The sequence below is a fragment of the Physella acuta genome, unplaced genomic scaffold (assembly GCF_028476545.2).
Source record: "Physella acuta isolate Inbredline_101_S28 unplaced genomic scaffold, ASM2847654v3 ptg000634l, whole genome shotgun sequence".
Taxonomy (NCBI): domain Eukaryota; kingdom Metazoa; phylum Mollusca; class Gastropoda; family Physidae; genus Physella; species Physella acuta.
Window position 1 is genome coordinate 27197 of NW_026732153.1, and position 72089 is coordinate 99285.

The following is a 72089-nucleotide window of genomic DNA, read 5'->3' on the forward strand; positions in this document are numbered from 1 at the left end:
AGGGTAATGTCCAGCCGCCTTCGTTTCCCTATCATGGTTTAGTTACCCATCAGAGCTGGGTGGACTCAAGTATTCAACAGTACCCAAACATGTGTTAATGTTGAAATTATAAAATTTATTTTGTCTAACACTAACTAATTAAGTGACCCATAATTTAACCACGCCCTATTTCATTCATCAGGAGAAGCCCCATAAATGTGACCTGTGTTCAAAATCCTTCCCCACCCCCGGGGACCTGAGGTCACACATGTACATCCACAACGGCTCCTGGCCTTTCCGTTGTGACGTATGTAGTCGGGGTTTCAGTAAACAGACCAATCTCAAAAACCATATGTTGCTACATTCAGGTAAGTTCACATTTTACACATATCAAAACACATGCACTCGGGCGAGTTCACATTTTACACACAAACCATGCATATTCAGGTCTTTCTTCTTCTTCTTCGTTCTTAATTATTATATTCAGGTGAGTTCACACATTTTAGACACAAACCATGCATATTCAGGTGAGTTCACATTTTAGACACAAACCATGCATATTTAGGCCAGTTCACATTTTAGACACAAACCATGCATATTTAGGCCAGTTCACATTTTAGACACAAACCATGCATATTTAGGCCAGTTCACATTTTAGACACAAACCATGCATATTTAGGCCAGTTCACATTTTAGACACAAACCATGCATATTTAGGCCAGTTCACATTTTAGACACAAACCATGCATATTTAGGCCAATTCACATTTTAGACACAAACCATGCATATTTAGGCCAGTTCACATTTTAGACACAAACCATGCATATTCAGGTCTTTCTTCTTCTTCTTCGTTCTTAATTATTATATTCAGGTGAGTTCACACATTTTAGACACAAACCATGCATATTCAGGCCAGTTCACATTTTAGACACAAACCATGCATATTTAGGCGAGTTCACATTTTAGACACAAACCGTGCATATTTAGGCCAGTTCACATTTTAGACACAAACCATGCATATCTAGGCGAGTTCACATTTTAGACACAAACCATGCATATCTAGGCGAGTTCACATTTTAGACACAAACCAAATGCTACTACATTCATTTGAGGTCACATTTTAGACATACAAACAACATGCTAATACATTTATTTTAGTTCACCCAAACACAAAAACCATAGGTAAGTATACTTAGGTGAGTTCACATCGTATATACAAAAACCACATGACGAGTTCACACTTATAACACAAAAATATTAAAAATACTACTTGAGCAAAAATTGACTGGACACATTTCATTAACGAAACTTTTAAAACTATTGCATAAATATTGGCATAACAATCAAATTATATCTTGAATCATATTAACTGAAGATGATTTTATACGAAGAAAACGACTACATTACTAAGCCTTATTTGATAGTAAATGTAAAATGATTTTTCAGGTGACAAGCCACACGAGTGCCTGAAATGCCAGAAGAAATTTGCCCTCCTGTGTAACCTGAAGACGCACCTGAAAACCCACGAATGTAAGATCCTTTTTAGTGTACCAATTTTATCACACCCTCATAATCATATTCTCCTAATCCTAACTCTAATATCATAAGCCTACCTATAATTCTTCTAACATCTAATCATGTTCCTAGTTCTAGTCACGTTAGTTTGACAAATCTGGTCCCTTAGTTATCCTATTTTCAAAGTCTATAATTATCCCTTTTTTTACGTTAACGTATAGTTACAACATTTTTAGTTGTCCCCCCCCCCCCCCACCCCCCTATTCCAAGTATAGAATTTGACGCAGTTTACTCCCATATATACTACCATGACTACTATTTCGTGCCACGTATACGTCTATAATGAATTAATCCAGTTATCTCCCTTTACTTTATTCACTCTTACTGATCCTACTCCCCCATAAGTTGAACTAACACCACCTCCATTTATTCCACAGTGACAGACTCTAGTGATAGCACCAGCTGTGCCTGTGGCGCCGTTCTGGAACTCGCCGAAGAAATCCGGTCCGGAGTCTGCAGGGGCTGCACGGACACGAAGCACCATGACGTCACGTCGTCCTCGTCCACCTCGCTGTCCAGCACACTCTCACGCCAGCGTCACACGGACTTCAGCATCTCCAGGCTGACCTCTACAGACGGACCCAAACGCCTTGACGTCACTAGACCTCGTGCCATGCCGTCTGGAACTTCCTCACCGTCCCCCGCATACGTCACCTCGTCCCATCTGCATCAATTTCCGGTGGCGTACAGACAATTCTTTGCCGCACCCCACGCAGAACCTCAGCGCTGGTTTCTCCCATCAGCGCCCCAGCATCTCTACAGCCCCCAGACAGCGCCCCAGAATCTGAAATCCTCAAACCTGCAAAACTTTGTGAAAAATGTCGCTCACCATTCCTCTAAACTCGGCGCGACAAATCCTGCGCATGCGCTCTCGCCTTTTCTGTCACCGGAACTGCCACCCATGCGCGGAGGACAGATATTCCCAACAATGGGGACATTACCCCTTGGGTTCCCCATGCAAGCAGGATCGAATCCATGGAACGGCCATGTCTTTTGACTTAGTGATCTCGAAATTCGAACAATGTGATTTATTATTATTTTTTTAAAAATATTTTGAATCTCTATCCTCCCTCCCCCCACCCCCCACAAAATTAATTATGCACGCATTAAATTACCCAAATGTATTATAGTCAAAGTAAGTTACAGCCGTAACTACACAAATATTCGAATACAGCCTTCAATTGTCATAGCCGAACCATCCATGTACATAGCATTCTGTGAAGCCAGTCTTTCTTGTTTCATGAAATAAAAATCACCGAATTCCTTCCTTTGGTGACTGAAGATGTATTTAAAACATTGCTTTAGGTGTCTGACTTCGTGGACGTCAGCATGTATTTATAAACATTTTGTGAGGAAGATGAATTTATGGTGAAATTTCAAAGTATATAGATCTAGTTTAACTGCTAATAAGTGTTTTAAATCCTTCTATTTATTTGTTGTTAATATAAACAGAAATGCAATAATGTGTGAAATTTAACAGTGGTAAAAACAAAAATTTGAATTTCCTGCATACCAGTTATCGTTTCCATTTGAACAAACTTTCTTGGATGTTCATTTCAATATGTTATGTTCTACATTTAGTCTACGGGAATTTCCGAATGTGATCCCGAAGATGATATATGACTAGTAAATAAATGTAGAGATAATCGCTTTACAAATTGATATTTGTATGGCGACTATGAAATCTATTACGCAACTGCAATGTACATAATACAAATGGATTCTTATTTATAATGTTTATAGATACTTTTGTTATTTAACTTTACTCGCAATATTAAACTGTTATTTAAAGCAATTAAAATTTGTTGAATATTTAATTGTAATGTATTTTCTGTTGTTTTTTAAATGTGTAGAGACGTACCTCAATAGTTCCAGCCCCTATGCTTGAAAGTCTGGGAGTAGGCTACACCTGAGAAATCCGATAACCACCCACGATCACAATACCAGTAATTGTTAACTTGTAACTTAACTTGCATTTACATCCTCTAGATTATAACCTTTAATTCGGATCATTTGCTAGAATACCGCTCTGGTGACCCCCGAAGCATGTCTACCGATCCACCCCTACCTTCCCCCCCCCCCTTCCTCCCACCCCTCTAACTAATTAGAATTTATAGAAATTATATACTTTTACTGTATCTGCTCTTGGAATTTTAGAAGTTATTGAAAATTAGTAAATAAAAAAACTTGTACTGTGTCTACTCCTCACCCCCCCCCCTCTCCCAACCCCCCACCCACAAAAAAAAACTTTGAAAGGAGCACTGACGCAACCTCCCCCCTCCCTTCAAAGATTTGAATTCGGACGCAATTAGGTTAGTTTAGCCTGTCGCACTTCCTTGGACATAGGCCTTTGAACAGAGCTTTTGGCCGTAGTACATGCACGCAAGTCATATGCTCTACACATTTTACAATCAGAGAACATACGCTTGTATTTAGGGCGTAGTACTTCATGTAAATTAATTAGATCCATTTAAGTAAGAAGAGAACATGTGTTTAGGTCATATTACTACATGTACATTAGTTAGATGTACACGTTTTACATATGCCTGCGCTTTTAGCATAGTCCATACACCTCAGATCCATATTTGTGTGAACGAACACCAAGCTCATGGGTCACATAGGGGGAAGGAAGAGACCCGTGATTTACAAAACTGGCAGCGGTACACAGTCCTTCATTCCAATAATTCCAATAATTCGGATTTACTGAAACAATCGGAGTAATACGTTCAAATGGGATGGTGAATTGGAGGAAGAGTGTCAATTTGTGGAACAATCTACTTTATAGAAAAAAAAACTAACTGCAACTGAAAGTGTATTAAAAACGAAACTTTTAAAATATATAGTATGACATTTGTAACGTATATAGTGACAGTGTCTCCCCCCCCCCCCCCGCTCATAAGTTTTAAATGCGCTCCAGAGATAAATACCTTGGGTACAATAGTACGTATGATTGATATAGTGCTGACCACACAATCTGTTTGTGTGCCAATTTCAAAAATAAAAGTAGTCTGTTTTACTATATTACTTTTGCAAAAAATTATAACATTTGTAAGACTTGATTTTATTTTTATTTTTTTTGTAATTCAAAATCATACATTGTAAACCATACGACCCTACACACATCTCTGCTGAACACTAGCAGACGTCCCCGGTTTTTCAACGAGGAAATTTTTTTTTTCCAATACACTTGAACACGTCGACACGATGACTGAACGGGTATCGTTTTGACAAGTAACGTTCATCACGTGACTTGCAACGCCGGCATTCTATTCCAGCTTAATCTACCACGAACTTCTGCATCAGACACGTAGACACCCCCCCCCCCCTTCCCAGAAAAACCAACCCCCCTCCCTTCTTAAAAGACGCCTCCTGCCCCTCACAAAAGAACACCCGAAGCCACTCGACAACCCTACCGCTGTCTCATTCACCCGGGGGCCGTCGCCATCTTTTTGTGATGCTATTGTGTAACCAAGGGGTCAAGGGAAGTAACTACAATTTAATTAAAGGTCACGCGGCGGACGCCGAGTCGCGCGCGGTGCGCTGGGGGGACTTTACGCACTATTTCGTTGATCGGAGTAATTGGGCGAGGAACATCTGTGTAACTCTGTAACGAGATTATTAATAGGGGTAAAGGTCAAGTACACGGACAGTCGGTTAGGATAATACTGGGCTGTTGCTTAGGCTTCAGTTTTTTAACGTACCAGTTTAAAATGATAGGAACGTTTCGGCCATTGGTCTTCGTCTGAACCAACAGCATTTTTTTTTTTTTTTTTTTATTTTAAATATTTTTTATTTTTATTTTATTAAAAATGGGACAATTTAAAAGATTACAATATATTATTAATACGCCACGGGTTAGAAATTGAAATTACAAGACATAACTAATATATTACGAATATTTACTAGGACTTTATTATAAATATCGTAATTAAGATAAGCATTATTTTTTAGTGGTTTCATAATTAACCGAAGATCGGAATTTATTTCTACCATACCTTCAAAAATCCTAAAATCTTTGTACATTCTCCATTGCAGATTCACGAAACAAAAAAAAATGTTTTAAAAATATGTACTATTATACTTTTCTATATGATACTTTGCTTACATAAGTTTGATTATTAAAACGACATAAGTATTTCATATTCTCACGCGACTTGTTATTTTCTCAAGTTTAACACACGACCTTGCAGTATCACCCCCATGACGTCATATCAGGACTGTCCTCTACTATGTCCCCGCCTGAAGACGTCCTAGCCTGGCTCTCTCTTAGGTGGGCCGCCCACTTCACTGGACACCCGGCCAGGGTCCAGCAAGAGTCCTTTGAGGGACGGGTGGTTAATTTTCAATCAGGGGGGAGAAAAACTTGGGGAATTATGCGCGAGGGACAGATGGGGCGCTGCTACTGTTACAGGGGAGGTGTTGGGAGGTGTAAGAGGTGGGGTCGGGGGTGGGGGTGTATAAAATATGGCATTGTGCAAGAGATACAAAGAGGATTCACATCTTGCACGTTATGAAGAAAGGGGGAGGGTTGTTTATTTTTATCTTAGAGGTTTTTTTTTAATCATAGGGTTGGGTTTTTTTTAATTATTATTATGGGGTTGTGTATTATTATCATAGGTTTTTTTTTTTATCATAGAGGTTTTATTTTTATAGTGTTTTTTTTCATAGTATTTTTTATTTACACATTTTTAGTTCGAGGAATTTCCATTCGGAAATTTTTAACAGGAATATTTAAAGTTTAATAAACATCACTCGCTTTTTTAATTTATAAAATTTTAAAATTACGTTCCTGTTACGTTTCATATTCAGTAATTTAATCAATATTTCAAACGTGCATGCGTACGCTTTCAATAGAGATGTAATTCTTATTCTACCCGTAAATATTAACGCGTTTAAAAAAAATAGGATATAGAAGTTATCTGTTAATTATGTTAATTATCTCTAGATTACAGCTTTCTAGTCTTATAACCCTTATGTACTTTATTATAGCTTAACGTTTCCCTTTCAAACCTGACTATAGGGCAAGTGATGTAGAGTTCACTTGTTTCTGTGACCTAGACATATGAAGAGGTAGTGTGGTCAGCATTATGCCCAGCCGTCTTTACTTTCCCTAACGTGAGTTAAGTACCCATCCGAGATGGGTGGACGAGTCTACTGACTTGAACCCGGATTCGAACTCGAGACTTACGGGTTAGCAGTCCAGCTCTCTACCGCTAGACCACTCCGTCCAATACTTTATAGCTTACAGACTGTTAACTCGTCCAGTGGTAATCTGAGGAGGGATGGAGGGGTGGGTCAGGCTTTAATTCCAATAATTCCTTAATTTAAGTCAACTGTATTTGACAAATGGAATCGTGTATATAAAGCTGTTGGTCTCTTGTAACTTGTTTTATTTTTGTTTTATTATTATCATTCATATCGGCGTCTAAGTGATTTATTATTAACGCACTGTGTTTGATTTTCTTACAGATCTTATTGTTATTCCTAACAATAGTCCATAAGTTCTTTACTTAATTTAAACCTAATTTCAATAAACATTATCCTAAAATAACCTAGATATTATTTCTTGATATATCACTGAGACGGATGGATCAAAGCATTTTAAAGATGATTTTGAAATGATAATTATTATGTTTATTTTTTTTTCAATAACAAAAAACGCATTTCTTCACAAGTGCTGAAGTTGATTAAAGAGTAGGGGTTGTCTCTTTACTGACCACTAGTTGTCTCGGACACAATGGTTCGTTATTTTTTGAGGCGCGGCCGAGCTTTGTCGAGGGTAGGAATAAAACACTCCAAGTCGAAGAAGAGTGGAGGGGGGGGGGGGAGGGATCGGACCGAGATGAATTATATAACAGGGGTAGAGCCACGCCTTCTAATCCCATCAGCCTCTTCTAGAACACCCTATACAAACCCCCCATCCCTTCCCCTCCCCTCTTCACCGGGTACCGGATATAAGGCCTGACCGCAAGCCCGGTGATGGCAAGGAACGATAACTCTATCCGGCCCGTGGGACACAAGGGGACATCACTCCCGTCAAGCGGGGGATCACCGCGTGAAAGCCACGAGCCATGTTTACGAGAAGTTGCACGACAAAGGGGGGATAATTATGGCGCTCTTTCATTTGCCTCCCCTGATCGCATCGGGGGCTCAAAATGGCGCATTAAAAGTTTAAAATGGCGGCCCGCCATGTCGCCGGAGCAACAATGCGGAGGGTCAGTCGCTTTTAGGAATGGATCAACGATTTACACAAATATTTGTCTAGCGAGCGACTTTACAAGTCAGGGGGGCGAGGGGAAATATTGCTTTTTGTTAAAATAACTTGCACACCCCTCTTGTCCTGTGTTTCTACTAACTGTCAAGCGGGGCGCAAGTTACGACCTGGGCAAAATGGTTCAATGCCCCTGGCGCTACACCGATGCGGGGTTTGAGATTACAAGTTTTAGACATCCAATTTTCGTATAACTGCACGAGCATTGTTGGGTTGGAGAGTATAAACAGATGTCAGGATGAAGACCTCTTGCAAATAGACAGGAATTCAATTGTGTCTTGGTGTGTCTATTTCCGTAACTCTCAAACCCCACGCCTTGTTTTCGAACTACGAAATTTCAACCTGTCTTCTTTCTTCTTCTTCGTTCTTAATTTTTAGTGTTGGGAGGGATCGAGCCTTATCTGCCAGAGGGTTTGAACTCGAGATTTTTTTTCGAATTTATCAACCATGAGCTTTGCCGACTCGACCATGCTTCTATCACAATTAAGGATTACGTGTCAACTGGTTTTGCGCCATTGAGGCCATTGACTCCGATTTCAGTCTTCTTTTATTTTTGGATTTGCTTCCATAGCCTTTGTCCAACCAAGAACAAACTACAAGGTAGCAGTTGTTTGTTTTTGGAGTCTCCTAGAAGAGTGGCTGTCCCCAGCTAACGAGCCTCATCTGCCCGAGGGTTCGAACTCGAGACTTTTCGGTTTAGCAACCGAGCTTTACCGACTCGACCACGTCGACCCCTTCAACCTGTCCATTTCTCCTAATATATTTTTAGTCTCAGAATTTCTCTTGCGAGCTCTCTAAACACTCAATATAATGTTAAAATTAAATATTTGTAGTGCATATATTTCTAGCTGGAAAACAAGTGAAAAGCAACAAACACGTAGATTATAACATTTTTTCTATGACAAATACATTTTCAAAAAGTAATAAATTGTGAAATTTCAATTCATAGATGGAACTTCATATCATAATTAATAATAATAAAAATAAGCAAACAAACCATGTGGAAAGATATGTTTCGAGATACGAACGTTGTACGCTTCGATTGCGGTTCAAAGAACTCACAAAGCTTAATTATCAGAGGCCAGATTTTCATTTAATTAAGACAATGTAGGCAATACAATACAGCTAACGCAAATCCTTGACGGAACGGTTAATGTCTAGGCAACATAAAAGTAATTCATCTCTCAAAATATTTCTTCTTCTTCTTCTTCTTCGTTCTTAATTACAACACAATTACGTATATCCGTGAACTGGTTATTTAGGCCGTTGACTCCGATTGCAGCCGCCTTTTCATTTTTGATTTGCTTCCTAGTAGAGTTTCTGTCCCCTGTTATCGAGAATGATCGAGGGTTCGAACTCGAGACTTGGCGGTTTAACAACCATGAGTTTTACCGACTCGGCCACGAAATATTGCCTTGATTGGAGAAACATTAGGGATCGGCTTGGCCGAGTCGGTAAAACGCAATCAAGGCGATATTTCTTATTTCTTGCTGATTTTCGTTATTCTAATTTTTTTTGCTAATAAAATATTTTTTTTTGTTTTTAGTTTTAAGCAAAAGAATGTTTTTCTATTTTGTTTCCTATGTTATAAAACAATATGTCCACCTTCATATTTTCAATTCAACTTTTGTCACGGCATTCAACTATTCTGTGAAAGTAAAAGTAGTTCTCGATTTACTATATGAGAATAATATGAATTTAAAAAAAAAAAGAAATGACATATGAGGCATCCCGCATATAATTTAAAATTATAAGCGGCCGTAAGCGGCAAAATACTTTGTATTTAAAATAATATTAAAAACTGATTTTTTTTCGGTTCATTTAAAAAATCTTTATTTTTGCCACTCGTGACCTTGAAAATATTTGCGAGTGTGGCACCACAAGTATCTCGCGTGCGCAGTCGGATGCGCATGTGACACGAAAAGAGAAGAAGGAAAAAAAAAAACGTCTCATTGTTCACATGTCTCGTGCCGAGGTCTTGAAGTGCAAAACTTGAAGACGTGTGCACCGTCACGGTTCATCGCTCACAACACCTGGAAGATTTTTACCTGCGGGTTTCAGTGCGCTTTTTTTTTTAATAAAAAGAAATTTCAGAATTGGAGGATGACATTGATGAGAGTGCTAATAAAAGCCAAGGGAATCCAGGGGTACAAAGTCGTTAAGAGGACATGAATTATGACAAGATAATTTTTTTAACGTGAGTTCAGAGGGGAGTAGTGTGGTTATGTGGGGGGGGGGGGGGAGGGGGTTGTTGTTTACGTGTGAGTTTCATGGTGAGAGGAAAGAAAGTGTTTTGTAAAGTGTCTACGACAAAATATCTCAGACAAAATTTTACACGAAAAATTTCTCGGACAAAATATTTAATATTTAGAAGAAAACATCTCAGATAAAATATTTTAGGACAAATATCTAGGACAAAATATCTCAAGACAAAATATTTAAGGACAAAATATTTCAGACACAATATATCGGGACAAATATTTCAGACTTAAACAAAATATGTTTTAAAATAGAATCGAATCTCGTAGAAATAAGAATCTTGCACCGAATGCACAGCAAACAATATGTGTAAAATATTGCGGATCTTTAAAGTAAGTAAAAGTTTCCCTTTCAAACCTGACGGTCTATGGGGCAAGTGAAGTAGAGTTCACTTGTTTCTTTACTTTACCAAATGCACAGCAAACAACATGTGTAAAATAGTGCGGAACTTTAATACTTAATACATTCAAAAACGTTTTTTTTTTGTTGTTGAAAAATCGGAAATAGCGTAAAGTACTACTTCAGGTTACCAGAAATTACTCAAAATTTGATAGAGAACAGAAAATTAGATATTTTACTAATATGTGAAATTTCATCTCTCAGAAACAGTACTCAAGTTACAGGTTTTTGAAATACCGAAAGTAGAATAAATTCAACTTCCGGTTACCGGAGATTACAGAATACATAAGATAAAACAGAAGTACCAATTTGATGTAATACTAATATATGCAATTTCATCAACATAGCTGTAACGGTACTCAATTTATCGTGTTCACAGACACACATACACACACATGGACAAAATTGCAAAGCCCAGTTTTTCAGACTCGATGACGCGTAAAATGCCGAGATATTGATCAATCTGGATTTAGACTTTTAGCCCAATTAAAATAAGTCCACTATACTCCGAATATAATGACGTAATGAAGTGTAAAACTGTCAAAATTCTATGTGATTTGTATGTACGATTACAATATTTCCTCCATACTCTGTATATCAGAAAATAAAAATAAAGTTATATTGAAAAAAAATTAGCCTCAATTTAAAAAAAACAAGTTAATAAAAAGTCTAGTGACAATTTATGCGCAATTTCCTTAATTAATTTTTTTTTGTGACCAAACGAAAGGATATTTTTGAAAACTTTCTTCGGCAATATTGTTCTAAATTATGGCAGGAATCGAGTGGTAAATGTTTCAAGTCGCTAGGTGGTCTGGTTGCCGAGATGTGGGCCAAAAACTGCATTTTTTCGAGGTTTTTTGGCTTTTCCGGGAAATCCAGGAATGAATTCCGGGAATTTTTTTGGCCCACAATCATCCTCGGAACTTGCTTAACATCTTTACTTTTGGAACTAGTCCTCGATATTGCTTCGTTGAGGAGGAGATACGACTTAAACCTGCGGACACACATCGGACACACATCGGACACACATCCATCCTTGACGAGTTAATAATCGCAATTGTCCGTATGGAAATTGCGCTAAAAAGTATTAAAACTTTTAAATTGTAAAATATTCTAATTTTTTTTCAAATTAATATCAAATATTAATTATATGATACATGATAAAGAATGCTTCTAATCAGATTATTTTTTACAAGCTTTTAATTTGTTCGCTCAGTAGATTGTTTACTTATTTTAGCGACATAACCTTTTATGAAAAAAATCAAATTAGTTTTATTTTCTTATTTTCAGCTTGTTTCCTTAAAGGTTTTTAAAACTTGTTTTTATTATTCATTCGATCAAGATAATGCATTAACAACTGAACGTTTTTTTTTTTTGCAAACACATTGACGGATCATGTGACCTGTCTTCTGTGTCCTATCAACAACTAGAACTAACAAGAGGCGTGGCTTCATTTTTACGTCATCATTTACTGTGCGTCAGTGAAATTACAGGGCACCCACATAATGGTATTACAGCCCGAGACAAATATATTAATAACCAACCACCCGATGCCATACGCATGCGCACCATCCACTGACCGGATGACAAGTTAGGAGGACGGGCTACAGCAGCCCGGATGAAAGCGGGAATTTGGCCCTCGTTGATCCAATAATCTTGTGCTGTGTAATCTCGTCTGGTCAGCTCTGGTTGGCAAGCTGACCATGTTATCAACGCCTCGTGCGCGTTTCACACAATGGAAGTGGTCATATTGCTGGGCCCATGTTGCATTAGGTCATTTTGCTGGATCCATATAACATTAGGTCATCTTGCTGGATCTTTGTTGCATTAGGTCATCTTGCTGGACCCATGTTGCATTAGGTCATCTTGCTGGATCCATATATAATTAGGTCATCTTGCTGGATCCTTGTTGCATTAGGTCATTTTGCTGGACCCATGTTGCATTAGGTCATCTTGCTGGATCCATATAACATTAGGTCATCTTGCTGGATCCTTGTTGCATTAGGTCATCTTGCTGGACCCTTGTTGCATTAGGTCATCTTGCTGGACCCTTGTTGTATTAGGTCATCTTGCTGGGCCCATGTTGCATTAGGTCATCTTGCTGGGCCCATGTTGTATTAGGTCATCTTTCAACTCCATATTACACTAGGTCACTTTGCTGAGTAATCTTAAAGTTCATATTACCTTAGGTCATCTGAAGCCCGTGTTATATTAAATTGTATTGCTAGGAGTAGTATATTAGGTCCCTTTTGGAGCGAAGGCGCAGGCGCAACGGGATGGGGAGCAGGAGCAGGAGCAGGAGCAGGAACAAAGGCTATATAGGAAAATACTCGGATGCGGATGTACAATGACATATAGCAAAATACTCACCCACCTGGGTGGAGTGGGTGATGCGGATGTACAACGACATATAGTAAAATACTCCCTGGGTGATGCGGAGGTACACCGACATATAGTAAAATACTCACCCACCTGGGTGAGGGTGGGTGAGCAGGATGTACAATGAGATATAGTAAAATACTCACCCACCTGGGTGAGCAGGTGGGTGAGGGTGGGTGAGCAGGATGTACAATGAGATATAGTAAAATACTCACCCACCCTAGGGTGGGTGAGCAGGAGGGGGAGTAGGTCAGTAGGTCACCACCGGTGACCTTGTGACGTAATCATTGACCTTGTGACGTCATCATTGACCTTGTGACGTAATCATTGACCTAGTTACGTAATTTTAATGCGTTTTTTAATGAGTTTTAATGAGTTTTTAAAATTTTAATTAATTTTTTAATTAGTTACGTAATTTAATTACTTTGTTTACTTTTTAATTATTTTTATTTTGTTTTTTAAATTTTATAGTTGTTTATTTATTTTGTTTATATTGTGTAATATTTATTAACGAGTTACGTAATTTGGTTATTTGTTTACTTTTAATTATTTTTATTGAGTAGTTACGTAATTGGATTTTAATTTTTTAAATTTTTAAATTTTAAATTTTATTTTATTAACTAGTTACGTAATTTGATTATTTGTTTGAAATTCATTTTATTTCTTTGATTTTAATTACTTTGTTTAATTAATTTATTTGATATATTTCTTTTCTTTGTTGTTTAATGTTGTTTATTTGTTTGAATGTATGTATGTTTTTAAATTCTCCCCTACAACGAGCGTGTACTAGAACAGTCTTTGTATACCAACCTTTAACCAGACATGTAACACCTGTTACGTATCGACCCGCCCGCGAAGTTTTCTCACCGCTGCCCGTTTTAATGGGAATGTATTGATCGCAGCCGCTGGCCCATCACACCTAATTAAATTTCTGTTATGCTTCACCGAGTTTCCCCCGCTCGGTTGACAGCTGTGCAACAGCTGTTGTGCGACAGCTGGTGGTGTAATTAGGTTGACCAACCGGACATTACCTTGTTGGTTTTCTAGTACGCGTATGCTACACGTATATACACACACACACACACAATCACACTAAATTAGAACAAAAGTCTTCTTATATTTTATTTGTTTATTAACGTTTTTCCAATTCATCAAAGGCTTTTAAAATTTCATCCTGTAAACTCAACAGGCGCTCAAAGCAGACGCGACTCATACTAACACCAGAATTTGTAGGAAAATTAAGATCGGTCCCATCTATAAGCTCTCTAAGATTTAAAGTGTTTTTGTTCATGAATTGGCTGACAATCGCCAATTTAAATCCGGTGTGATTCATCGTTCGTATTTCCGTCACTTTATTGTTACCTCTGGCCACAAGTATCCAATCTTCATTAGACATCTTGAAATAATCTTTTATAATTAGTTCCAATAATTTGAAGTGTTAAACGTGTTATAATACGATCGTTAATATATTGACGACTCGCTGACGCCGAAAAGGGTTGTAATATAACTTTTAAATTTGCACCGCGCGTTTAATCGAAAGAGCTAAGTAGTTAACCGCAAAGCTACCGTTAAGTGTGGCGACAGATGTTACCAAGCGGGTGGTGGTAAGGTGGTGGTAAGGTGGTGGTGGTGGTGGTGGTGGTGGTGGTGGTGGTGGTGGTAAGGTGTGGTAAGGTAGTAGTGGTAAGGTGGTGGTAAGGTGGTGGTAAATTTGCTTAAGATTATAAACTTCAAGTTTTAAAAATCAACAACGTTATAGTACGTCGTGTCAAATGACACATTATCATAGCGACAACAAAAGCGAACCTTATTTTATTTACATGAAAGCGTGTTTTCCAAAAAGTGTCACCATGCCATTGTCATTTTCGCAGCGGGGTTTATTTTAAGTGCAACCGTGCAAGGTTGTTTACATTTTAAAAGAAGTATCACGTGTCTTCCCCATAGGTCTTCCCTAATAGAGAAACGAGAGGAAAGACAACTGTTCTAAAATTAGAACAGCCTTGTCTACAGACACGAGTATCGTCCCTTGTGAAAAAATTTGCGTCAGAATCCTTAACTAAACAGTCAATTTCTTTAACAAGTTAAAAAATAATTTAGGAAGACAAGGGTTAACAACATTAGACGCCACCGTTTTTGTTTCCTGTGACGACAAGGCACAATACACTTTTGTATTTTATGTCTCAAGTAGAGGGGTGGGATATCTTTTCTTTGTAAGCGTGTTGTAAACAATAGGTAGAGGAAGCGATTACTAGATAAGAGGGGAGAGAACGTGACGTACATCGCGATATTTGAAAACATGGCGATGTTTAACCTCAACCAAAAAAGGCAATGAACCTAGAAGGAAGACGAATATATATCTTAGTCTTGAAGCAGATTACCTTCCCATGTTCGCTTTAGTATTACAGTTTTCATCAAACTTCTTTTTGACTTGAACGTCTTTAATTTTTAAGAAAGTTTACTTATACATAATACATTTCGTCTAATGACAATTTTTTATTTTTACCACTCAATGTATTTTGTTTTTCTATATCTTACATTGTCATCTTAATTTTTGATCACCTTAGTAAAAATTTGCTTAAGATTATAAAATTCAAGTTTTAAAAAACAACAACGTTATAGTACGTCGTGTCAAATGACACACCGTTTAAAATGTCTACATTTAAAGTTCACCAAAATAATGACGTAAAATCTAAATATGATATGACGTTAGCATACATATCATTCAACCTAATCACTCTAAAGTACAAATCAATAATTTTTATTGATTAAGGGGCTGGGTGAGTTATTTTTATCACTATTCGCCCTTCCCCTTCCCTTTGTCCGCAACCCCTTTCCCCTTCTCCCATCCAACCCTGCGTCATCACACTAACCTCAATACCAACCGCTAGATACACAGACCGTACCACTACCCATTCTATTCCATTTAAGAGACAAAGGCTGTATGACAATCCTAAAGACAAATATTTATTCAACTAATATCGCAACCCCCTAGAAACCACTCCAACAGACTGAGATACATAACTTGTAGACACCACTCCTCGTTGAATATCTCTTGCACCCTACCTACATCATTAACTTTGTCCGCCGCCCTTGCCCCCGTCCCTAAACACCCGCTAGATAAACAGACCGTACCTCTACCCACACTATTACTTGGACAGACAAAGGCCAAAGTAACAGACAAACATTTATCCCCCTTCGTTTACTGTCACAAGTGACAACGTTCCCATCCAACTCCGAAACATCTATGTACCAATTTTGAAACCTGTCTTGTTGAAAACAAAGACCGTCCCACTCTAGTGTAAACTCTACCCTGACCAACTCCGAAACAGAGATGGTCCCCGTTTGAAACCTGCCTCGGTGAAAACAAAATCCTTCCCACTCTAGTATAGACTCGGCCCCTAACACTTCCAAAACAGACATGTACTAACTTTGCAACCACCCTCGGTGAACATTTCACCGACCCTAGTATAGAGGCGGCCTCTATCAATCCCAAGACATGCATGTACCATCTTCGAAACCTATCTCGGTGAAAATTTCACCGATCGTCGTATGAACATTTCTAAACATGCATGTACCAACTCTGAAACCTACATCGGTGAAAACTTCACCGAGCCTAGTATAAACTCTACACCTATCGATTCCAAAACATGCATGTTCCGAGTTCAAAACCAACCTCGGTGAAAACTTCACCGACCTTAGTTTAACTCTACCTAACAATTCCAATGATGCATATACGAACTTTGTAACCTGCCTCGGTGAAAACACCCCCGTCCCTAGTCTGAACTCGGTTACCAACAATTTCAAAACATGCATGTTCCGAGTTCAAAACCAACCTTCACCGACACTAGTATGAACTCGGCTACCAACAATTCCTAAACATGCATGTACCAACTTTGCAACCTGCCTCGGTGTTAACAAAAACTCCCCTGACCCTAGTATGAACTCGGTTACCAACAATTTCAAAACATACATGTTCCGAGATCAAAACCAACCTTCACCGACACTAGTATGAACTCGGCTACCAACAATTCCTAAACATGCATGTGCCAACTTTGCAACCTGCCTCAGTGTTAGCAAAACTCCCCGACCCTAGTATGGACTCTACACCTACCGATTCCAAAACATGCATGTTCCGAGTTCAAAACCAACCTCGGTGAAAACTTCACCGACCTTAGTTTAACTCTCCCTAACAATTCCAAAACATGCATGGTCTAGCTTCGAACCCTGCCTCGGTGAAAACGTCACCGACTCGTGTATAAAATCTGTCCCAACCAACTCCAAACCTTCCCTGGGCACCCGAATAAAAATAACTCACCCAGCCCCTTAATCAATAAAAATTATTGATTTGTACTTTAGAGTGATTAGGTTGAATGATATGTATGCTAACGTCATATCATATTTAGATTTTACGTCATTATTTTGGTGAACTTTAAATGTAGACATTTTAAACGGTGTGTCATTTGACACGACGTACTATAACGTTGTTGTTTTTTAAAACTTGAATTTTATAATCTTAAGCAAATTTTTACTAAGGTGATCAAAAATTAAGATGACAATGTAAGATATAGAAAAACAAAATACATTGAGTGGTAAAAATAAAAAATTGTCATTAGACGAAATGTATTATGTATAAGTAAACTTTCTTAAAAATTAAAGACGTTCAAGTCAAAAAGAAGTTTGATGAAAACTGTAATACTAAAGCGAACATGGGAAGGTAATCTGCTTCAAGACTAAGATATATATTCGTCTTCCTTCTAGGTTCATTGCCTTTTTTGGTTGAGGTTAAACATCGCCATGTTTTCAAATATCGCGATGTACGTCACGTTCTCTCCCCTCTTATCTAGTAATCGCTTCCTCTACCTATTGTTTACAACACGCTTACAAAGAAAAGATATCCCACCCCTCTACTTGAGACATAAAATACAAAAGTGTATTGTGCCTTGTCGTCACAGGAAACAAAAACGGTGGCGTCTAATGTTGTTAACCCTTGTCTTCCTAAATTATTTTTTAACTTGTTAAAGAAATTGACTGTTTAGTTAAGGATTCTGACGCAAATTTTTTCACAAGGGACGATACTCGTGTCTGTAGACAAGGCTGTTCTAATTTTAGAACAGTTGTCTTTCCTCTCGTTTCTCTATTAGGGAAGACCTATGGGGAAGACACGTGATACTTCTTTTAAAATGTAAACAACCTTGCACGGTTGCACTTAAAATAAACCCCGCTGCGAAAATGACAATGGCATGGTGACACTTTTTGGAAAACACGCTTTCATGTAAATAAAATAAGGTTCGCTTTTGTTGTCGCTATGATAATGTGTCATTTGACACGACGTACTATAACGTTGTTGATTTTTAAAACTTGAAGTTTATAATCTTAAGCAAATTTACCACCACCTTACCACCACCTTACCACTACTACCTTACCACACCTTACCACCACCACCACCACCACCACCACCACCACCACCACCACCTTACCACCACCTTACCACCACCCGCTTGGTAACATCTGTCGCCACACTTAACGGTAGCTTTGCGGTTAACTACTTAGCTCTTTCGATTAAACGCGCGGTGCAAATTTAAAAGTTATATTACAACCCTTTTCGGCGTCAGCGAGTCGTCAATATATTAACGATCGTATTATAACACGTTTAACACTTCAAATTATTGGAACTAATTATAAAAGATTATTTCAAGATGTCTAATGAAGATTGGATACTTGTGGCCAGAGGTAACAATAAAGTGACGGAAATACGAACGATGAATCACACCGGATTTAAATTGGCGATTGTCAGCCAATTCATGAACAAAAACACTTTAAATCTTAGAGAGCTTATAGATGGGACCGATCTTAATTTTCCTACAAATTCTGGTGTTAGTATGAGTCGCGTCTGCTTTGAGCGCCTGTTGAGTTTACAGGATGAAATTTTAAAAGCCTTTGATGAATTGGAAAAACGTTAATAAACAAATAAAATATAAGAAGACTTTTGTTCTAATTTAGTGTGATTGTGTGTGTGTGTGTGTATATACGTGTAGCATACGCGTACTAGAAAACCAACAAGGTAATGTCCGGTTGGTCAACCTAATTACACCACCAGCTGTCGCACAACAGCTGTTGCACAGCTGTCAACCGAGCGGGGGAAACTCGGTGAAGCATAACAGAAATTTAATTAGGTGTGATGGGCCAGCGGCTGCGATCAATACATTCCCATTAAAACGGGCAGCGGTGAGAAAACTTCGCGGGCGGGTCGATACGTAACAGGTGTTACATGTCTGGTTAAAGGTTGGTATACAAAGACTGTTCTAGTACACGCTCGTTGTAGGGGAGAATTTAAAAACATACATACATTCAAACAAATAAACAACATTAAACAACAAAGAAAAGAAATATATCAAATAAATTAATTAAACAAAGTAATTAAAATCAAAGAAATAAAATGAATTTCAAACAAATAATCAAATTACGTAACTAGTTAATAAAATAAAATTTAAAATTTAAAAATTTAAAAAATTAAAATCCAATTACGTAACTACTCAATAAAAATAATTAAAAGTAAACAAATAACCAAATTACGTAACTCGTTAATAAATATTACACAATATAAACAAAATAAATAAACAACTATAAAATTTAAAAAACAAAATAAAAATAATTAAAAAGTAAACAAAGTAATTAAATTACGTAACTAATTAAAAAATTAATTAAAATTTTAAAAACTCATTAAAACTCATTAAAAAACGCATTAAAATTACGTAACTAGGTCAATGATTACGTCACAAGGTCAATGATGACGTCACAAGGTCAATGATTACGTCACAAGGTCACCGGTGGTGACCTACTGACCTACTCCCCCTCCTGCTCACCCACCCTAGGGTGGGTGAGTATTTTACTATATCTCATTGTACATCCTGCTCACCCACCCTCACCCACCTGCTCACCCAGGTGGGTGAGTATTTTACTATATCTCATTGTACATCCTGCTCACCCACCCTCACCCAGGTGGGTGAGTATTTTACTATATGTCGGTGTACCTCCGCATCACCCAGGGAGTATTTTACTATATGTCGTTGTACATCCGCATCACCCACTCCACCCAGGTGGGTGAGTATTTTGCTATATGTCATTGTACATCCGCATCCGAGTATTTTCCTATATAGCCTTTGTTCCTGCTCCTGCTCCTGCTCCTGCTCCCCATCCCGTTGCGCCTGCGCCTTCGCTCCAAAAGGGACCTAATATACTACTGCTAGGCCTTGTTTCATGAGGTCATTTTACAGGTTCTGTCATGTTTATGTAATGATGCTTTAGGCCATGATGCTCTAGGCCATGATGCTCTGGGCCAAAATGCTCTGGACCATGATGCTCTAGAATAAACTCTAGGCCATGATGCTCTAGGCCATGATGCTCTAGGCCATGATGCTCTAGGCCATGATGCTCTAGGCCATGATGCTCTAGGCCATGATGCTCTAGGCCATGATGATCTAGGCCATGATGCTCTAGGCCATGATGCTCTAGGCCATGATGCTCTAGGCCATGATGCTCTAGGCCATGATGCTCTAGGCCATGATGATCTAGGCCATGATGCTCTAGGCCATGATGCTCTAGGCCATGATGCTCTAGGCCAGGGGTTCCCAACTTTTTTTTTACTCTAGAGCACATTCTAAAATATCGGTAGGGTGGCGGGCACCACCTATTTTAAATCGACAAACTCCTTCCAGAGGCGTAGCGACCCTTCCCGTCACCCGGGGACAAAACTTTCGATTTGTACCCCCCCCCCCCCCTCAAACTTTCAATTTGCACCCCCCCCCCTCAAATTTTCGATTTGCATCCCTTCCCCTGAAACTTTCGATTTCCATCCCCTTCAACCTTTCAATAATGTTTATGAAAAAAATTCTGTCTCTGTCGAATAGTGAGAGGCTGGCACATACGATACGTTCGGCGGGCGCCATGGCGCCCGCGGGCACGGGGTTGGGAACCCCTGCTCTAGGCCATGATGCTCTAGGCCATGATGATCTAGGACATGATGCTCTGGGCAATTGTTTCTGAACTGTATTTACACCTCCTGCAGCAAACTATGGGCAGTAACTCAATTCTATAATGTCTGCTTTAAGTACTGCCCTAGGATTTCTTGAAACCATGGGACTTTTAGACCAGTATTTGCTACGATTGTATATCGCTGAATTATTCTAACACGCCATGTTCATCTTGCCCGAAGCCCACGCGTGTAATACTGTAATAAGATAAATATCTTAAGCATTTTGATTCATATTCTGTACCATCTTCACGGGTATAAGTTTTCCTCTTTGTTTTTTAAACCAAATAATCAATATATCTGAAACTGAACGACCCATGGAATTTTAAAAGATAAAATTCACTACTGGCTTGATCAGTGTTTCTTCCAGACTTTTTTCTCCGGGGGGGCACTTGAAATTTTCGGGGGAGGGGCGGTAAACTTTCTTCGGGGGGGGGGGGGGGCGGACACTGTTAAAAGTATATATTTTTCTATATAAATTATATAAATTTCATTCCGTTCGGGGGGGGGGCGGTAAAAAAAATTTCGGGGTAAAAAATTTTGCCCCCCCCCCGAAGAGATGCCTGGAAGAAACTCTGGGCTTGATCGGTATAGGATCTTCATATTATTAGCCGCAATGTCAATATTGTAATATTGTGACGTTTCAGTTTCTTATTACCTGTGTTGCTGATAGAGTTAGAGTTCGGAATGTTTTTCACAGGTAAAAAGATGGATCAAGTTTTAATAAATTGGATTTTCTTCCTTCATCCGTGGTAGAATAAGCAGCAATTTTAAAAAAAATAATACGCATCTTTCTCGATGACATTAAACCTAGCGACGCCACTGCCACTTTCAGTGTGCAGACACTCATTTAAAAAAAAACTTGAATTTCAAGAAAAATTCTCAAATAGTTCCTCTAACCCATACAGTACCCTTCACACCCCCTCTTGACCAGTGGTCAAACAGCGATAATGCTGATAAATTGACCAACCCATGCTTTAAAAAAATCTCTGATTTCCATTCAAAATCCTCGGTCATTTTTTTCCCACCCTTTAGAAAAGAGTAGCGTCCCCTGGCTCCCGTACTAACGAGCTCATTAAAACGTCGTGAAATCGTCTAAAAACCACCCCTGTCAGGTCCGGCAACCCCCCTAACAAAAGATCCCCCTCGGCGTCTGTTACGCCATCGCCTCGGACTCTACCGGCCAGTGAAGGCTATACGCAAATCTCATCTTCCATCCCATAAAGGTCCGATCTCTAAGGCGCCTATCTAGGAGGTTTTTGGGATCGGTTGGAGGTTGATACGGAAGAATAGCCTTCCGTTGTACAAAGGGAGAGAAGAGTTTTGGGAGTTTTTTTTAAGGTTGGTTTAAGTTCTTTTTAAGCTGTAGTAGGAAGAGGGGTGTTTCTGGAGACGGGTTAGTATTTTCCATAGTTCTCGTAAATAACTCAAGGTCTTGTTGTGTATGGGCAAGGTTTTAAGGTTTGGCTCCTCATTAACATTGTGGCTTGCAACTGAAAGAACTGACCAGGGATTATCAGCGTTGACCAGGGTATGTCAGCGTTGACCAGGGTTTGGCATAACTGACCAGGGATTGTCATAACTGACCAGGGATTGTCGTAATTGACTAGGGATTGTCGTAATTGACTAGGGATTGTGGTAATTGACCAGGGATTGTCATAATTGACCAGGGATTGTCGTAATTGACTAGGGATTATTAACGTTGACTATGGATTGCCATAACTGACCAGGGATTGTCATAACTGACCAGGGATTGTCATAACTGACCAGAAATAATTATTAACGTTGACTATGGATTGCCATAACTGATTAGGGATTGTCATAACTGACCAGGATTAATTATTAATGTTGGGCTATGGATAGCCATAACTGTTTAGGGATTTTCATAATTGACTAGGAATAATTATTAAATTTGACTATGGATTGCCATAACTGATTAGGGATTGTCATAACTGACCAGGGATTGTATTAACTGATCATTATTTTCAGAATCGATCAGGGAACCCTAGACCAGGGATTAGCATAGTTGACAACGATGGCTAGAACTGAATAGGAGCAGTGTTCCCTCTAAGCTGCGCGGTTGGGCGGCTACGCAGTACTTTTGAGCTGTGGCGCAGTCATTCTGTAAAATAAATATATCCTTGTATAAGACTTTTAGAACACCGCGCACACAAAATACACGTTGCACACTAACTTTTTTTCCCTTAAAGGGAACATTAAGGAGGAATGACCAACAATGTCCACACAATTAATGCTGAAAAGATTACATTTCACGTAATGTAAATTATTTCAACAAATACTAGTATCTAATAAACATGGACTGTACTGGTCCAAGGGTACTTTACTTAAGCATTTTGAATAGTCCTACATTTCTGGGGAATGTTGGATTCGGATTTGTACATTTATGTGGAAATGTTGGATTAGAAATCGCACATTTCTGTGGAAATGTCTGATTCGGATTTGTACATTTATGTGGAAATGTTGGATTTGAAATCGTACATTTCTGTGGAAAAGTTGACTTCTGTGGAATTGGTGTTCATAGGGTGCAATAGTTTTGTGAGTTTGGTGAATTTAGAACTCAAATTTTTTGTCGATTTTGACGATAGACATTGTTTAGATATAAATAGTAACTAGCGGTTTATATTAAAAATAATGTAAGGAACTTTACGAAAGTTTTTTTTAAATGATTCACTAGTTTCAACGTGACAGTGTCGAATTTGAAAGAACTGTGGCCCAGTTAAATACCCCAGTGGAGTCTGTTCGGCGTCACATTTCAGACGCCGCGACTCCAAATAGCAGCAGTACCCAAGAAAGGTCCACCTTTTGATCAGACTGACCTTTACGGGTCACTAATAGTACCCTGTGACCATATATTACACAAAAGCCGACACCGCCCGCGACACCCTACCCGGGCCACGAGTCACCTCCCTTTTCAAAACATCGTCATTCGGCCGACGCGAGTGAATGCCCCTTGTCTCGACTACAATAGGATGAGAAGAATTCGCGTGCGCTTCTTTCGCCCTAAGCTGCTTGTCAGATTGCAACTCTTCCGTAAGGAAGTTTCAGAAAGCTGCACCCTCGGGTGGCTGGGCATGCAGCGTGCTGCCCCCCCCCCAATAGGAGATGTGGTTCTTTTAGCCCCCTAAACAACCTGCTAGGTTTAACGTGAGCTTTTTCATGTGTCAAGGAGATTGTATTTCAAGTGTATCCTTAACCCTAGCCTTAAACTATGGTTTGGATCAGCAGCCATGTTTTGTGTGCGTGCGAGCATGCGTACGTCTGCGTGTGTGTGTGTGTGTGTGTAATTTTGTGCTTGTGTGCGTGTATCTCTCTCTCTCTCTGGGTATGTATGTGTAATTGTGTGATTTTGTGTGTTTGTAAATCTATATCATCTCTCTCACTATTTTAACCAAAAACCTAAATCCTAAAAACAAAATTATTGCAGAAAGATGCCTATACAAAATTATATATTTAAAACTTTATAATATATAGATAACATTGCTATTATTACTGTTATTAGTACTGTTATTCTTTATAGATTTTTAAAAAATACTGATATCTATTTCTCTTTTAGATATATGTATGTCTCGGAGTTGTAGCATATATTGTGTGTTTTAGACTTGTAGGATATATTGTATGTGTCTCAGACTTGTAGCATATATTATGTATCAGACTTGTATCAAATATGTATCAGACTTGTGCAAATATTATGTATCAGACTTGTAGCATATATTGTATGTGATAAGACAGGCCCATACAGAGAAACATATGGTGATGATACACAGCATAAGCTACAAGAGTAAAACACTGTAGCAGCACGCTTGACCAGCCGTCAGTCCACACTAATGGACCAGACGACGTGTGTGTCCAGACGATCAACAATGGCCCCCGTCCATCTCGGCTTTTTGCATAACGTTAACCCTTTGATATCCGGGGGACTGGTGCGGAGAGTTCTGTTCTGGGGTAAAGTTTGGGGGTATTCTGGTGGTCAGGGTTCGGGGAGCTCTGTTCTGGGGTACAGTTTGGGGGTATTTTGGTGGTCGGGGTGCACTGCGGTAGAAGGGGGAAGAGATGGAGGGTTAAGAGTTAACCCGGTTCAATTTGGGGTAAAGGAAAGAGGGTGGTTGTTGGGGTGGACGGTAAAGAGTTAACTTGACTCAGAAGAAGGAGGAAGGGAGGTGGACGGTATTTGGGGGAGGTGTGTAGTTGGGGGGGGGGTGATTTAACGTCTGACTAAATTTTAGGGTGGGGGTTGGTAGGTGGGGGGGGGGGGAGACGACAGTAAACAGTTAATGCTGACTCTTGGTTTTTTTTGGGGTGGGGGGGGGTGGTGGAGGGGGGGGGGGGTTGAGATTAGAAGATGATGGAATTAGGAAGAGGTGGGGGGCGGTGAATAAATAGCTGATTGAGTCAGTTTCTGGGGAGGGTTGGGGACGAAGGAAATACAATACAAGTAACCGAACGTGTCATTACAGTAAAACACATGATGACCAAAAAAGTAAATAAAAAAGGATAGTCCGCTCTTCGAACATACGGTCAATGTGACAAGCGAAGTAGAGTTCACCTGTTTCTGTGACCTCGGGACATGAAGGGATAGTGTGGTCAGCACTTTGGCCAGCCGCCTTTACTTTCTCAGCACAATGTATGATTTGTTATCAGCAGTGTCCTCAGTCGTTTTAAGAATATAATTTACGAGCCGACCCGCGGTGTATCATACGCCGCTATTTAGTTGTTGTTTTTTCTAGTTTTCAGTAATTCATAATTTGTGAATTCGACAGTACCAATGCTGCCACTGAAAATATTTGCTTTAAAACACTAAACCCCCCATCCCCCCCCCCCCCCCCCCGTGAAAGCAGCCTCCTCTTAGTTACCTCCTCTAAGTTTAAAATAGTTTCAAACTGAATTATCTGCCCCTAATAGCCGTCACCAAACTAAACATTTAGCGTGAACTACAACTCACCTGACCATGTGCGGGGGGGGGGGGGGGGGGGGAGGGGGGTGGTAGCGATAGAGAGGAAGAAAGGGGACTGCAAGGTGCGCGCTTGCAGCTTGTTTTCTAACGGCTCCCAGAAGAGAATTATATATATAGATATTCATGCTTTAATTCTCCCTTCAAGTTGTTACGTATTTTTCAAAGTCCCGAGCAGTTCCAATTTTTAACCTATTCCGCACTTCTGAGCATCTGTTCTTATATCTGCTCTACAGGAAAAAAAAGCAAAAAAATAAAATAAAATAACGCAGTATTTTCTAGCTTTTATTGAGGAATTGAAAGTAGAAAATTATTAAGGTAAGGGAGGTAAGTCCTATATGTTGAAAAATTAGCTAGTATTAACTTTGGTTATTCCCCTTACATCATGTTTTTAAAAAAATGTGGTTTACAATATGTCAACAACTCACAATATTAAGTAAATTTATAAACTTCCATAACAGTGATGTAGCATTATTAATTAAAACAAAAATGCTACATACTATTTTACAACAGACTGTCAACCCCTCAAGTAATAGGCACTAAGCTCGGTTAATCTGTTAGGGATTAAGCAGGATATATTCCGCTAATTCCGATGTACAGCTAATGATGCGATAAGATCGCGTAAATCCCCAAATGAAATAATCAACACTGGTCTGTGATTGGACGGAAATTAAAACAAGATATGTTTCCGTTTGGCTCGTGTTCATTCGTCACTTCTATTTTTAATGAGAAATGTATAGAGAAAAATATTTCCAGATAACTTTACCAGTTCCGCTGTATCTCACATCAAATTGGTCTACAATATGGGATATGGGATGCAGTGGTGTCGCTAGTTCAGGTGTCACCCGGTGCGGCACCACATGGTGTTAACCCCCCCCCCCCCCCCCCAACCCCTCGAAAAATATAAATATATATATATATAAAATATATATATATATATATATATATATATATATATATATATATATATATATATATATATATATATATATATATATATATATATATAAAAATATAAATATATATATATATATATATATATATATATATATATATATATATATATATATATATATATATATATATATATATATAAGGCCCTGCACTCGCCTCTGTGAAAAACCTACGTACTATATATAGTTGCAATTGGTGTCACCCTAATGGCGTCAATGTGTACGCACATTATATTAATCCATCAATTACTTCATGTGGAAAAAGCCTCGTCTTCATTGTAAATTATTAGATTTTGGTGTCGCCCCGCCCGGTCCCCGGTCCTCTGTAAATTTTGTAGTTGGTGTTACATTCCCTCCCACCCCTACCCCCACCCCCCAGCCTCGGGTGATAGTTTTAACGAGTGCACAGTTAATAGTTAAGATGTTCATTTATGTCACTTATTAATATTGGTGGATTAACTTAAATATTAATCTTTATTTGAACTGGCAAAAAAGCGCATTTCTTCTATATATCTTGCAACTTTTCGCCATGGTGTCACCCCCTAAATGGTGTCACCCAGTGCGGTCCGTACCCGCCCCCGCCTCGCGACGTATCTGATGAGATGAGTATTGAACCGTGGTTATTGCTGCCGATCGATGCATCGTTAATCCTCATTTCCCAACGTTTTATTTATAAAGCCTTATTAAAAGATCTGTAGTCGTCATTTATAGCGAAGCTTCGCTGTGTTAGAGTTTCGCTTTATATTTTATATTACTTAGTTTTAGATCAAATTAATTTGATAATAACTGTAATAACTGTACAGGTAATAAGAAAACATTCCTTAAGCTTAGGTTTAGCTTCTTATGTGTCAGACGCGACGCGATTCTCCATTATTCTATTAACCATGTTTTAACGCGGTGCTTCAAATTTTAGGAAAAAGTTTATCAAGTTACAACAAGCTTTAGAGGGAAATATGTTAACGATGGTATCACGAGTTACGTACCTTGTGTGTGTGTTTGCCGTCTACCTATCAAGAAATTGTGCTAATGCAGGTATGTTCGACTGTCTTCTTATATTTTATTAACAAAAACTGTATACTGATAATATTAACGTATAGTGAGCTTTAATGGTCCGCATCAGTTATTCATCGACATATTTAGATTTGTATGTTAAATTAGTGGTTTTTAATGTATGGCTTTAGACGTCATTGTTTATTGCGTTCTTGTCACGACAATAAACACTTTAGTTAGAAATGTGTTTCCACATTAGAATATGCCTTTATTTGTATTTTCCTTCTTTAAATAAAATTTAGTTCATACATTTAAAATATCCAAAATACTATTTTCAACACAAGTTTGTATCTTCAAGTTCTCCATTATTCGCTGAACATAATGATCACATAGCCTAAAAATATTTCGGACAGAGAGATGTGCGCACATCGGCTTTTATTTATTAGGATTGTTGTATACTTTAAATAATCTCCCTTGAATAAGTTTTATAAAATGCTTTGAGAAAAGTAGTTGCGACCATCTCAAATTCGAGATTATTGATGTTGACGTTATTCGGCGCTTTGATATCCATTTCAAGTTTCTTTCCGGGCATATTTTATCAGACACTAGTCAGCACTTGTAAGCAGATATTATTTTACTCAAATAGCAATTTATGAATCTAATTCACAAAAAACAAGGGAGGTAAGACTATTTTTTTAAATATTTTAAAGAAAGGTTATTTATTAATAAATGAATTAGAAGGTTATCCGACGCGTGAGCTGGCCACACGCAGTTGTACATGAAAAACACGTTTCTGTCTCTTATGCATTACTACACCATTCATCCGATCGCCATGAAAACAGAGTTTCTTCCAGGCATCGAAGCCCCCCAGAAAAAATTCTACCGCACCTTCCCCCCCCCCCCCCCGAACGAAATGAAATGTATATAATTTATATAGAAAATATATACTTTTAACAGTGTCCGCCCCTCCCCCACCCCCGAAGAAAGTCTACCGCCCCCCCCCCCCCCCCCCCGGAGAAAAAAATCTGGAGGAAACACTGCATGAAAATTTGAGTGCAGCCCCTTTAAGGTTTCTGCCATAGGCATAACATTTGTTTACCTATCGGAATGGCAGCGCCCCACTGAAATGTGTGGTTTAGCTCCCCGAAATCCCCAGTGGCTATGTTTGATATGAGACTGGCTGTATTCGGTACCTTCCACAAGGTTAAGAACCATTGCGCTAGATTATTTAATCCGTGAAAGTTTTGGGTTCGAATCCTTTGGCTATATAAACACATAAACTCAACTACACCTGACATAACCAGTATTAACCAGTAATTATCTGAGTGGTCTAGCGGTAGAGAGCTGGACTGCTAACCCGTAAGTCTCGGGCTCGAATCCGGGTTCAAGTCAGTAGACCGTCCCTGAGTCCACCCAACTCATGTTACTTTACTTTTTACGTATTGTAATTAAGAGTAAAGATCCCTCGCACACCTGATAATAATTTGGGATTATGCAAGGCTTATGTGTCCACCAGTCGTTAGATTTTTACTTTTCCCCCATTAGAGCTGGTACTAAAAATGAACATAATCCATGTTTGGAAAACAAATAACATTTTTTTAAGAAAATATTTAAAAATACAAATAATACATTTAATCATGTCTTAAACGAGATTTTAAAAAATATAAATTTTGAATTATGGCTTTTATTTAATTTTAGTGGGAGTTTTGGGGGGGGGGGGGGTGTCTGCTAGACTCTATTGAGCCAAAATCGGGTGTTTATTTATGTGAAAGATCACGTGGGTTTAAAATCTCAAACAGATGACTGCGTGCCTGTTGAGGGATGCACGGGCAAGCCAGACGGGGATTATCCAATGTGTTATCCAGATTGTCTCGATGGATACTACGTCGCTTGTTCCGGTGGATTTTACAACGAAATGTGAGTAGTTCAGGTAAAATATATTGAGTAGTTTTTTTAGAGGGGAAGGGGCGGGGGAGGGGCGATTTGACACAACTGCCAACCCGTTAGACACAACTGCCAACCCGTTAGACACAACTGCCAACCCGTTAGACACAACTGCCAACCCTTTCGACAAAACTACCAACCCGTACAACTGCCAACCAGTTCGACACAACTGCCAACCCGTTCGATACAACTACCAACCCGTACAACTGCCAACCCGTTCGACACAACTGCCAACCCGTTCGATACAACTACCAACCCGTACAACTGCCAACCCGTTCGACACAACTGCCAACCCGTTCGATACAACTACCAACCCGTACAACTGCCAACCCGTTCGACACAACTGCCAACCCGTTCGACACAACTACCAACCCGTACAACTGCTAACCCGTTCGACACAACTACAAACCCGTACAACTGCCACACCTTTCGACACAACTGCCAACCCTTTCGACACTACTACCAACCCGTTCGTCATAACAACCAACCCGTACAACTGCCAACCCGTTCGGCACAACTACCAACCCGTTCGATACAACTACCAAGCCGTACAACTGCCAACCCGTTCGACACAACTACCAACCCGTTATACACAACTACCTACCCACTCGACACAACTACCAACCCTTTCGACACAACTGCCAACCCGTTCGACACAACTACCAACCCGTACAACCGTCAACCCGTTCGACACAACTACCAACCCGTTATACACAACTACCTACCCACTCGACACAACTACCAACCCTTTCGACACAACTGCCAACCCGTTCGACACAACTACCAACCCGTACAACTGTCAACCCGTTCGGCACAACTACTAACCCGTACAACTGCCACACCTTTCGACACAACTGCCAACCCTTTATACACAACTGCCAACCCGTTCGACACAACCACCAACCCGTATAACTGCCAACCCTTTCGACACAACTGCCAAACCGGTCTACACAATAACCAACCCGTACAACTGCCAACCCTTCCAACACAACTGCCAACCCTTTCGACACAACTACTAACCCGTACAACTGCCACACCTTTCGACACAACTGCCAACCCTTTATACACAACTGCCAACCCGTTCGACACAACCACCAACCCGTATAACTGCCAATCCTTTCGACACAACTACCAACCCTTTCAACACAACTACCAACCCGTACAACTGCTAACCCGTTCAACACAACTGCCAACCCGTTCGACACAACTACCAACCCGTACAACTACCAACCCTTTCAACACAACTGCCAACCCGTGCAACTACCAACCCGTACAACTACCAACCCGTTCGACACAACTGCCAACCCGGTCTACACAACAACCAACCCGTACAACTGCCAACCCTTCCAACACAACTGCCAACCCTTTCAACACAACTGCCAACCCGGAAGTCTCGAGTTCGGATTCTAGGGCTCAAGTCGGTGCCATGTGACTGAGTCCACCCAGCTCTTTTCTGTACCTAACTCACGGAAAGTGATGGGGGCTGACCACATTAAACCTCTATTGGTCGAGATAACAGAATCAGGTGAACTCTACTTCATCTGCTCAAATGGATCTCCTACGTTGGATAGGTACTTTTAATCATAACAAATGGAAAAATGGCTTTGGGTTTTCGATATTTTGTTCAATAAACCCGGGGTCGGCGTGATCGAGTCTTTTATGCTCATGGTTGCTGGACCGAATGAAGCGGATGAGGCTCGATAGCGAGGGACAGCAACTCATCTAGGAGAGACAATTCCAAAATCAAACGTGACAACTGGTTATGCGCCATATTTTTCAGATTTCAGCCTGCTTTTCTTTTTGGATTTGCTGCCATAGCCTTTGTCTAACCAAGAACAAACTACAAGGCAGCAGTTGTTTGATTTGAGTTGTCTCTCCTAGAAGAGTGGCTGTCTCTAGCTAACGAGCGTAATCTGCACGAGGGTTCGAACTCGAACCTATTCTATTTAGCAACCATGAGCTTTTACCGACTCGACCACGCCTACCCCTTTTATACATCCGAATTAATTGTTTACTTGTTCCATTTTTGTCTTCCTATTCACACAGGCCTTGTCAGGAGGCGTATTACCTTGATGGCAATGGAAATGAGATACTTGCCAGACTAATATTCGACCCTGAAGCCGGGGCGTGTGTTTACGAATCCCGCAGCTGCCCGTGGTTCTAACTTACCATCTCCATCCGACCTTCTACATCGTCAGCATCACGCAACTAAAAACAGCTCCAGTTTTTTTTTCTACATTTGAGAAATGTTAACATCCCCTGCTGAGGGGGAAAAAATAGAAAAAAACCGATTGCTATTTCAGCAAATAGTAAATGAAAATGTTATCGTTGTGTTACTTCGTTTGAAAGTAAAGATGATTTAATTCTCTCCAAAGGCCAGTCTTGAAAATCTCTGCGTTTAGGGCGTCTAAAGTTTGGCATTTAAATAAGAAACATATCAAATTACAAAACTCACGCAAACACACACACATCCTAACGTATACATTTCCTCTCTCTCTATCTCTCTCTCTCTATTTCTCTCTCTCTCTCTCTATTTCTCTCTCTCTCGGTCCATCACATATTTTCCGAGGCTATGAGATCAGCATCTTCAGCGATATTTGTAAAACTTTATGATATGGACGCTTGTTGAAAATAGTACGTTGGATGAATGAAATGTATAAATTAATTTTATTTAAAGAAGAAAAATAAAAAAAATAAAGGCGTATTCGAATGTAGAAAAACATTTTAAATTATGCAACTGAAAAAGTGTTTATGGTTGTGACAAGAACGCTCTAGACTAGAGAAGATGCAAGTAATAAAAACAAGCCAAATACAAAACATCGCTTTCGCATTACGGAAAGCGACGAGTTATTTAATTAAGCTTTTTTAAATTAATTTCGCCATGTTAAGAAAATTAAATTTACTTTCTATCCATATACGAAAAATGTAAAAATCTATCAGGAATGCGGCCTCAATCCTTGATGTTTCTGGAGTACTAGAAACCAATGCAGGAACCTGCATCAAACTTGATATCAGAAAAGATAATATAGAAACTCAAATTAATGTAGAATTCAATGATGGTGAAAACTAGTGTTTTTCTGGTTGAGACAATCCATCTTAGAGAGAAACACAAAGTGATTAAGTGAGGGCGACAACCCATCTTAGAGAGAACACTAAGTATTTACATGGGACAGCAACAGATCTTGGAGAAAATACCTTAAAGTACCGGAAATGATGAATTGTTAATTCCCTAAGTGAACAATAACAATACAAGTTTATACATGTATGTTTTGTTTAACATTAATGTGCTTGTACAACAATGCATATATATTGTTACGTCCCCCTTCCTTATCCTTTCGAATTTAGTTGGGAATTCGTAAACAAGAACGTTCCAATTGTTACTTCTCACATAATAATGAACAAGAACTAATAGAGAATGAACACAATTAGCAACTATAAAAAAGAACACTACAGATTAGTGCCTGAATTCTAGGATACTAATTACGCAGTAACAATAGCAAAGTCCAAGAATCACACTAATCACAACTAGAATAAGAAACACCACCGCAATAGCATTCACAGGCCCAAGTCCTACAGATATCCCTCCATGAAGGTGGTTGATCCCAAGTTTTTGAAAAATCTGAAGTTTTCTAGAAAACACAACAAAAAGGCTGTTGCTGCTAAATAAATGTCTGTTAATAACTGACAAAAAAAACAACAAAAAAAAAAAAACAATACAACTACAACAACTAACGTTAACCTCGTCACCAAATGGAATACAACCAGTTAAACGACAGCTCTCTACAACTAAAATAAAAAGTCCTTAATCTGACTATCCTACTTGTTCCTAGCGGTCAATTCTAGTCTACTGACATCCCTGCCACCAGCTCGCGAGATAACCGTCTCGTTAGCCTGCTTACTCACGATATGTGTCTCAAACCGCTCCTAAAATAGTGGACTCCGGAAAGTCCGAGTGCAGGGGTAAAATATTATTAGACCAGCCCCCAAGTTTCCCCCACGGTCAGTGCTGGGTTGTCTCCCCTAGGTAAATACTTGATTCGTAAATACTTGGAGTTCTCATTACTTTTATTTTCCGTGTATGTCGTATCCCATCCTCACAAAAATGTTTACTTTTACTTTCCAAACTAAGTAATACCTCCCTCTAGCGCAAATTCAGATTGGGGCCCAAAAAAAGTATTGAAAACATTGCATAAAAACGTTTTAATAACAAGCTTTTTAGTTATAAAGCACTAACAAAGAGAAAATAAATGATTTTCTCTGAAAATATAATTATATACTACTATTGAAATAACTATACAGAAAAGCGTTGGCTACTATATTATCCATTGGATGCCTTTATTTATCCCGAATTTTCCCTCTTCTTTTCTTTGAACCTGACTGGTGGCTACTTGCAAAAAAAAAGTAAAGTTTTTTTATGTTACAACGAGCTGACCCGCGACGTAGTATACGCCGCCATCTAGTTGATTTATTGTCTGCTTATCAGCAATGCATAATTTGTGAATTCATCACTACCTCCTCCCGCCCCCCCCCCCTTATCCACCTCCCCTCCCGCCCAATGAAAGCAGCCGTTTACAGTCAAAGAAAAGAACAATCAGAAATTGTTATCGCCCCTTCGTTTTAAATCGCTTAATACTAAATTATCCGCCCCTAATAGCCGTAACTAACCCGGCTCTACGATTGTAAACTTTCGGGGGAACCACAGCTCACCTGACAGGTGGGGGATGAGGGTAGTGGCTAAGCTGCGTGGTGTTTTCTATGGTCTCCATGAAGAGAATTATATATATAGATGGTCTTGAAAAGTCTATGTAATCAAACTAATTTTTTTTTAAAATATTTTTTAAAATATTGCAAGCGGTAAAATTTCAGATTTGTGAAAATTAAAGCAGTTTGACAGCTTACGTTTACTCTCGTTTTCATATTTTGTATTGAATTTAAGCCGTTGAAAAGTCGCCTAGAATTATTTTATCCATTGAAATATTTTCTAAAAAAAAAACGCCCTCGACCCCTCCTTGAAGTCAAACGGAGAGGCAATTGTTTTTCACGATAAAATTACACAACTTGATATAGCAAAAGTAGTTTATTTAAATTAAATTAAATAGCATAACATTCCCTATCACCACAACACCCTGACTCTATTAATCCAAATTGCTATTTTATTACCAGTAATTATTTGTTTGAATATTTCTAGCCTTAGCTTAACTTTAAGTCATTTTTGTACTTATTTCACAAATGTTATAAAAAAATCAATTTTGGGTGAAAAATATGCTTTCTGGCAACAAACATCTGGAAACATTTGAAACCAGCTTTTCAAGCCTATTCTGAATAAGAAAAAAAGTTCGATTATAAAATAAGCATTCAATAGAACATAAATCTTTTAAACAAGTTGTTCTTTGTTGAAACTATTTCTTGTTTTTTAAATTGACTTTTGATGTCCAATCTTTTATACCGCACTCTTTGCTCCAAACATTAAGCTACTGATATAGGTTAGTCATTACATAAGGTTACATCTACGGTCAATCCAGAATATTATATAGGTCTAAAGCTAAAAGTCTAGTGAAATATTTTCTTCCACACCTCCACAACCATTATACTACACATACAAGAAAAATATAACACTTTGATTTGTCTGAAGGGCTTTATTGATGTCAAGACGTGACCAGTCAACTTACATTTTCACCGGAAAGCCTACTAGCGATTTGGTTTTCGCAGTTTCATCTCTATAAAACTGAGGGACGCGTGGAAGCCAGTGATGCTGTACCAGTTAATACCTGCGCCGAATTCCGTGTTTCCCCATTCTCCATTTGGGTTTGTTTGATGGCATTCTTTATACCACCAGCCGTTCTTGAAAATCCCTGCACAATTTATATAGCTAAATTTACGGTCCATAGTTGCGAACCTTTGACCTTTTTGGTATGTCATGTTATCAGTTGTATTGCCTGAGTAGCCGTCAAAGGTCATCCGATAGGAAGCAGCTTCGTTTTCCAACACAAAGTTGTGGCACACGGCATAGTAGCTCTGTCCGTTATATTTCATGTCAAACCTCAAATCAGTATAGCCCTGTGAAATGGTAATAAATCTTATTTATGTATTTGTGTATATCTAAGTTAGTGTACTTTAAGGAAAAAAAAATTATACACCAGGGACTACATTTTTCAAAATATTGCGAAACGGGAGCCGGACGTTTTCCTGAAAGACACTTTCGGCCTTCGGGCAAACGGGATTCGGGTAAATATGAACCCTATAGAAAATATACATTACACTAACCTTAATCACAACCACAAACCCTATCAGTTTCTAAATCCCATTTTATTTTCCCTGAACTGTATACACTTCCCAATCAAACTTCTATTCGACTTCATTTTCCTTATTGCTATTTCTATCTCTAACCTATTCATTTAGCTTTCCTTATTCTTTTTCTATTACTATTGCTATGCGTATTTTAAACCCATTCGTTTCCTTATTTCTGTACATATCCCATTTAATGTTCAATACCATTATACTTTATCAATTGACCTATATAATTACGTATCCGATTTTCTTTTCCCCTATCTTTATTTATACCCCTTACCAATTCATGTAATTATACCTATACCAACACCTGTAGTTACCTCCCTATAATACATAGACCGAAACACATCGTATTTTTAAAATTAAAAACAATAGAAAATATGCTTTTGGTCAGATCTAGTGGACCAAAGATTATATAGCGAACATGAGAGGTAAATTTTGACAGCTTTGCCAAATTTTCCCAAATATTACACGTTTTTTCCTTGGATTCATTGGGATTGGTCTACAACCTTACGAAATATCAGTGAGGAGGGGGTTGTTCGGCACAACTTTTTTTTCGATATAAATCTCAAATAACTTGAAATAATGATATAATTACTCGCGGTCAGTTTTTAGCCCCGTCTTGTGGGTAGAGGCTTATTGAAAGTTTATCAATATGGCCCATTTATTTACCGAAGTCAAAGGGGAGGGGGGGGGGGGGAGGGAAGCCAGATGTCGAGGGCCAAGGTACCTTAAAAATTGGTTTGAAAATAGTCAACGTTTTTCATCCAAAGTTTTAAAAATATAATGTATGGGAATACGGACTGTTCAATTCTAAATGCCTTCCGAAGTTTTCGCAAAGATAACGCCTATTTTTTGTTACTCACGATGGTAATTCTACTACATCAGAAGTTATACTAGGGTTCCTACGTTGGAATTTTTTTCAATATATAACTCAAATAAGGCGCAGGTCAGTCGAAGTCAGTTTCGAGGTCAGTGGCGAGCACTTGCCAAATTTAAAGCGCCCGCGGTGCCGGCAAAATACCTAACCGGTATCTGACCATTGTATATATATATATATATATATATATATATATATATATATATATATATATATATATATATATATATATATATATATATATATATATATATATATATATATATATATATATAAATTAAATAAATGAATATATATATATATATAAATACATACTATATATATATATATATATATATATATATATATATATATATATATATATATATATATATATATATATATATATATATATATATATATAATTTTTTTGTAAAGTTTCAGAGCTTCACCGCATTTTTTTTACAATCTGTAACTAACAGTATATTCGTATCACATGAATTAATAAATAATAAAACATAATAAAATTGTTCTCTTTACTGCAGACGTGAGTCGATAAATAAAATCATTTCCAATCCAAAAGTCCCCATCAATCGAGCCAAAGCCATCACGATAGTCATTCCAGTATTTTGAAAAGTTCACGTCCATTCTGATACGGCGCTGATAATAGATTTATGTTAAATGTTGCATTTATTTCACATGCTCTGTTTGTCTTTACCCAAAGTCTAAGTAAAATCTTTTGTATTACGCTAAAGATATTTTTGAAAGTTTTTCTTTTGTTCATTCGGTCTGTCTGTATGTCCTTTTATCTGTCTGTTGGTGGCAAATCTCGAAAATCAAGTTTTAACTAACTCTAACTTAAAACAAAGACGAGTTTTCTTTTTTTAGTGAGAGCAATACTATCTTGTTTAAAAATCACATTAGATGTTATTTAAAATTTGCTAAATTCAATAACAATTGAGCAGACAAGAGGATTAATCTCAAGCAAGTACTCAATCAGCCAGGTGAACTATTGTCAACTGATGATCACTGGTTAGTGGTTTCACACATCAGAGACAACAACGGACATAAAAAGAGAAAACACAAGGATAATTTATCAAGCTTCACTGGTATTTTTAAACAAATAGTGGTGTTTTAAGAATGAACAAAATTCATCAAATAAATTATAAATAGATGAAACTACTTAAATATTTATGTGTTTAGTTCATTGACACCAAAAACAACAAAAATAAACATATTTTAAAAATCTTTATTAAAATAAAATGTTCAGTTCACCTAAAATAAAAACATTAAAAAAAATATTTCTTTAAATCTGTAAAATTACAGAAGTGTGTGTTCAAAATGGTACGTTGCCATATGGTTACAGTATGCAATTTTAGGGTTAATTAGTCCGAAAATTGGAAGCTCAGAAAATTATTACACTGGATGGAGAATAACGATTTTAATACGATAAAATGATCCATCTATTATTATTAGTTTCAATGTCAAATTAAACAAACCTGGATAACAATCCACCCACCCACAACAGTTTTAGTGTCAAATTGAACAAACCTGGATAATGACCCATCCACCTCCATCAGTTTTTGTGTCACAAAGAACATGTTTTGTTCCCAATGATTCAAATACCATTCTTTCTTTGTAGCATGGTTTCATGGAATTGATATCACATTTTGGTTTTGTCTGGTAATTAAATTTTTTGCCAGTTAATAATAGAACAATCACGATTTAAAAAAAACTTTATCTGATCATATCGTTGTGTATTTTTGTCTGTCCGTGTGTAACACGCTACATCCACGAAAACCACCATGATTGGATTTATATAGTTTGTTTCCACATTCGATTGTGTATTAAAATTGTATTGGCTTTTTAAACCAAATTGTCTTCAATAAATTTATTTTATTAGTTAATAGCACTATCCATTACACATTAAATTAAGCAATACTTTAAAAAGATACATTTTAGAAAAGTTAATATGTATTTGCCAACAGTACTTTCACCCAATGCCTAAATATATACATGGCATGTAGGAATGTTAAAGTTAAGTAGATAAACTGGTTTCCAAGTGTTAACGTCATTATAATAATTTTAATAGATACTTCAACATACTATTTCTCTTGTTTTTACTTTCTCGTATATGAAATATAGAGGAAGTATTGTAATATTGCAAAAATCCGACATCGGGGTTTTAACAAATCTCGAATGTTTTACATCTCCTTGAGTCAGAAAAACATAGTTTTGCAATTGTGTCCGTATGTCGGTATGTATGTGTGGGTGTATGTGAACACGATAACATGAGCACCGTTACAGCTAGGTTGGTAAAATTTCAAATATATAAAATGTGTAGTTCTGTATCAACTTTTCGATGATTTCCGGAAAACCGAATAGACTTATTCTACTTTTATTTTTTCAAAAGCCTATAATTTGAGCACTCTTTCTTTTAAATAGACTAAATTTAAATATAAGTATAATATATTAAAATCCCTGCCTTCTATCAAATTTTGAGCATTTTGCGTTTATCGGAAGTAATAAATTACGCTATTTCCGATTTTTCAAAAAAAAAAAACCAAATTGGTGTAAAACGTATTTATATTCCGCACTATTATACACTCATTGTTTGCTGTTCACTTGGTGCCATCCTTATGTAAGTATATTCGAGAAATTTTAGGAGAGATCACTCGCGCTTTATTTCTGTCCAGATTCACACCTCCTAGCCTAAACAGCCTTCCACTAAATAGGCTATCTAACCACATAAGAAAACATATGAAAAAAAAACCTTTCTAAAACAAGCTTTTTAATGCACTTAAAATAAGAAAATAAAACTGCTTTCTTTCATAAAAGCTTTAGCGTTTATGAGAGGTTTTTTTTACATATTATAGCGACCAACAGGTTAAGTTTTAAATCGATTAAAAACGTTATCTTTCCCTAATAGCTTTTATTAGATCGAGCGTCTCCGCGATTGTAAACATTCGGCGTGAACCACAGCTCACAAGACTGATGGTTGATAGCGTCTAGCTAGTTTTTCCCCCTTCTGTTGTTAAATATTGTAATGTATAGAGTGATTTGATATTGTTAGTACCGAAACTGATTAATTAATTTTACTGACTAATAAAACATCTAATTAAATTAAAAATAAATAGATTTGTATTGTCATCGAAGTGAAACGTTTCTGGAAAGTTTGCATTAAAAGTAGGACAAAATTGAGTTAAAACATTTGCAACAAAACCACAAACAAATTAAAACAAACAAACAGACGTTGCGAACTAAATAAAAGATTGTAAAACACCCCCTTACAATCGTTTACATTCTTTTTAATACACATAATAAGATATACAACCCTGGGGTACCTATACATAAACACGAGGGATTTAAAATGTACTAATAGACTCACTACCCTCGAACTTTGGACTACTCTAGCATGACTTGCAAATGAACCAAAACACAAATAATAAATTAAATTAAATAAGACGGACTTACGGGACCGTCTGTGGCACGACAGTAGTGAGCTTTGTTCTTGCATCTAGGTGATCCAGCTTTTTTAGTGTATCTGTTCTCTGTTTCTAGTGAGTAAAAATTAACACGGTTAAAGGGCGTGGCCTAGCAGTAGAGTGTGTGTGTGTGTGTGTGTGTCCGTGTGTAAACACGATAACTTGAGTACCGTTTCTGCTAGGTTGATGAAAGTATTATATCAAAATCGTAGATCCGTATCAACTTTTGAGCGATTTCCGATAACCGGAAGTGGTACTTTTTCTACTTTGAATTTTTCAAAAGCCTATAACTTGAGTACTATTTCAGACAGATAAATGAAATTTCACATGTAAGTAAAAGCTCTAATTCTCTACCTTCTGTTAAATTTTGAGTAATTTCCGTTGACCGGAAGTAGTAATTTACGCTACTTCCGATTTCTCAAAAAACTAATGTAAATTTTAAAAGTACTAATAATATTGCGCACTATTATGCGCTCTTTTATTTCGCGTTCACTTGGTGTGCAATTAATTTGTCTACGAGATTTTATTCTATTTTTAAAACTTTAAGTATTTAAAATGGATTAAAAATCATGTCTATAGCCCGAGTTCCCATCCCCTGTTATTTTATATAAAAATATTCGAGAAAGTTTAGGGGAGATCACTCCCGGTTTATTTATTAAAAATTTCAATTATAAAACCGAAATCCAAAGACTGAAAAAAGTGGAGGGAGCTTTCTTTCTGTGGCAGCCCCATGTATGATAGGCACAAAAAGATTAAGAAAATCAACACCAAGTTCTAAAATCAAGTGTCTGTTTATGAGATTGGCTTTACCTATTGTGCCTCTTTGTTTGATTAAAGTTTTACAACGTTTCAAAATTTATTTCCAAAAAAAGAAAAAGGGTATAGTACATGGTGTAAGTACCGTATATTGTATATAGCGTATAGTACATATTGTATGGTGTATACATCATGTTTAATAGTCTATTGCTCTTGGTCTGTTGTGTAATGTAGACTATGTTTGGTGGCGTATACCATATGATGTAATGTATATAGTGCATGGTGTATAGAACATATTGAATCGCCCATAAATTTTGAATATGGCGTATAGTATTTCATTTATATATATATATATATATATATATATATATATATATATATATATATATATATATATATATATATATATATATATATATGAGCGGCTGGAGTGTATTATTATTATTTGTGACTTAAAAGGCGAATGTATCGTTTCGTTTCATGTCGTAAATTGTTCGTAGTTTTTAGTTGTGTAGTCCCGTATTATGGCGCCGCTGTCTCACTGTTTATGTCCCTGTTTATAGCTAGTTTGTATTTATTTCGTTTATATTGTTGTCATTGTTTATATTGTCTTTTTATATAATTCTGTTGCATGTTTCGTGGCGTTTGGTTTGTTATCCGTGAATTAGGGACTATTTGTTTACTTGTAGTGTGTGAGGTGTGCGAAAGTCGATTTCCGGCTGGTTCGAGTCTGTCTTTTGGTGTGTTGAAGGGATGAAGTGAGAGCAGGAAGACTCTCTGGTCATCGATTGTAAAGAACACCATCCAGCCGTATTTATTTTGTGTTTGTGTTCGTCATAGACCTGGACGAAGTCCGAAATTGGGTGTTTTGTTTGGTTTTGTTTTGTCTGTTTTGTGTCAGTAGTTTTTATCTATTCTTTTTCTGTGATTTTTCATTGGTTCCATATTTTTGATAAATAAATTTTATTAATTGTTAAAGTTTTTGTTTTATTTTGGTAGTTTTTTATTTAGACTAAGGATAAGATATAACCACCGTGGGTTTCACCACGGTTGCACTGACCCAGACAGTTAGATAGATTTTAAGGTATTCCCCCCCTAGCAGGTCTTATATATATATATATATATATATATATATATATATATATATATATATATATATATATATATATATATATATATATATATATATTCATATAAAGCAAAGCCTTACCTGCCGTATCATCAGCGCATGCGCCATGAAAGTGTTGAAAGAACAATATGGCAGCGATGAGCAGACTGCTGTAGTCCATTATAGCTGCAAGCCAACTATAATGGGAACTTGTTTGTAAGGCGAAGACCTCATCGGAACAGCAAGTCTGTTTCGTTGATGTGGTGATGGAGCTCAGTGTTGAAATCAATAAATTACGTTTCTATTTAACCTTTTGGTATAAGCCAATCGTCTTGTGACAACAGGTTGTTTAGGGATTTGGATTATTTCATATGCAAGCAGAAGGGGTGGAAGAATGATTTTGATGCTGGTATAAGATGATAAAATGTGATCGTGGACATGTAAATAGTGACACAATCACAAATATAAAGATAACAATTCTAAAATGGTATAAATTTAAAATTACCCTTACATTGATACTTGTTTCCAAAATATCACTAACAACCTAGCACATCTATTTCTGGAAGAGTGCATTGTCACACATGAATAGTAGAAGCCATTCAACAATGTTTTAGATTACGTAACAACCTATGACACCTATTTCTTGGATAGCCAATTGTTGGACATGTAAAGAAGATATCACTCAATAATGTTTTAAATTAATCAACAACCTAGCGCACCTACTCATGGAATAATCCATTGTAAGACTAGAATAGTAAACCAAATATATATTTGATTAAGTTGACGTGGCATTGATCAAATTTTGACTGTTTACTTAACTTCATCTTTAGACTTGCGATCCTTTTGGTAGATGGAGTATAGCTCAAGTGGTTCTTAAACTCAACATATGAAGGGATGGTGGAGTCGTCCAGTCGTCTATAGGTTCCCAAACTAAGATACTCATCAGAGCAGTAAAACTTCTGAAGAGTCAAATGTTAAAACAATTTGGCTGTCAGCGGATTAGAGATAAAGATAATCACGTTATTTACAAATAATTTATCTGAAATGACAGATAATTTAATGATCTTGTTAAGTCGGTGGTAGTTTAAATCTTTAGTTTTACTTTATCCCCAGCTTTAAATTAAATATGTTGTATTTTGTTGACCGAATAGAGAAGTTAGTCAATACACAAACAGACACTTACAAACGCATATATATATATATATATATATATATATATATATATATATATATATATATATATATATATATATATATATATATATATATATATATATATATATGTATATATATATATATATATATATATATATATATATATATATATATATATATATATATATGAATATATATATATATATATATATATATATATATATATATATATATATATATATATATATATATATATATATATATATATATATATTATATATATATATATACATATATATATATATATATATATATATATATATATATATATATATATATATATATATATAAGTGTTCTGGTTGTCACGGTCTTATCCTATTCAAATACTGTGTGGATGTGCTTCCATAGTTCTTGTTGATCAGAAATTCGCAAGAAATATCTATTAAGATCAAGTATTCTTCCCTAGGTGCATTGCTGCCCTTTGCAACCGTTGGGGTTTTCTCTCTTAAGCGGGTTTCTGCCCTTCGGTAGTTGAGAGGAGTGTAGTTGAATGTGTCGAAAGGTGTCGAAGTAAAAGAAACAGGTTACCCTGTTTTTTCATCCTTATAACACTCTAACTTTGAAGCTACTGTTAAGTATTGGAGTAAGCTAACGTTTGAGTATTTCTTTGCTTATTTTTAACAGAATTAGTAATTTTTTTTTTAAATGTCTTAATAATAGGATGGTAATGGAGATAGAATCAATAAATGTTTGCGTAAAAACCTACAACCCAGGTCTGAAAACAATCGTTCTATCATCATTTGATATTCACATGTTCTACACGATGTTCGATCATCATTTGACATTCACTTGTTCTTTAGGATGTTCTTTCATCATTTGATATTCACTTGTTCTACACGATGTTCGATCATCTTTTGACATTCACTTGTTCTACACGATGTTCGATCATCATTTGACATTCACTTGTTCTACACGATGTTCGATCATCATTTAATATTCACTTGTTCTATAGGATGTTCTATCATAATTTGATATTCACTTGTTCTACACGATGTTCTATTATCATTTGATATTCACATGTTGTGCTCGATTTTCTGTCATCATTTAATATTCACATGTTGTGCTCGAAGTTCTGTCATCATTTGATATTCACTGGTTCTATAGGATGTTCTATCATCATTTCATACTCACTTGTTCTACCCGATGTTCTATCATCATTTGATATTCACTTGTTCTACACGATGTTCTATCATCATTTGATATTCACTTGTTCTACACGATGTTCTATCATCATTTGATATTCACTTGTTCTACACGATGTTCTATCATAACTTGATATTCACTTGTTCTATAGGATGTTCTATCATCATTTTATACTCACTTGTTCTACACGATGTTCGATCATCATTTGACATTTACTTTTTCTATAGAATGTTCTATCATCATTTGACATTTACTTGTTTAATGTAATATACAAGTTATGATAAACGTACTGAACCATTGTTATATCAAATATTAGATTTACATTCGATACAATGTGCAATATTAGTTATGGTAAACATAATAAGCCATTGTAAAGGCACTTATCATTAATGATCAACACATTATACCATTGTCATTTTAAATGTCAGTTATTATCAACACTGTATGATGGTATTTCTAATATCAGTTTGGGTAAAAAAAATATACAATTGTAATGTTAAATATCAGCTATGGTAAAATGTCAGTTATAACTTTTCAACACGCTTTCCCCACTGTAAATTGAATGATTACTTATCAACACGCTATAGCACTGTAAAGATAGTTATCATTTATCAACACGTTATCACAGTGCAAGTTCAATTATCCCTTTTCAACGCACTTAACTAAACAAGGTCACCCCTTTAAGACTGCATAATGCTTGGAATTAAATTACAGCATTTGTTGTTTTTTTTCAATTTATTTTAACAAACCAGTTTATGCGAACATTTCAAGACCTGAGGAGATTAGTCAGATGCGTTGGGCTCGTTTGACGAAGACCTATGGATTGCACATAATTTTATACATCGTCTCACGTCAGCAGTGATGATCAAGATTCACTTATACTTGCAGAAGCGTAGAGAAAGAGAGGGGAATGCTATGCGTGTGTGTGTCTAACATCAAGGAGTTTATGCTTGTGTTGTGTGTAGCAACTAGCAAGCATAAAAGATAGAGTGAGAGAGAGCGAGAGAGAGAGAGAAAGAGATAGAGAGAGACTGTTGCTTTTGTATCATTATTTACTACTGTTTACTCCTTCACATTACAGAAAGTATCCAGTATTTTGCTACTTCGGGAACAAAGACACTACAGTTTTAATTAGGATTACTCATTAAAACTTACGCATCAGCACATACTAATGTAACTTATTACAATATGTTTGCAAATTAAGACTTAATTTACCAATCAAGGTCCTTTGGTTATGCATACACATTTCACAGTGCTATACTGATTTGAGGACAGAAACGTGTTAGATTAAGTGTTAACCTAGCACACTTTTTTTCTGGAAGAGTCAATTGTCGGACAAGAATAGTAGATGTAATCGAGCAATGTGTTAGATTACGCTGACGTGGCATTGAACAAGGGATAGTTAAATTCCTGTTTAGACCAAGAAATCCTTTTGGCAGATGAAGCATAGTTCATATGTTTCTGTTAGCCCAGCTTTTGAAGGGATTGTGTAGTCAGCACTTTGCCCTGCCGCTTAAACTATCCTGTACGTAAGTCAGGTACCCATCAGAGCTGTGCGGACTTAAGGACATCATTTAGTCATGAGTCCGAACCAAGATCCGAATTCGAGAACTTCTAGTTAGATAACTGTGGGTTTCGGGGTTCATCCATAAATGACATCACGTCAGTCACTTATCTTCACAAAATAATCATACCCCACATTCAAAAAGACGTTTTTTTTTATCTTTTTAAAGCACCGAATTTTGTGTCTGAAAACAAAGATTGTTCTCCACCTACATACTATTTTACAGCTCTACACATAGTGCAGATTCTTTCCTGTATCCAAGTGGAGAAACAAAAAAACAAAAAAAACAAAGAATATTCAAACACGTAAACAAACTTGAGTTTTAGTAGTAAACTAGACTACCCATCATTCCTTGGATAGCTACGTGTTTCGGGGGTCATACATAAAAACATCACGTCTGTCACTTATCGTCACAAAAACCAGACCCCACATTAAAAAAAGACGGTTTTTTTTTTTTAATTTTTTAAAAACACCAATTTCGGCTGAGCATGGGTCTGATCACAATATCCTTTCATACACCGACGTCACAGTTTACCTTCTCAACTCTACTTCACCTGCCCAGTGTCCCGCCTAGTCTCAGACAACATGTTTTTATCGTTTAAAAAACAATTCCGGCCGAGCATGTATCCGACCACCCTATCGTTTTATATGCTGAGGACAAAGAAACAAGTGAACTCTACTTTATCTACCCTGTATCCAGCCAAGTTCCAATAGGCAACTTTATCCTTCACATAAAAAAAAGAATTTTTTTGTGTCTAGAACCCGTGTCACTTGCATGGAAGCCTATTACACTAAAACCTTAGCTATCTATACTCGTGACGTCGTTGACGTTTTTTTTTTGGAGCTATATAATACTTTGAGTCTCCTTATGAAACTTGATTTACGCGCATATGCTCTAGATTTAGATCTAGATCTAGTAGCTTTCAAATTAAATTTTATCTTAAATTAGCCAATTCCATAGCTTAAGAAACAAAGATTTATATAAAATAATGAAGGTCTGATATTGTTTACTATAGAAACTTATTATTATCTAGATCTAAATAGAATTATCTAGATTCTACGACTGCTTTGCTTAAGTCTAGTTTTTGCCATAACTCTTGCTAGATTTCTAGATTTAGATTAGAGCTATTCTAGATCTAGATAGATAAAACTAAATTAAAAAGTTGAAAATTGATGCAAGTGTTGGAACGTTTTAAAAAAACAGCAATCGGACGTATTGTTAAAGTTATAGATGACAGAAAATTAGCTTTAGAACGCGTTAAACATTAAAATGGGAATACAATCTTCGATAGAAACCGCCATTGTTGATGTAAAAACTAAATAAATCATGTGACATCACTATTCACTCAAAGTAAAGCCATTGTTTTAAACTTTTATAATTAATGTGGTTAATCTGCCAATAAATTAATCAATAAATTAATTAACGTTTGACAGCTTACGTTTACTCTCATTTTCATATTTTGTATTGAATTTAAGCCGTTGAAAAGTCGCCTAGAATTATTTTATCCATTGAAATATTTTTTAAAAAAAACAGCCCTCGACCCCTCTTGAAGTCAACCGGAGAGGCAAGCGAAAGTATAATAATGAAAGTCACAAAAATTGTTTTTCACGATAAAATTACACAACTTGATATAGCCAAGTAGTTTATTTAAATTAAATAACATAAGGTTAGTCTTTACATAAGGTTGAATCGACCGTCAGTCCAGATTTTATACAGGTCTCGTGCTAAAAAGTAAAGTGAAATATTTTCTTCCACACCTCCACAACCATTATACTACACATACAAGAAAAATATAACACTTTGATTTGTCTGAAGGGCTTTATTGAAGTCAAGACGTGACCAGTCAACTTACATTTTCACCGGAAAGCCTACTAGCGATTTGGTTTTCGCAGTTTCATCTCTATAAAACTGAGGGACGCGTGGAAGCCAGTGATGCTGTACCAGTTAATACCTGCGCCGAATTGCGTGTTTCCCCATTCTCCATTTGGGTTTGTTTGATGGCATTCATTATACCACCAGCCGTTCTTGAAAATCCCTGCACAATTTATATAGCTAAATTTACGGTCCATAGTCGCGAACCTTCGACCTTTTTGGTATGTCATGTTATCAGTTGTATTGCCTGAGTAGCCGTCAAATGTCATCCGATAGGAAGCAGCTTCGTTTTCCAACACAAAGTTGTGGCACACGGCATAATAGCTCTGTCCGTTATATTTCATGTCAAACCTCAAATCAGTATAGCCCTGTGAAATGATAATAAATCTTATTTATGTATTTGTGTATATCTAAGTTAGTGTACTTTAAGGAAAAAAAATGTATACACCAGGGACTACAATTTTCAAAATATTGCGAAACGGGAGCCGGACGTTTTCCCGAAAGACACTTTCGGCCTTCGGGCAAACGGGATTCTGGTAAATATGAACCCTATAGAAAATATACATTACACTAACCTTAATCACAACCACAAACCCTATCAGGTTCTAAATCCCATTTTATTTTCCCTGAACTGTATACACTTCCCAATCAAACTTCTATTCGACTTCATTTTCCTTATTGCTATTTCTATCTCTAACCTATTCATTTAGCTTTCCTTATTCTTTTTCTTATTACTATTGCTATGCGTATTTTAAACCCATTCGTCTCCTTATTTCTGTACATATCCAATTTAATGTTCAATACCATTATACTTTATCAATTGACCTATATAATTACGTATCCGATTTTCTTTTCCCCTATCTTTATTTATACCCCTTACCAATTCATGTAATTATACCTATACCAACACCTGTAGTTACCTCCCTATAATTCATAGACCGAAACACATCGTATTTTTAAAATTAAAAACAATAGAAAATATGCTTTTGGTCAGATCTAGTGGACCAAAGATTATATAGCGAACATGACAGGTAAATTTTGACAGCTTTGCCAAATTTTCCCAAATATTACACGTTTTTTCCTTGTATTCATTGGGATTGGTCTACAACCTTACGAAATATCAGTGAGGAGGGGGTTGTTCGGCACAACTTTTTTTTCGATATAAAAATCTCAAATAACTTGAAATAATGATACAATTACTCGCGGTCAGTTTTTAACCCCGTCTTGTGGGTAGAGGCTTATTGAAAGTTTATCAATATGGCTCATTTATTTACCGAAGTCAAAGGGGGGAGGGAAGACAGATGTCGAGGGCCAAGGTACCTTAAAATTGTTTTGAAAATAGTCATCGTTTTTCAACCAAAGTTTTAAAAATAGAATGTATGGGAATACGGACTGTTCAATTCTAAATGCCTTCCGAAGTTTTCGCAAAGATAACGCCTATTTTTTGTTACTCACGATGGTAATTCTACTACATCAGAAGTTATACTAGGGTTCCTACGTTGGAATTTTTTTCAATATATAACTCAAATAAGGCGCAGGTCAGTCGAAGTCAGTTTCGAGGTCAGTGACGAGCACCTGCCAAATTTAAAGCGACCGCGGTCCCGGCAAAATACCTAACCGGTAACCGACCATTTTGTATATATATATATATATATATATATATATATATATATATATATATATATATATATATATATATATATATATATATATATATATATATATATACACATATATATATATATATATATAAATTAAATAAATGAATATATATATATATATATATATATATATATATATATATATATATATATATATATATATATATATATATATATATATATATGATTTTTTTGTAAAGTTTCAGAGCTCCACCGCATTTCTTTTTACAATCTGTAACTAACAGTATATTCGTATCACATGAATTAATAAATAATAAAACATAATAAAATTGTTCTCTTTACTGCAGACGTGAGTCGATAAATAAAATCATTTCCAATCCAAAAGTCCCCATCAAGCGAGCCAAAGCCATCACGATAGTCATTCCAGTATTTTGAAAAGTTCACGTCCATTCTGATACGGCGCTGATAATAGATTTATGTTAAATGTTGCATTTATTTCACATGCTCTGTTTGTCTTTACCCAAAGTCTAAGTAAAATCTTTTGTATTACGCTAAAGATATTTTTGAAAGTTTTTCTTTTGTTCATTCGGTCTGTCTGTATATCCTTTTATCTGTCTGTTGGTGGCAAATCTCGTAAATCAAGTTTTAACTAACTCTAACTTAAAACAAAGACGGGTTTTCTTTTTTTTAGTGAGAGCAATACTATCTTGTTTAAAAATCACATTAGATGTTATTTAAAATTTGCTAAATTCAATAACAATTGAGCAGACAAGAGGATTAATCTCAAGCAAGTACTCAATCAGCCAGGTGAACTATTGTCAACTGATGATCACTGGTTAGTGGTTTCACACATCAGAGACAACAACGGACATAAAAAGAGAAAACACAAGGATAATTTATCAAGCTTCACTGGTATTTTTAAACAAATAGTGGTGTTTTAAGAATGAACAAAATTCATCAAATAAATTATAAATAGATGAAACTACTTAAATATTTATGTGTTTAGTTCATTGACACCAAAAACAACAAAAATAAACATATGTTAAAAATCTTTATTAAAATAAAATGTTCAGTTCACCTAAAATAAAAACATTAAAAAAAATATTTCTTTAAATCTGTAAAATTACAGAAGTGTGTGTTCAAAATGGTACGTTGCCATATGGTTACAGTATGCAATTTTAGGGTTAATTAGTCCGAAAATTGGAAGCTCAGAAAATTATTACACTGGATGGAGAATAACGATTTTAATACGATAAAATGATCCATCTATTATTATTAGTTTCAATGTCAAATTAAACAAACCTGGATAACAATCCACCCACCCACAACAGTTTTAGTGTCAAATTGAACAAACCTGGATAATGACCCATCCACCTCCATCAGTTTTTGTGTCACAAAGAACATGTTTTGTTCCCAATGATTCAAATACCATTCTTTCTTTGTAGCATGGTTTCATGGAATTTATATCACATTTTGGTTTTGTCTGGTAATTAAATTTTTTGCCAGTTAATAATAGAACAATCACGATTTAAAAAAAAACTTTATCTGATCATATCGTTGTGTATTTTTGTCTGTCCGTGTGTAACACGCTACATCCACGAAAACCACCATGATTGGATTTATATAGTTTGTTTCCACATTCGATTGTGTATTAAAATTGTATTGGCTTTTTAAACCAAATTGTCTTCAATACATTTATTTTATTAGTTAATAGCACTATCCATTACACATTAAATTAAGCAATACTTTAAAAAGATACATTTTAGAAAAGTTAATATGTATTTGCCAACAGTACTTTCACCCAATGCCTAAATATATACATGGCAAGTAGGAATGTTAAAGTCAAGTATATAAACTGGTTTCCAATTGTTAACGTCATTGTAATAATTTTAATAGAGACTACAACATACTATTTCTCTTGTTTTTACTTTCTCGTATATGAAATATAGAGGAAGTATTGTAATCTTGCAAAAATCCGACATCGAGGTTTTCACAAATCTCGAATGTTTTACACCTCCTTGAGTAAGAAAAACATAATTTTGCAATTGTGTAAGTATGTCGGTATGTATGTGTAGGTGTATGTTAACACGATAACTTGAGCACCGTTACAGCTAGGTTGATAAAATTTTAAATGTATAAAATGTGTAGTTCTGTATCAACCTTTCGGTGATTTCCGCAAAAACCGAATAGACTTATTCTACTTTTCTTTTTTCAAAAGCCTATAACTTGAGTATTCTTTCTTTTAAATAGACTAAATTTCACATATAAGTATAATATATATAATTTTCTGCCTTTTATCAAATTTTGAGAATTTTGCGTTTAACGTAAGTAATAAATTACGCTATTTCCGATTTCTCAAAAAAACACGCAAATGGATGTAAAACTTATTTATATTCCGCACTATTATACACTCATTGTTTGCTGTTCACTTGGTGCGCAATTTGCTTTTCTGAGCGATTCTATTCATTTTTTTTAAATTTTAAGTATTAAAAAATGGATTAAAAACAATATCTATATCCATATATATTAGAGAAATTTTAGGGGAGATCACTCGCGCTTTATTTCTGTCCAGATTCACACCTCCTAGCCTAAACAGCCTTCCACCAAATAGGTTACCTAACCACATAATAAAACATATATGAAAAAAATCTTTCTAAAACAAGCTTTTTAATGCACTGAAAATAAGAAAATAAAACTGCTTTCTTTCATAAAAGCTTTTGTCGTTTATGAGAGGGTTTTTTTTTTACATATTATAGCGACCAACACGTTAAGTTTTAAATCAATTAAAAACGTTATCTTTCCCTAATAGCTTTTATTAGATCGAGCGTCTCCGCGATTGTAAACATTCGGCGTGAACCACAGCTCACAAGACTGATGGTTGATAGCGTCTAGCTAGTTTTTCCCCCTTATGTTGTTAAATATTGTTATGTATAGAGTGATTTGATATTGTTAGTACCGAAACTGATTACTTAATTTTAATGACTAATAAAACATCTAATTAAATTAAAAATAAATAGATTTGTATTGTCATCGAAGTGAAACGTTTCTGGAAAGTTTGCATTAAAAGTAGGACAAAATTGAGTTAAAACATTTGCAACAAAACCACAAACAAATTAAAACAAACAAACAGACGTTGCGAACTAAATAAAAGATTGTAAAACGCCCCCTTACAATCGTTTACATTCTTTTTAATACACATAATAAAATATACAACCCTGGGGTACCTATACATAAACACGAGGGATTTAAAATGCACGAACAGACTCATTACCCTCGAACTTTATACTGCTCTAGCATGACTTGCAAATGAACCAAAACACAAATAATAAAATAATTTAAATAAGACGGACTTACGGGACCGTCTGTGGCACGACAGTAGTGAGGTTTGTTCTTGCATCGAGGTGATCCAGCTTTTTTAGTGTATCTGTTCTCTGTTTCTAGTGAGTAAAAATTAACACGGTTAAAGGGCGTGGCCTAGCAGTAGAGCGCTAGACTGCAAAGCCGTAAGTATGGAGTTCGATAGCCAGTTTAAGTCAAAGGAACGTCAATGAGTCCACCAATCGCTAAAGTGTACATGACTCGCGTCTGGGAAAGTAAGTCTTCTAGGCATACTGCTGACAATATTACCCCTTTAAACTGCAGTAGTCTAGAACCATATGAACTTTACTTCGTCTGCCTAATAGATCACTTTGTCTCAATAGAAATTTTTAATGCTAAACACATTTAAATAGCTGCAAGTATGTTAAGTGTGTAGTCGTGATATTTGTATACACCTTTGTTATGCGTCTTTTTGATAATAGAATATTGTTGAGTATTTTAATTATTTTTTTAACAAAATTATTAAAGAAATGTCTTCATTTTATGAATAGATTTCACATAGCTCAAATATGTTTTTAAAACATGTTTGTGCATTCATATATTTCAAATTACATTATTATATAAACAGGTTGATGCATTTATTCACACTTACACAGAGTTTTACACGCATACACACACAGTGAAACACACACTCGGTAGCACATGTCTGACCACAAATGTAAGTTATTATAAAACCGAAATCCAAAGATGACAAAAGTGGACGGAGCTTTCTTTCTGTGGCAGCCCCATGTATGATAGGCACAAAAAGATTAAGCAAATCAACACCAAGTTCTAAAATCAAGTGTCTATTTATGAGATTGCTTAGCCTATTGTGCCTCTTTATTTGATTAAAGTTTTACAACGTTTCAAAATTTATTTCCAAAAAAAGAAAAGGGTATAGTACATAGTGTAAGTACCGTATATTGTATATAGCGTATAGTACATATTGTATGGTGTATACATCATGTTTAATAATCTATAGCTCTTGGTCTGTTGTGTAACGTAGACTATGTTTGGTGACGTATACCATATGATGTAATGTATATAGTGCATGGTGTATAGAACATGTTGTATCGCCCATAAAATTTGAATATGACGTATAGTATATCATTTATATAAATATAAATATATATATATATATATATATATATATATATTTACATATATGTATTCATATAAAGCAGGGGTCTCTAAACTACGGCCCGCGATGTCCTCTCATCCGGCCCGCAGAGAACATTTTGTCCAATGAAAAATCGTTCGTTGGTGAGTGCTAAGGAACTTTGCCCAGAAAAATCAAAGACATGCCTGGAAGAAACTGGCCCCCGAACTGAAATTTTAGAGTTAATGCGGCCTTCGGACTGAAAAGTTTGGAGACCCCTGGTCTAAGAAAAAATCGTTTGTTGGTGATTGCTGAGGAAGTTTGCCCAGAAAAAATCATAGAAATGCCTGGAAGAAACTGGCCCCCGAACTGAAATTTGATAGTTAATGCGGCCCTCGGACTGAAAAGTTTGGAGACCCCTGATATAAAGCAAAGCCTTACCTGCCGTATCATCAGCGCATGCGCCATGAAAGTGTTGAAAGAACAATATGGCAGCGATGAGCAGACTGCAGTAGTCCATTATAGCTGCAAGCCAACTATAATGGGAACCTGTTTGTAAGGCGAACACCTCATCGGCACAGCGAGTCTGTTACGTTGATGTGGTGATGGAGCTCAGTGTTGAAGTCAATAAATTACGTTTCTATTTAACCTTTTGGTATAAGCCAATCGTCTTGTGACAACAGGTTGTTTAGGGATTTGGATTATTTCATATGCAAGCAGAAGGGGTGGAAGAATTATTATGATACTGGTATAAGATGATAAAATGTGGTCGTGGACATGTAAATAGTGACACAATCACAAATATAAAGACAACAATTCTATAATGGTAAGAAATTTAACAATTACTCTTACATTGGTATTTGTTTTCAAAATATCACTAACAACCTAGCACACCTATTTCTGGAAGAGTTCATTGTCGGTCATGTATGGTACAAATCATTCAACAAATGTATTAGATTTAGCTGACGTGGCAGTGAATAAGTGTTGGCAGTATGTTGGTTGTTAATACAGTAAACTTCTTTTTTAGACCTAGCAATCAGAGCAGACGTAAAGATTAAGATAATCACGTTATTTACAAATAGTTTATCTCAAATGATGAAAAGCTAAATAATCTTGTAAAATCGGCATTAATTTTAAGTCGTACTATATCCACAGGTTAATCACTTATCACATTAAATATGTTGTATTTTGTTGACCAAACAGATGAGTTAGTCAATGTTCATTGTTAGACACGAACAGTAGACGTAAACTAACAATGTGTTTGATTAAGCTGACGTGGCACTGAACAAGAGATTACCTAACGTTGGTTGATTGGATAGTTTAGTTCCTCTTTAGACCAAGCAATGCTTTTGGCAGATGAAGTAAAGTTCATATGTTTCTTGATCTTGGTATATGAATGGACGGTGCGGTCAGCATTATGTTCAGCCGCCTTAACTTTCCCTATCAGAGTTGGGTAGACTCTGGGACAGCCATCATTCTCATCTCCAAACCAAGATCCGAATTCGAGACCTTAGCTGCAGATAATCGTTTTGATTGGGATAACACATTTGAGTTTCTAAAGAGTCAACAAAACATTGTCTCGAGCTATGTTTTGATCTATTTGGGATGGTAATTTACTTTTTATGAAATCTCTGTGCAACCCCGTCTCCAAAACACAATACCAATGTAGTAATCGTTTCGTTTGTATAAAAGGTTAATGCTTCACAAGCACAACCAAACATTCACTGCAGGAGTATTATTTCGTGGCGCCACGTCATATGTTAAAACAAATTGTTTGTCGTCAGACTTAGAGATTACAATAGTCAAGTTATTTACAAAGGATTTATCTGTAGTGATAGACAACTAAATGGTCGGTCCTGGTTTTAAGTCATACTTTATCTTCAGCTTTAAATTATCTCATTAAAGATGTTGTATTTTGTTGACCCGAACGCCGAACGGAGAGGTTTTTCAATGTATATATATACAAACACACTTACTCATATATATATATATATATATATATATATATATATATATATATATATATATATATATATATATATATATATATTAATACATGCCTTATTATTATCTGCATAACATTATACATAAGCATTCTTTTTGTATCGGTGTCTTTATTTTTCTATTCAAAATCCAAATATATATGGGTGGGTTTCCACGTTCATCAGAACATCTCCATAGCAAAAGTTCTATTATAATGAAGTATTCTCCACTTGGTGGGTTACTGCCCCTAGCTAACTTTGGGGATTTCTCTCTTATGTGACTGGCAGCCCCTTGACAAATTCTATAATCGAATGAAATTAAACAATTACATAAACGTTGATAACTATTTTTTAAAAATATCAACAATAGCTTAGCATACCTGTTTCTGGAAGAGTCCATTATCGGACGAGAACAGTACAGGTAATCAAACAATGTGTTAGATTAAGCTGACGTTGCATTTAACAATGGATGTATATTTAAAGTCCTCTTTAGACCTACCGATTCTTTTGGCGGATGATGTATAGTTCATATGTTTGTATATCTCGGCATATGAAGGGATGGTGTGGTAAGCGTTATTCCCAGTCGCCTTTAGTTTACCCAATGTTAGTCAGATACCCATCAGATCAGTGTGGACTCAGGGACATCCTTCAGTCATGTGTATTTAGTTGACCGAACGGATAAGTTAGTCAATGTATATACACACAAACACACGCACACACACAAACATATATATATATATATATATATATATATATATATATATATATATATATATATATATATATATATAATTTAAAGCTGGGGATGAAGTAAAACTTATGAATTAAACTGAGACCGACTTGACCAGATCATTTAATTATCTGTCATTTCAGATAAATTATTTGTAAATAACGTGATTATCTTTATCTCTAATCCGCTGACAGCCAAATTGTTTTAACTTTTGACTCTTCAGAAACTTTACTGCTCTGATGGGTATCTTAGTTGGGGAATCTATAGACAGCTGGGCATTGTTCTTTCACCACCATTCCTTCATATGTTGAGTTTAAGAAGCATATGAACTATACTTCATCTACCAAAAAGGATTGCAAGTCTAAACATGAACTTCACTATACAGTCAAAATTTGATCAATGCCACGTCAGCTTAAGCTAACATATTGTTGGTTTACTATTCTAGTGTTATAATGGACTATTCCAGAAATAGGTGCGATAGGTTGTTAATTAATTTAAAACATTATTGGGTGATATCTTGTTTACATGTCCAACAATGGGCTATCCAAGAAATACGGGTGATAGTTTGTTACATAATGTAAAACATTGTTGGATGGCTTCTACTATTCATGTATGACAATGGAATCTCCCAGAAATAGGTGTGCTAGGTTGTTAGTGATATTTTGAAAAACATTTAAGAATGTTAGAGATATTGTTAAATTTTGTTGTATATCATAACTCATGGGCGAATATCAGAACTCTTGGGAGGGGGTGCGGATCACACCGGGTGACGCTATTTAGGGGGTGACACCAAGGCAAAAAATATCTAAATATATACAGAAAAATGATTATTTCACATAATTAAATGATTAGATAGAGTGAATTAAATAGTTTTTTAAGAGCAAAGTGGATAATCCCGACACGAATGGATAGGGTGGGGGTTGACACTATGACGTAAACCTACTAATGATAAAGAAAACATGCAACATCCAGCTGAATTTATCACCAAATAAAGATTGAGATCGTTAGTATTATCCGAGCACAGTTTAAAGCAATCACCGTGGGCGATACCGGGGGGGGGGGGGGGGGGGTTACATCAACTCAACGTTGCAATATATGTCTGAGAAAAACAGGTTGGTTGAGAATCGTAGTATCCTTATACACATACACTTGTATATGGATTATATATATATTTATATATATATATATATATATATATATATATATATATATATATATATATATATATATATATATATATATATATATATATATATATATATATATATATATATATATAAACGCTTTGTTTGGATCGATCTTGATCTTATCATATTGAAATACAATCTGGAAGTGCTTTGAAAGATCGTGTGCATCAGAACATCTCCAATGATTTTTTTTAATATTGAAGTATTCTCCCCTAGGTGGGTTGCTGCCCCTAGCTGATTTTTCGGATTTCTCTCTAACGTTGGTTGCTGCCCTTTGGTGGTAGAGCGAATTATACTTGAATGTGCTCATAGGAGTTGGAGTTATAGAAATAGGTAAACTCTTCTAATATATAAAGCTCAGTTCTGTATGTAAAAATACATATGTTTGTCGTTGACATACTTCCATGGATTAAAGTGTTAGACAATTATCGTGCGCATTTGTCTAAATTTATGAGTTGAAAAATTACTATTGAAAGTGTTCGGAAATAATTTTCATTTTTCAAACTGATAGTAATAATTGTCGGCATGTTCATTAAACACAAGTTTTTTTTAAAATCATCTTTTACAAAAATTCTAATTATATCTTTATTTAGTCCTATAGCACTTATCATCCCTTTGGTAAATTAGGAAAACACAATTACTTCCCTTTATAAAACCATTGCATTAGTGGAAAAGAATTTACTTTTTATTACTTTGTTTTGGTGTTGGGAAAAAAAATAATTACATAATTAGCGGGGATTGATGAAGTGCAAATGTTGTATGTAGGTATTTTACGGATAAGCTTGGAGTATTAAAATTGTTCATTAAATTGAAACAGGCGCGTTCGTTTAAGTGAGTGCAAAAGACTATGAATAAGTTGGGGTACTATAGTCGTTCATTAAGCTAAAACAGATGATTCCGCCCCGGGCGTTTATGTTCGCGTTAGTGTTTTCTTTGTGTTTAGGTGGGTTTGCGTTAGTGGTTGCGTTTTGATTTGGTTCGTTTTTGTTCTTTGTTTTTTCGTTTTCGTTTGTGTTTTTTTCTTTGGGTTTGTACTTGTATTTTTGGGTGGTTTTGCGTTTGGATTTGGTTTGTTTTCGTTTGCTTTTTCGTTGTTTTTTTGTGTTGGTATTGGTGTTTGTGGTTGGGTTTGTTGTTAGGTTTTTGTTTTCGTTTGCTTTTTTGTTTGTTTTTTCTTTGTGTTTGTATTGATGTTTGTGGTTGTGGTTGGGTTTGTTGTTAGGTTTTTGTTTTCGTTTGTATTTGTAATTGAGTTAGCGTTATGTTTGCGTTTTGTTGTTTTGGTTTTGGTTGGTTGTGGTTTGGGTGGGCAATGGCGGGTTTATGATGATTACTAAACACACAGGTGATGGTCTTTAACAGAAAGGTTTTTCACAGAAGCCAGAGCAGGGCCTGGCCGGGACGGCTAGTTATTTATAATCTGTATAATGCTCCAACTTTGAAGCTGTTGTTGAAGATGGCAGTAAGCTAGCGTTTAATATTGTAGTAATTACTTTCACCAACACGTGTGACTGTAGATAATACTTAAGCTTTGGAAGATGTCTTTGCCAATTTTGAGCACAATAAGTGATGTAAAATATGATGTCTTTATAATAGCACGGTAGTTGATCTAGGCTCAGTTAATGTTAATACTTTTAATACAGGCATGAAAATACATTTTCTATAATCATTTGAAATTCATATTTCCTACAAAATGTTCTATCATCATTTGATATTCACATTTTCTGCAAGATGTTATATCATCTTTTGATATTCACATGTTCTACCCGATGTTTAATTATCATTTGATATACATTTGTTTTACACGAGTTTCTATTATAATTTGATATACATATGTTCTACAGGTAAATTTAAAATAACGTTGTAATAGCAAATGTGGCTCGTCGGACAATACAACATATTTTACTTAGTGAGACAAAGACGATTATCCGACCTGGTCAGACTTAACCCGATTATTTGATTGTCTATCATCTCTCTTGGTTAAGTGTTTACACGAGATATGGGATTCGGTTAATCTCTTTCACCTAATGACGAGTGGGCCATTTGTTTTTACCTCTGATGTGGTGCCACGTCGACGCAATAATGTAATGTAAAATACAAGTTATGATAAACGTTCTAAAACCATTGCTATATCAAATAGCAGATTTACATTCGATGGAATGTCCAATATTAGTTATGGGAAACATAATAAGCCATTGTAATGGCAAATATCAGTTACATAAGCGATATATCGACAAATATTAGTTATGGTAAACATAGTAATACATTGTAATGGCACTTATCATTTACGATCAGCACATTATGGTATTGTAATATTAAATGTCCGCCATTATCAATAATGTTCGATGGCAATGTCTAATATCAGTTATAGTAAAAAAAAAAAGAAATACCATTGCTATGTTAATTATCAGCTATAACAAAAATTGCCGCAGTTATGTTAAATATTAGTTATGATGAACACTGAGATGTCAGGGGGGGTGATGTGGGGGCGGGGGGGGGGGGGGTAATGTTAAAAAAAACAATGCTGGAACCAACATATTTTGATATCAGATTCAACATGACAGAAACTCAAATTGATATAGAATTTAATGATAGTGTACAGCTCATATTCAAGTTTGGCAAACTGTCCCATCTAGAATATTAGATTATGTATGTGGAATATACAAATCCGAAAAAATACTTGAAGAACCTGAATTAGCTACAACAAGTTCAAAGGTTGCAAGCTACTGATATAGGTTAGTCATTAACTGATGATGGAATTGTCTGTAAGTTCAGATTTTATATAGGTCTAAGGCAAAAAATATAAAGTGAAATAGTTTTTTCAACAACACCACAATTTTTGCCAAATCAAACAAGAAAAGTATAACACTTAAGTTTGTCTGAAGAGCTTTATTGATGTCAAAATTTGACCTATAAGCTTACATTATCACCAGGAGACTACTAGGGATTTGGTTTTCGTACTTTCATTTCAACAAAACTGAGGGAATTGTAAACACCTGTAACGGTTGTCCAATAAATACCTAGGCCGTAACCTCTGGATCCCCAAACTCCATTTAGCATTGCAGAACCGCAATCTCTATACCACCAGCAACCTCCGAAAGCCCTAGCACAATGACTACTGACAGCTGGTCCACTGTCAAAAGTGGCGAATCCTCGATTCGGATTTTGGTCTAAGCTGTTAGAGGCATTTCCAGTGTAACTGTTAAAGTTGATGCGATAGAAAAGAGTTTCGTTTGACAGGACAAAATTTTTATACCGAGCATAGTAGTGCCGTCCTTGATATTTCATGTCAACCCTCATATCCGTGTAGCCCTGTAAAACGACATTACGCTAATGAAATTTCTTTTTAAAGAGGTAGGCGCCAGAAAAAAAAAACTGCTTAATTTACAAAACCTTATTTTATTTATTTGTGTGTAGGGTACTTAAAGAAAATATTTGCATGCATCAGAGTTTTTCAAAATTTTGTACAGTGAAATATCATTAACATGAATGCTAAGTTTACTAGTATTTCATCACACAAAACTTGGAAAATGTGAAGAAAAATATTTCTAGAATATTTTTTATTACAAACATTAGAAAGCGTATTCTATTAGAGTTAGCAAAAGAAAGGCTCAATAATTATATTATCAATCTATATTATAGTATTTTAAACCTTAAGATTTCAATGAAATGTTTCTTTTTCTAGATGACAGCTGTTGCCATGTCAGCCATAAGTTAAGAAGAGTTCTTGAAGCATGCAATATTTCCCCTCAAGTAGCCTAACTTAGATACACAAAAATAATTATATAGAACTTATTAATAAAGAAACGATTTTCTCCTGTTTTGTTTCAAGATCCTAATTCTTTAAATTTGATTAAAAATTGTAACTAGCTGCATGTACATAGCACCTGAACTACTAAGTAATCCTGATTAAACCATAAAAATGATTTTGGTTTATAAGTAGCAAAATGCAGGATTATAAATGTAGTTTTAGAATGTAAACAATGGCACTGCTTTAGAAACTGCTCAAAATCTGTTACATAATTGATGATTCCACCTGTTATGTCACTTCTGGTTGATTTTGAGGAAATCAACTTTAATATTTTTTGGTTAACTATTCTTAAAATTTTCAATACTATTACCTAATTGATTTTAAAATGTATCATTTAGGACAGAAATAAGCTTCTACTTTAATTGGCACTTAATAATGGGGGGGGGGGGCTATAAGAGCAACTTGTTTTTTTCCAAAAAGTGGACTTACAAAGTTTTGCAAGTGGCCTCTTCATATACCCCACACCACACACACACATTCATAATGCGCTATTACACACATAAAATTAATTTCTCCCTCTGTCACAAAATTAGAAATATTTAGTTTTCTTTACTGCTGTTGTAAGTTGATGTATAAACTGATTTCCAATCCAAAAGTCTCCATCAAACGAGCCAAACCCATCTCGATATTCTGCCCAGGATTTTGTGAAGTTCACTCCCCCTTTGACACGTCGCTGAAATTTATATTTTAAAGAGCGTTTAATTTATTTCCAAAAAAAATTCTCTCCTACTATCTCAATGTCACTTTGTGTGATAAAATCAAATCGGGGTGTTACGCTAAATATGTTTTCGAAAGATTATTTTTGCTTTTTCAGTCTGTCTCTTTGTCCTGTTTGTCTTTCTATACTTCTGTCTGTGTGGTAATTCTTGTAACTCAACTTTTACTTAACTCTAACTTCTCACATACATTCGTTTTCAAAGTCAACCCAAAAAATACAAAAAATTGTAAAGTTAGCAAGCTGCACTAGGAATTTTAGAAAAACAATTTCTAGTCATTAGTGATGTTTGACGTGTTTTTTTCAAGAAAAAAAAGAATTACAAAAAAATAAATGAGGAGGATATTTAACAAATTAAATATTGATTTACCTATAATTTTTTTCAATTTACTGTTACTTAAATGAACAAAATTAAAGCACATGTTAAAGTGCTTTATGATAATATGATGATAAATTCACCTTAAATAAAAATGTCTTTCTTTACCAAAAATATTCGTCTCTAATGAAATCTTTCAACTAGCTAGAGAGCAATGTTTTTAATAGAAATAAGGTAAATGTAAATATTCACACCCCCCTACCCCCATTAGTTTAAGTGCAACATAAAAAAAAACAACCTGGAAAATGACCCATCCACCTCCATCAGTTTTTGTGTCACAAAGAACATGTTTTGTTCCCAATGATTCAAATACCATTCTTTCTTTGTAGGAGGGTTTCATGAAACTTTTTTCACATTTTGGTTTTGTCTGGTAATTAAATTTTTTGCCAGTTAATAATAGAACAATCACGATTTAAAAAAAAAAACTTTATCTGTTCATATCGTTGTGTATTTTTGTCCGTCCGTGTGTAACACGCTACATCCACGAAAACCACCATGATTGGATTTATATATATTGTTTCCACATTCGATTGTGTATTAAAATTGTATTGGCTTTTAAAACCAAATTGTCTTCAATAAATTTATTTTATTGGTTAATAGCGCTTTTCATTACACATTAAATTAAGCAATACTTTAAAAAGATACATTTTAGAAAAGTTAATAGATATGTATTTGCCAACAGTACTTTCACCCAATTCGTAAATATATATATTGCATGTAGGAATGTTAAAGTGAAGTAGATAAACTGGTTTCCAAGTGTTAACGTCATTATAATAATTTTAATAGGTACTTCAACATACTATTTCTCTTGTTTTTACTTTCTCGTATATGAGATATAGAGGAAGTATTGTAATCTTGCAAAAATCCTACATCGAGGTTTTCACAAATCTCGACGTTTTACATCTCCTTGAGTCAGAAAAACATAATTTTGCAATTGTGTCCGTATGTCGGTATGTATGTGTGGGTGTATGTGAACACGATAACATGAGCACCGTTACAGCTACGTTGATAAAATTTTAAATGTATAAAATGTGTAGTTCTGTATCAACCTTTCGGTGATTTCCGCAAAACCGAAGTAGACTTATTCTACTTTTCTTTTTTCAAAAGCCTATAACTTGAGTACTCTTTCTTTTAAATAGACTAAATTTCACATATAAGTATAATATATATAATTTTCTGCCTTTTATCAAATTTTGAGAATTTTGCGTTTAACGGAAGTAATAAATTACGCTATTTCCGATTTCTCAAAAAAACACGCAAATGGATGTAAAACTTATTTATATTCCGCACTATTATACACTCATAGTTTGCTGTTCACTTGGTGCGCAATTCGCTTTTCTGAGCGATTCTATTCAATTTTTAAAATTTTAAGTATTAAAAAATGGATTAAAAACAATATCTATATCCATATATATTAGAGAAATTTTAGGGGAGATCACTCGCGCTTTATTTATGTCCAGATTCACACCTCCTAGCCTAAACAGCCTTCCACCAAATAGGCAACCTAACCACATAATAAAACATATATGAAAAAAATCTTTCTAAAACAAGCTTTTTAATGCACTGAAAATAAGAAAATAAAACTGCTTTCTTTCATAAAAGCTTTTGTCGTTTATGAGAGGGTTTTTTTTTTTACATATTATAGCGACCAACACGTTAAGTTTTAAATCAATTAAAAACGTTATCTTTCCTTAATAGCTTTTATTAGATCGAGCGTCTCCGCGATTGTAAACATTCGGCGTGAACCACAGCTCACAAGACTGATGGTTGATAGCGTCTAGCTAGTTTTTCCCCCTTATGTTGTTAAATATTGTAATGTATAGAGTGATTTGATATTGTTAGTACCGAAACTGATTAATTAATTTTAATGACTAATAAAACATCTAATTAAATTAAAAATAAATAGATTTGTATTGTCATCGAAGTGAAACGTTTCTGGAAAGTTTGCATTAAAAGTAGGACAAAATTGAGTTAAAACATTTGCAACAAAACCACAAACAAATTAAAACAAACAAACAGACGTTGCGAACTAAATAAAAGATTGTAAAACGCCCCCTTACAATCGTTTACATTCTTTTTAATACACATAATAAAATATACAACCCTGGGGTACCTATACATAAACACGAGGGATTTAAAATGTACCAATAGACTCATTACCCTCGAACTTTGGACTACTCTAGCATGACTTGCAAATGAACCAAAACACAAATAATAAAATAATTTAAATAAGACGGACTTACGGGACCGTCTGTGGCACGACAGTAGTGAGGTTTGTTCTTGCATCGAGGTGATCCAGCTTTTTTAGTGTATCTGTTCTCTGTTTCTAGTGAGTAAAAATTAACACGGTTAAAGGGCGTGGCCTAGCAGTAGAGCGCAAGACTACAAAGCCGAAAGTATTGAGTTCGAATCCCGGTTTAAGTTAAAGGAACGTCAATGAGTCCACCAAGCGCTAAAGTGTACATGACTCGCGTCTGGGAAAGTAAGTCTTCTAGGCATTACTGCTGACAATATTACCCCTTAAACTACAGTACTCTAGAACCATACGAACTTTACTTCATCTGCCTAATAGATCATTTTGTCTCAATAGAAATTTTTAATGCTTAACACATTTAAATAACTGTAAGTATGTTAAGTTCGTAGTCGTGAAATTTGTATACACCTTTGTTATGCGTCGTTTTGATAATAGAATACTGTTGAGTATTTTAATTGTTTTTTTTTTAATTGTTAAAGAAATGTCTTCATTTTATGAATAGATTTCACATAGCTCAAATATGTTTTTAAAACGACGCTAGTATGAACTCCCCCCCCCCCAACCAATTCCTTAAAATGGATGTAACAACTTTGAAAGCTGCCTCGGTGAAAACTTCACCGACCCTAGTATAAACTCTACCCCATCAAATCCCAAAACATGCATGTACTAACTTTGTAACCTGCCTCGGTGTTAACAAAACACCTCCGACTCTAGTATGAACTCTGCCCCCCTCTCAATTCCAAAACATCCGTGTACCAACTTTATAACCTGCCTCGGTGAAAACTTCACCGACCCTGGTATGAACACGGCTTCCACCAATTCCTGAACATGTATGTACCAACTTTGAAACCTGCCTCGGTGAAAACTTCACCGACCCTAGTATGAACGCTGCCCCCATCCAACTCCAAAACATACATGTACCAACTTCGAAACCAGCCTCGACGAAACCAAAACACCTCCGACCCTGGTATAAACTCTCCCCTATCAATTCCACAACATGCATGTACCAACTTCGAAACCACCCTCGGTGAAATCAAAACTCCTCCGACTCTAGTATACATTCTCTCCCAACCAAATCCAAAACCTTCCCTAGGCACCCGAATAAAAATAACTCACACAGCCCCTTAATCAATCAAAATTATTGATTTGTACTTTAGAGTGATTTGATTGAATGATATGTATGCTAACGTCATATCATATTTAGTTTTTACGTCATTATTTTGGTGAAATTTAAATGTAGACATTTTAAACGTCGTCTCATTTGACACGACGTACTCTAACGTTGTGGTTTTTTAAAACTTGAAGTTTATAATCTTAAGCAAATTTTTACTAAGGTGATCAAAAATTAAGATGACAATGCAAGATATTGAAAAACAAAATACATTGAGTGGTAAAAATAAAAATTGTAATTAGACGTAATGTATTATGTATAAGTAAACCTTCTTAAATTAAAGAAGTTCAAGTCAAAAAGAAGTTTGATGAAAACTGTAATACTAAAGCGAACATGGTCAGCTAATCTGCTGCAAGACTAAGATATATATTCCTCTTCCTTCTAGTTTCATTGCCTTTTTTGGTTGAGGTCTGTAAGCATAGGTAAACATCGCCATGTTTTCAAATATCGCGATGCAAACCACGTTTTTTCTATAATTTGAACGATTATGCAGGTGGCCGTAAGATTGGCTGGTGCTTTAGTTGCTACAAATGACAAAAGGTCTTCACTTTTTTGTTTGCTGAATTAGGCAGTTTTTTTGTGTAATATAAAATGAATCTCATTTAAAGTTTGAGATGATTTTTTAAAAAAAGATGTGTTAAGTTCAAGTGAATTGTCTGAAAACATGGAATCTTTTAATACTCGTTTAATAGTAGTGGATCATATCAAACACCCAGTAGCGAAGGAAGGCTTTCAGTGGGAAAATGATGGCCGAGAAAGAAGTGTTACTCCCAATGCTGTCCAAGCGGCCATGCGTAGTCTTGGTGATGAATTTGAGGAACGATTTAGAAATAGATTCAATGATTTGATTTAACAGCTTAATATTACTGATAACAACGCTTATGATACTTTTAAAACAATAGTTGATGAAACCTTCTCTGATGGTTTTAACTGGGGCATGATTGTGGCGCTTTTAGGCTTCGCTGGATGCTTTGTGGTATATTGTTTCGTACATAATAAAAGCCATTTGGTGGATAATGTTGTTGAATGGGTTACTTCATATATCGACACTAACTTGCAAGAATGGTTGACGTCTAATGATACATGGGTAAGAATAGTTTCCATATGCCTACATCATAATATCAAGTTTATATCACCTGTTAAGAAGAATCTAAATCGGTATATTGACTTGTTTTAACTGATACATTTGAACAACAGAATATTGATTAATTCAAATTTATGAGCTGTGTTTTCATTAGAATACATATTGTGTTTAGGATAATTGTTATGTATGCTACAGCTATATTTTATCTCTATCATCTTTTATCACCCCTCTCCCCATGACTTTTAAGTATACTGATTACCCATCTTCAAGATAGAGATATCAAGAAATCGAGTCTCTCTTATTTTTATCTTCTACAGCAAGGTCTGGTTGAGTTTTATTCACGCACTGAAAGTCACAGAGATTGGCCATATTTTAAAACATTACTTAAATGGTCTGTGGCAGGACTTGGTGCAATCACACTGAGAGCATTTCTTGCACAAAAAATCATAAATTTTAATCATTTGTCATGGTGACTGTTACAATGAAGACATACATAAAATTATAGCACATTTTTACTCTTAAGCCGTTGAATAAAGCCAAACATTTGTAACGTTAAACATTTTATGGTGTTTTTCTCTTCTCCTCCGCCTTCCCCGTACCCATCCCAACCCTTATGTCGGATGTTGCAGGGATGTAAATCTCACTAAATCTGTTTTTGTCCTGTGTTCTATGCATTAAATATTAAACACGTATACATCTATACTCAATACAAGTTATACCCCCACATATATTGGTAGGTTACGAAGTGTGTTAAAATGACAATATTTGTTAATAATAGATCTGATTAAAAACTCTATCTTGAGATCAGTGTATGAAACAATAATATTTTAAAATTTTAGCGTATTAATAATATTTAAAACAAGTTTCGCCGATAACGCTCAAGTAGAAATATTGTCTTTATGGTTGAGCTCTGTAAGCATAGCTAAACGTCGCCATGTTCTCAAATATCATGATTCTAGCCGCCTTCTCTCCCCTCTTACTTAGTAATCTCTTCCTCTAACCTTTTGTTTACAACACGGCTACAGAGAAAAAAATATCCCGTCACCTGCTTGCGATATAAAATACAAAATCTAGTGTCTTTATTTCGCGTACGTTGCACTTGGAAAAGATATGGTCTAGCTCACTGTAAAAGATGAATCGTCTCCCCTGCTAATGACGTCACAAGGAAGACACGAGTAGACGCTATCTCGCTACTAAAACGTACCAAATACGCGTTTAAAAAAAATAATTAAAAAATGACTCAACGTGAAGTTAAAAAATAAATTGTCTTCGAGGGAGAAGTGTGTTGTATGGAAGTATTTTTCCGACACAGTCTGTTTGGTTCATTGTCCTATGCTCAGATACCCGTACAATGGGTATTGTGCTCACGGCACACAATGGAAGGTAGCCGCGTGCCTTCGTAGCACTTAAAAAATGCGTAGAGTGAATGACGGCGTATGTTTTGTAAGCTTGAAAAGATTACACCAGCGGGACATTAGTAAATATTTTTTAGGGTTTTCTCCCTTTAATTAATTTCAACAGAGTACTAAAAGCTTGTCTTGTGTAACTTTACCATATTTGATATGTCTTTTTAAATGACGCACGACTCGCTCCACGGAAACTAATCGTCTCCCCTGCTAATGACGTCACAAGGAAGACACGAGTAGACGATATCTCGCTACTAAAACGTACCGAATACGCGTTTGAAAAAATTAAAAAAGAATAACTCAACGTGAAGTTAAAAATAAATTTCTTCGAGCTAAAATAAAACCAGCTGCGAAAGTGACAATGGGATGGTGACACGGTTTTTTTTTAAATCTTTTATGCAAAGAAAATGACAGACGCCTTAATAGGTGGCATGCTAATTTATGCCTTGCGTTCTCTCCCTTTACCGAACAAGTATGAATTTCTGATCAAATATTTCCAAAGGTTATTTTTTTTTATGTTGGTGAAAGAAAGTTGGATAAGTCGCTGCGTAAACTAATTAATACCCTTTACATGTACGCGTCGCTAATGTTGTGAGCTGTGATTTAGTAAATGCTTGAAGGGTAGCTCAAAGCGAATCGTCTCCCCTGTTATTGCCGTCACAAGGAAGAAACGAGTAGACGATGTCTCGCTACTAAAACGTAACAAATACACATTTAAAATTTTGTTTGTCTTCACGGAACACAAGAGTAGGAGGGTAGGTCATTGGTCTTTCTCCTCCTCCTTTTGTTTACAACACGGATAAAAAAGAAAAAAAATATCGCGCCACCCTGATTGAAAAATAAAATACAAAATCGAATCCTTTATGTCGACTGTTTCACGGTTCGCTCCGCGGAAAAGATACCTCGCTTATTATCCAACCATCGATGTGCGTTGGCATATAGCTATTGTCCTAGGCTCAGCTACCCATACAATGGGTATCGTGCTCACGGCATACAATGGAATTTGGGCGCGCGCTATTGTGACACTTAAAAATGCTAGAGTGAATGATGCGGGTATGTTTTGCAAGCTTGTAAAGATTACACCAGCGGCACATTAGTAAATATTTTTAGGGTTTTCTCCCTTGAATTAATTTCAACAAAGTTCTAAAAGCTCGCCTTGTGTTAGATTAGCCTATTTGATGTCTATACATGACGGATAAAAATAACTCAGTCCTCAGTAAACCATTGGGATCCTAAATTTATGTGAAGCTATTTGTGAATGTAAACAAGACTGTTCTAATTATAGAACATCGGATTCTACCTTCGTTGCTCTATTAGGGAAGACGCGAGCAGCACACGCGTCGAACATTTTAAATGTAAACAATAAACGCACGGGGCTACACCGATCCATTGTCGCTATGATAATGTATGTCGCTGAGTTCTCGTACTTGAGAATGTTTAAAGGGTAACAATTAAAAACTATAAAAAGAATGAAAGAACCATCGTTGTGGTCGTGGATTAGTTTAGGGGTGAACCACCCCACTCCCTCCCCACTCTCACAGAAGTCCCATTCTATAGACAGGAATAGTAGAATTCGGGTCCTTCTTCTTCCTCTTCTTCTTCGTTCTTAATTATTAGTGAAGAAGGGGATCGAGATGTATCTGCCAGTTGGGTTTGAACTCGAGATTTTGTTCGAATTTATCAATTCGGGTCCAAATCAATAGAAGTTCTCTGAGTACTGATGGGTTCCTAACTCACGTTAGGGACAGTAAAGCCGGGTGGGTATAGTGATGAACACACTATCTCTTCATATGCCGAGGTCACAGAAACAAAATTTTATTTGTTTATCTTTTATATTAATATTTATTTTAGAAAATTATAAAAATATAAACAAGTGGAAGTCAATATGGTAGAATTATAGAACCTTAAAATTAAAAAGTGATGGAAAAAAATAAATAAATAAATAAATAAATAAATAAATAAAACAATGAAAACGAAGTGATTACCAACATAGTCTCAAAAGAAATTTACAAAACTTGAGCTTTGAAACATAATCGACTTTGGAACTAAAACAAAAACATAATCAAGGGTATTTAGTTTAATTTCTGTTAAACCATTGGTATCCTAAATTACTTTATAAATTGTTAACAATAATTGATGAATATACTCTTTGATGTCTGACCCTGGTCACTATTTTAGAAAAAAATATCAATGTTTTTAAAGACACTAACAACTGGGGTAAGACTAGACCAGCCCTATTCAATAAAGCTAGCCTTACAATAGACCATAACGAATGGTTCGGGGTAGACAAAGCGCGCGAGCGCGCGAGTCGCGTTATACACAAAAGACAAGCTCTTACAGACGTCAGACAAAGGGAGAATGAGATTGCAACACACAAAGGGAAGGGGCACCACCTGCTACCACCTCCCATACCCGCCCCCGGGTTTCACCCGCATCATATTTTACTATATACTGTTAAAGCCGGACTGTCGTCCAGGTCAATAAAACAACCAACAACCGGTCAAGTGGTCAACAACCGGTAAACTGATCATCTGGTCAACAAGAACCGGTCAGTTGGTCAACTGGTCAACAAATGTATAACATTATTATTTTAACCGTTAATGAAACAATAGGTCAGTTGGTCAAGTGGTCAACAACCGGATAACAAATAGAAAAACAATGCTCTCCTCCTCCTCCATGATAACCGTTAATAAAAACAATGTAAAACAACATCTGAGCAACAACTGGTCAGTTGGTCAAGTGGTCAACCTACCGATCAATTGATCAAAACAATGCCCTCCTCCTCCTCTATGATAATCGTTAATAAGACAAAGTAAAACAACATATGATGAACAAGTGGTCAAGTGGTCAACATACCGATCAAAACAATAACCTACTAGTCAAAATAATCAACAGTTGGTTAATGAACAATCAACAACGGGCTAAAAAAATCAATAGTTGGTCAAAAAAGAGGGACAAAAATCAACAGGTGGTCGAAAATCAATCAATAACGGGTTAAATAATCAACAGGTGGTTAAAAACCAATCAATAACGGTCAAAATATGCAACAGGTGGGCAAAAAATCAATCAATAACGGGTTAAATAATCAACAGTTGTCCCTCCTCCTCCTCCCTCCTCTCCTCCTCCTCCTCCTCAATACGCATCAAATGTGACCTACTATACTACTTGTCTGACCACAAAAGTAAGTTATTTTTTATTAAAAATTTCAATTATAAATCCGAAATCCAAAGACTGACAAAAGTGGAGGGAGCTTTCT

At 35.9% G+C, this 72089-nt stretch overlaps 5 protein-coding genes across 9 annotated transcripts in view; 2 read left to right on the plus strand and 3 right to left on the minus strand.

The window, feature by feature from the left end:
* Window positions 1-2624, plus strand: part of LOC131948258 (zinc finger protein 652-B) — a 10128-nt gene extending 7504 nt beyond the window's left edge. For both annotated transcript variants that reach the window (XM_059309794.1, XM_059309793.1), the window contains exons 7-9: window positions 182-347; window positions 1426-1509; window positions 1932-2624. In XM_059309794.1, the coding sequence (XP_059165777.1) occupies window positions 182-347; window positions 1426-1509; window positions 1932-2551 (870 nt within the window). In that variant the 3' untranslated portion in view covers window positions 2552-2624. The remainder of the gene's footprint in view (window positions 1-181; window positions 348-1425; window positions 1510-1931) is intronic.
* A 24893-nt stretch (window positions 2625-27517) lies between these two features.
* Window positions 27518-32116, plus strand: LOC131948264 (uncharacterized). Its single transcript, XM_059309802.1, has 4 exons — window positions 27518-27616; window positions 27727-27845; window positions 29603-29720; window positions 31794-32116. Exons 2-4 carry the CDS (start codon window positions 27767-27769, stop codon window positions 31909-31911), a joined length of 315 nt encoding a protein of 104 aa, XP_059165785.1. The 5' UTR covers window positions 27518-27616; window positions 27727-27766; the 3' UTR covers window positions 31912-32116.
* A 3261-nt stretch (window positions 32117-35377) lies between these two features.
* LOC131948260 (tenascin-R-like) lies at window positions 35378-42524 on the minus strand. 2 transcript variants are annotated; one of them, XM_059309797.1, is made up of 5 exons: window positions 42346-42524; window positions 40369-40451; window positions 38446-38574; window positions 37435-37554; window positions 35378-35804 (listed from the first exon to the last, which is right to left on the minus strand). In XM_059309797.1, exons 1-5 carry the CDS (start codon window positions 42422-42424, stop codon window positions 35436-35438), a joined length of 780 nt encoding a protein of 259 aa, XP_059165780.1. In that variant the 5' UTR covers window positions 42425-42524; the 3' UTR covers window positions 35378-35435. The 2 variants fall into 2 exon arrangements, with proteins under 2 accessions (XP_059165780.1, XP_059165781.1); XM_059309798.1 differs by lacking the exon at window positions 37435-37554.
* A 5456-nt stretch (window positions 42525-47980) lies between these two features.
* Window positions 47981-54716, minus strand: LOC131948259 (tenascin-R-like). 2 transcript variants are annotated; one of them, XM_059309795.1, is made up of 5 exons: window positions 54559-54716; window positions 53016-53098; window positions 51016-51144; window positions 50004-50123; window positions 47981-48407 (listed from the first exon to the last, which is right to left on the minus strand). In XM_059309795.1, the coding sequence occupies exons 1-5, from the start codon at window positions 54635-54637 to the stop codon at window positions 48039-48041; spliced, it is 780 nt and encodes a 259-aa protein (XP_059165778.1). In that variant the 5' UTR covers window positions 54638-54716; the 3' UTR covers window positions 47981-48038. The 2 variants fall into 2 exon arrangements, with proteins under 2 accessions (XP_059165778.1, XP_059165779.1); XM_059309796.1 differs by lacking the exon at window positions 50004-50123.
* Window positions 54717-60890: 6174 nt separating this feature from the next.
* The window catches only part of LOC131948249 (ficolin-1-like), a 12125-nt gene continuing 926 nt past the window's right edge, over window positions 60891-72089 (minus strand). The window contains exons 2-5 of one of the 2 annotated variants that reach the window (XM_059309780.1): window positions 65162-65244; window positions 63157-63285; window positions 62381-62500; window positions 60891-61328 (exon numbers count right to left, since the gene is read on the minus strand). In XM_059309780.1, coding sequence (XP_059165763.1) covers window positions 60957-61328; window positions 62381-62500; window positions 63157-63285; window positions 65162-65244 — 704 coding nt within the window. In that variant the 3' untranslated portion in view covers window positions 60891-60956. The remainder of the gene's footprint in view (window positions 61329-62380; window positions 62501-63156; window positions 63286-65161; window positions 65245-72089) is intronic. The other variant, XM_059309781.1, reaches the window with a different exon arrangement.

What these genes read in the sequence shown, in the direction of transcription:
- LOC131948260 (XM_059309797.1), bottom strand. Translation starts at nt 42,424, where the DNA reads ATGGACTACAGCAGTCTGCTCATCGCTGCCATATTGTTCTTTCAACAC. An exon ending in GTGGATGGGTCATTATCCAG is followed by an intron (nt 37,555 to 38,445) that starts GTTTGTTCAATT and finishes ATCTATTATCAG; the next exon opens with CGCCGTATCAGAATGGACGT. An exon ending in TTTATCGACTCACGTCTGCA is followed by an intron (nt 35,805 to 37,434) that starts GTAAAGAGAACA and finishes ACCATTTCACAG; the next exon opens with GGCTATACTGATTTGAGGTT.
- LOC131948264 (XM_059309802.1), top strand. Translation starts at nt 27,767, where the DNA reads ATGTTAACGATGGTATCACGAGTTACGTACCTTGTGTGTGTGTTTGCC. An exon ending in AAGAAATTGTGCTAATGCAG is followed by an intron (nt 27,846 to 29,602) that starts GTATGTTCGACT and finishes AATCTCAAACAG; the next exon opens with ATGACTGCGTGCCTGTTGAG. An exon ending in GGTGGATTTTACAACGAAAT is followed by an intron (nt 29,721 to 31,793) that starts GTGAGTAGTTCA and finishes CTATTCACACAG; the next exon opens with GCCTTGTCAGGAGGCGTATT.
- LOC131948259 (XM_059309795.1), bottom strand. Translation starts at nt 54,637, where the DNA reads ATGGACTACTGCAGTCTGCTCATCGCTGCCATATTGTTCTTTCAACAC. An exon ending in ATGCGCTGATGATACGGCAG is followed by an intron (nt 53,099 to 54,558) that starts GTAAGGCTTTGC and finishes TTTACTCACTAG; the next exon opens with AAACAGAGAACAGATACACT. An exon ending in GTCGTGCCACAGACGGTCCC is followed by an intron (nt 51,145 to 53,015) that starts GTAAGTCCGTCT and finishes TTTAATTACCAG; the next exon opens with ACAAAACCAAAATGTGATAT.